Source organism: Rhamphochromis sp. 'chilingali' (assembly GCF_963969265.1).
Source record: "Rhamphochromis sp. 'chilingali' genome assembly, chromosome: 6".
In the NCBI taxonomy this organism is placed as follows: Eukaryota; Metazoa; Chordata; class Actinopteri; order Cichliformes; family Cichlidae; genus Rhamphochromis; species Rhamphochromis sp. 'chilingali'.
The window spans coordinates 13578874-13633416 of record NC_137933.1 but is presented as its reverse complement, the minus strand read 5'-3'; the positions used below and the strand labels follow the sequence as shown (position 1 = coordinate 13633416).

The 54543-nt window shown below is 42.2% G+C and overlaps 1 protein-coding gene across 3 annotated transcripts; it reads left to right on the top strand.

The window, feature by feature from the left end:
* The first annotated feature begins 571 nt into the window (after positions 1–571).
* Positions 572–53443, top strand: LOC308398804 (E3 SUMO-protein ligase PIAS1-like). 3 transcript variants are annotated; one of them, XM_080885617.1, is made up of 13 exons: positions 572–633; positions 26286–26781; positions 44214–44298; positions 44412–44550; positions 44635–44769; positions 45990–46095; positions 46416–46489; positions 46772–46932; positions 47870–48006; positions 48193–48424; positions 49009–49148; positions 50581–50621; positions 52679–53443. In XM_080885617.1, exons 1-13 carry the CDS (start codon positions 610–612, stop codon positions 53039–53041), a joined length of 2133 nt encoding a protein of 710 aa, XP_080741743.1. In that variant the 5' UTR covers positions 572–609; the 3' UTR covers positions 53042–53443. The 3 variants fall into 3 exon arrangements, with proteins under 3 accessions (XP_080741743.1, XP_080741744.1, XP_080741742.1); XM_080885618.1 differs by lacking the exon at positions 572–633 and adding an exon at positions 15313–15333; XM_080885616.1 differs by lacking the exon at positions 572–633 and adding an exon at positions 19135–19455.
* Positions 53444–54543: the final 1100 nt, after the last annotated feature.

Below are 54543 nucleotides of genomic sequence, written 5' to 3'. Positions count from 1 at the left end.
AAGGAGGTTTGCAGTGAGTTTTGTTGAAATCTTTAACTTAAAAAGATTAAAGCAGTTTTATTACTGATTGCAATGTTTTGAAACAGACATTCTGCTCTACTATCTTCAACTTGAGTTTAACATACTCCAGTCTAAGGTCAGCTGATCAGTTGCTTGTGGTTGTTCCTAGAAGCAGACTAAAACACAGAGGAGACCAGGCCTTTGCGGTTACCTAAACTTTGAAACAGTCTGCCTTTTTACACTATTACCTCTGCAACACTCAACATTTTTAAAACCCATCTGAAGGCACATCTTACTCCCTAGCTTATGATTGAGTTATTTTTGATTTTGTGTCTTATCTTATATATATATTATTTTTCTTTTCTTTTTTTCTCAGTTTGTACAGCACTTTGGTCAACCTGTGTTGTTTTTAAATTTGCTAACTTGATTTCTGCCCTATTCGATTCTTTTGTAGACTATTCTAGTCTATTCTATAGACTCATTTTGCTCCTGTTTTTCCTTTTTTTAAATTTGTGCACCTAAACGCACCGCTGTGCGCGCTCCTGCGGATTCTCTGCGCGTCCCAGTCATGTGACAACACCTCACCACGCCTGCGCAAAGAAATACAAGATGGCGGAGAGTGCGGAACTGAAGGTAAGGCGCAGCCTGAAATCATTATAAATTTACTCGGTTGCGAAGCGATCGATTGTTGGGTCACACAGTTCTTCAGGGGTTTAAGTCTCATGGGGCAGAGATCCTGTCAGATTTTGTGTTTATTGGGCAAAAACTGCCGGAACTTTATTGAACCCGCGAGCGCCAAAGCTCGCACGAGCATGTTTATGTTGATATTGAGACGCGCTGGTTTGGCTGAACTGACCGTTTTCTTCGGCACACCAGATGCTGGCAGGGCGGTATTCACTTCACAACCAGTCTCTGCCTCCTCTTTAACCCCGAAAGAGACGGTTCTTCTCCTCGCGGCAGTGGCAGTTGTCTCCGTGCCGACGCTCGGCTCGTAAATTCGGAGAATATAATGTCGGTTTGCAGGCTTTGACGTGCCGACAGCCTCCAGACTGTCAGTGTGTGTGTGGACATGACAGCGGCTGCACGCCTGTTGGTTTACGTTAGAAATAAGTCCCCTCCGGATTAATGAGCACTTATTAATAATTAGAAACTGTCGTGCGTGGTGTCCGGGCAGAGGCCGAGTGTGGCCGCGGGCGGAGTAACACTATCCCGCCTGCTCAGTAATACCAGCGACTCCTCCGTACCTGTTGATACACGCACAATAAGACGCACCGCTTCGCCTAACGGTGCTCCTGCAGCTGGTTGCCGTTATATCAGCACCAGGTGCGGCTTCCTCGCCAGGGCATCCGACGCGCACCTTATGCGCTGTATTGCCTTGGCAGCGTGGCAGAGCCCAGTTTGAACATATCTAACAGTTATTGATCAGAGTCTTGGGCTATTTTTAGATCCCTCCCCCCCCGGTGTGTTTCCACTGCCTGTCCGGGATCTGTGGATCTATACATGCTCCTTTGTGCCAGCTGCTGCTCAGCTGCACTCACTATAATGAACAGGTTTGTAGATACATCCTCTGCCTATATTGAAAACACACGTGTGGTCTTAATATAAAGCTTTGCAGTTCATATTTCAGATATGTATGAATGTGTGTGTGCAGCTCTTTTTTTTGAGACACGTGTTTTCTCCACATTTTTATTTTCTTAAGTGCTTGCAGTAGGGCAGCAGCTGCTGTTTATTTTCATTGTCATTTAATCAGCAAATAGTTTTCTAGATCTCCCAGTGGGAAAGAGTGCGAAAGCCTAATCTAAGAAATCACCTGCAAACAGACTGTCTAAAACATAGAGACCCAGGCAGTGAACTGATGATCAGCTTTTTTCTTTAGATTTGCCTTTATGATTACCCGTCAGCCCACAAACATGGCTCTAGCCCTCCTTGTGGATTTTTTTGGATTGTACTTCAAATAAAATTTGAGCTCTAGCACGATGTGATGAGCGTGTTTAGCATCATGTTTGGAACGGGGTAACAGATTTGTGCAATGCTGCACCTGCTGATATGCACGAAAAGAATGGTGAGGATTTCTTGCATTGATCGCTGCTGACTGTTCAGTAATGATGAAATGCTGATGAAACTTCACACCGAGTATTTATAGATTTGCAGCATCATACAGGAGCCATAAAAGGTGCTGAGGAGAATCTGAGAAAGTGATTTATTGGTTACAGTTTCAGGTCTTTGAAAGTGTTAAACTTACAGTGGTCATGCACTTACGATTTCCCGTGGACAGTGTCAGATCAGTGACAACTCAGCTGATCTGTGGTATTCAGAAATTCAAATAAAATTGGAAAAAGGGTTTATGCAGCAATGGCATTAAAAAAACAAAAAGAAACAACACTTTTTTTTTTGCCCCCTACTTCTTGAACTGTATGGTTGCTTTTTGTCCTAAGTGTGTGTTTCTAGAGCTCTGCTCAAACAAGTAAGGCAGTGAACTTGTTTGAAATGCTCGACCTGAGCTCAGTGTAACAGCCCAGTATGCTGTTACACTTGGTAAACCTAAAAAAAGGTGCACTTCACCTGTTAAACGAGTAGTTGCTTGCCAAACCTCCTGCGTGAAAGGAAGCGTTTGATCACTTTGAGGGGCTTTAATTGCGTCTTTCTTAGAAGATGCCGAGGTAAGAGTGAATCATTCTAGTGCAAATTTCAGAGTGCATTCCTTCCATTCCTGAAGCATTTTAATCAAATGGCTCGTGAACAAAGAGTTTTCCGAAAGATGCACTTTCTTGCTGAGCAGCGCAGATTCTGCAGTTTTGGAATTTGCTATTAATCCAAAGTATGTCCAAAAAATGAAAAACAATTTAAAAAAAAAAGTGAAGCCCGGAGCGATTGTGGCTCAAGAGTTGGCAGTTCGTCTTGTAACCGGAAGGTTGCCGGTTCGAGCCCCGGCTCGGACAGTCTCGGTCGTTGTGTCCTTGGGCAAGACACTTCACCCGTTGCCTACTGGTGTTGGACAGAGGGGCCGATGGCTCGATATGACAGCCTCGCTTCTGTCAGTCTGCCCCAGGGCAGCTGTGGCTACAGCTGTAGCTTGCCTCCACCAGTGTGTGAATGTGAGAGTGAATGAATAGTGGAATTGTAAAGTGCTTTGGGTGCCTAAAAAAGCGCTATATAAATGCAATCCATTATTATTATTCTTAATATCACATCTCAGACCTGTGGCAACTTTTTAACAGCTGCTTTAACGCTGTAAGATTTCAGCACCCATCAAAAATGAATGCAATTAGGCAGAAATTGGGCAAAGGGAAAACAAAAACAATAATAAAGCAGGCATCTCTGCTCCTGGAGCTCCCACACAGCTCTCTGCAGAGTGTGGGCATGCATCATAGACCTGTAATTGGCCAACAAAGCCCAGAGGAGGTGCAGGTTCAGCTCCTTTTCAGGAATTACAGTTTGCTGAAAGGTTACAGAGCCAAAATCATACCCTACCCCTGCCTTAAACAAGTGACATAGACACTGAAAAACACTTTATAAGACGGGTGTGAAAATAGAGTCAGCTCACAGTTGGGGATGATTCACAGTGCACCCATGATAATTTTAACACAGCTAAAAATAAAACCAAACTAATTTTATCTTTATTTATTTATTTGTTTATTTATTTTTCTGTTTAGGCCAAGCTGCAATTCAGATTTGATGATGTTTCAAATCTTTAATTGAAAAGTGGCAAAGCACAAAACGGCTGCTTTTCTAACAGACAGGCGTCTATGTTTCATTTTCTGGATTTGAAGTTGTTGTTTTTTTAATTAAGCTTATACGCTTTTCAGCACTTTAAGGCTTCACTTAAACTCATTTTTGCAGGATGATGTGCTGTGATTTGTTTTATGTTTCATTGAGTGATTTTTAGTGTTTATGTCAGAAAGTTCCAGTCGCTCACGGGGATGTGAGCAGATCAGATGAGCTCCAGGACATCACCATTTTAATTCCAGCAGCTCCTTCACACCTGAGATTTTCTTTTTAAGTGTTATTTTAACGAATTGAGGGTCTCTTCTGTTCTTATACACCACGTTGTGGTTTTGTCACTTTGGGTGGCATCAGATAGCTGAGATGTTGTGCACTGGGTTGGCTGGTCCTACTTCTGAGCTTTTTGTGCAAGTGTGGAACTGTCACAGTGTGTGAAAGAAGCGAACGGCATTAATGAAAAGGAAAGCGTGTTAAAATCGGCGCTCTGGCAATCTTTAAGCACAGCTCTCTGCTGTAGGAGACGTACCGCTGCAGCAAATGGTTTTCCATCGTTGCAGTCGAGCAACAAATGTGAACTTTCTGATGTTTAAAATAAGAATCTGGTTGATAGCCAGTGCTCTAACAGTGTTTGTGAATATTTGTCTTTTATTTTTATGCCGGGGAGACAAATATTCATTATTAATGAATAACTGTCACAGTGTCTTTGAATGAGGACAAATTGAGCTGGTTCAAAAAAGAAGGGAAATAATCAGATTCTTTTATGAGGGAACTTGAAAAAGAAAGTAATTGGCTTTTTTCCTGTGGAAAAAAAATGACCAAAAAAAGAGATTAAAAGTTTTAAATTTATTTCCAAATGAGTCGCTGGTTATTTTTGCTCCTTAATGAGTTAGTGGATCGAGCTGTAACGGCAGCCACAGTTTGGACGTGTCTGCTGGATTGTTTTGAATGTCACCAAATAATGAGAAATATCTATTGCAGTGTTCCTAAATGTCAAGGTGACTTCTTCAGATGAAAACCCAGTCTCCGATACAGTGTGCTGAAGAAATGCATTTGTTTTGGGTTGCTCTAAGAAACCCCCCCAGAACTGTCATTTTTAGTTCTGCTACACACCCGTGAGCCACAGTATTACAGCTAATCTACAGATGAAGTGCATGTTATAGTTATCATGCACATGCAGCGAACATCTTCGAGTGGACGTGTAGTGTATGGGAGAAATGGGCAGGTGCAAAGACCTGAGGGCCAGCTCGTTATTGCCGTGCGATTGTTTTGGACCTGAAAGGATCCGCAGCTGACGTCTGAGTGCCAGATATCACAGCCACCTTCAGAGGTCTTGTCCAAGCCTTGGCAAAAGACCAACAGCATTAGAGGTGGGACATGCTGTTCTGGCACGTCACTGTATATTGGTTTGCACTGCTGCGCGTTACCTTCAGGAGGCCTCAGGCTGTTTATTATCATACTTTGTGTGGCGAACTGCCGCACGAATCTGCAACGCATGTACTCTCAGACGCAATCCACGCTTGTGAAAGCCTCTGATGTTGCCAGACCCCCCCCCCCCCCCACACACACACACACACACACTCACACACACAAAAAGGAAAAAAGAAACGTGTCCTGTTGCGTTGCATTTTGTTTCACAGGAGTCCCGATCCTCCTCGGCTTCTTTGAACTGTCTTCTCTCTTCTCAGGAGCTGCAGCAGCAGCAGCAACCTGGCAATACAAATAACTGTCTGTGCGCTGGCGGCTTATAGGTGGAGACAGTCTATTTGTAGAGCCTGTGGCTAGGTTAATCCCTAATGATACAGGCACTCTTCTCTGCTCCCTTACATCCTTTCAGCACCTGCCTATTTCTCTCATTGTCACTGTCATTATCACTGCAGCTGATTTCCAGTTTAAAGAGGAGCAGACGTAAACGTGGAAGGGGCTAAGTGTGAGTGATGACTGCTCTCGCGTGTTCGGGTATTCGCAGTTGCGTTCTTACGCCAGAAAACTTTTCATAGCATCATCCCAGATGCAAAAATGTAAAAAAGAACAAAAGCTGTGATAGGTGAAGACGCACGACAGCTCAGAGCAGATGGCGTAAATCTCACAGTGTGAAACGTGCGCCAGATGTTGCACGTCTCATCTTTTACAGAGATGTCAGAGGTGCTTTGCAGTGAACCAGCAGGAACAGACGGCTGCAGAAGGACAATTATTTTATTTATTTATTTATTTTTTTGCTGCTTCTCTGAATTCGGTGAAGTTTAGGTGTTTTTACTCCCAGATAACAAGCGTACTTTGTCGTGAGGCGCGGACTGATCGTTCAGTCGTTTAAGCTCAATTATTGTCTGATATGTTGCCACCAATGAGAACACGCCGTCATGCGGTTATCGATTTTGTTTTTGTCCCCCGTTTTGTTTTCTTAATATTTTTTATTTTTTGTGCTGCTCTGCCGAGACTGAGCTTTTCATTACTCCTGTGGTGATCTGTTACATAGTCCTGTTGCCGTGGAAACATGTCACATTTGAGATGGACATGGGTAGGCAGCAGTTTGGAGCTCGATTGTGTGTTTCCAACTGGAAGAGAGACAGAGGCAGATATCGCTCTCTTTTTTTTAAATATCTTTGAGTATTAGAGATGTTTTGGTGTGAATCAAGAGGATGAATGAATTTTGTCTCCAGCGAGAATTTATTTGTTATTCCTCTGCAGGCTTTTTGGAGTCATGTGTGCTTTTTAGACCCTCGCCTTGGAGTTAATAAATCTCTCCAGCCGCAGCTTTGTGCAACTTGTGCGCCGAGTTTGTTATGCTGTCACTTTGCAATTTGTGATTCATAATTCACCCATGATTTGCTGCAGTGTGGCACAAGTTTTTAATTCATCTGTGCCAGCGCTCAACATGGCTAGAGGCATAATGTTTGAGATTTGTTCTTGGTCTAAGGACACTGTGACCTTAAAAACAAGTTTTTTGTTTAATTAATGCATGTTTTTTTTGTTGTTGTTGTTGTTTTTTGGTTGTTTTGGGGCCTTTATTGCTGACATATTTCAGATATTCCAGATATTCAGAATTGATAACATTAATCTGTGGTGCCTTCCTATTAAATCCTTTCATTGCCAGAGGCGCATAACCTCCAGGCGGTAATAATTCTGGGTTTTTATAATATTCATCAGGGTTTCGCTGTCATTCTCCCAATCAATCATGGGTCTTGGTGCAGTTTGTTAGGCTCCAACACAGATTACACAAACAGTTACTGAAAGAAAAAAAACCTTCCTGAAAATTACTCCAAAGGCAACACATGGGAATTCATATTTGTAGTTGCTGTAAACGCACAATGTATGGGACTGTATTTCGATCGGTGCTTAATTACACATGACATCATGGGTGAGCGTGGCTAGATACTATTCTGCTCATGTGGCTCATGGCAGCGTAACTAAAGAGTTGTTTAACGTTTTCTTTGCAATTGTATTTTGTCCATAATTGGCCAGATAATTAGGCTTTCATGCTATATACCTGTATGCACAGTTAAGTTTTAGAAAGAGAACATTTAATATTATTGTGTCATCAGCTAGAAAGAGATCCTGCACGTTTCCCTTCATGTATGTTTATGTTTATATAATGACACCTGTGTGATCACTGGGAGAATGAAACCGACTGCAGATGATGTCTCTGAGTCCTAAACAGTCGGTTGTAGCTCAAAGCGATAAAGATTAATAATAGAAGTTAGTGCAGGGTTTAGCCTCTTGAGTGACCTTCAACCTGATTGATGGCAGCTTATGGCACAGATTCACCAAATATTCCTTATGGTTCTTTAGACAGTAGCCTGCTGCGAGTTTTATTTATTTATTTATTTATTAATGAAAAGACATCTGCATTCTTTGCTTGAAGGACTGAATCAGTGAACTTGCAGTGATGATCCAGTGGATCACCTCTTACCTCTAAAATGAGGGCTGGGATTTCTGGGTTGGGATTACAGTTATTGCCCATAAAGGAATAGATTTCTGCAAATTCACATGCGGCACAACGATTTAATGATTTGGCCCAGTGCAGAACAGCTGTCTAGAAGCTCTGCGCTGGAAGGTAAACATACACCCAACCTGGATAGCACCTGGTGCACTCCCTCCCCCTCTCTCTACATGACTTCAGGCTCCCTGTGCTCAGAAACTCCTGCTAGAATACACAAACGGCCTCTAATGTTGAAGTGAAGTTGTAACTCTATATCAGCTGGTGTGATACGCTTACACTCTTCTTCTTCTTTACTCTAACTCTGATGTTTAATGCTAGAGACGGAGAGACGGATGCAGTTGTTGGTCGAGAAAAGCAGTTGGTACTTTGACGTTTTCCTTCGTTAGCATCTTTTCTAACTAGCTTCAGGGCAATGAGAGGATGCATGCTGAGTTGTGCGTATACTAACATTTCTGTCTCTGCTTCTCACTTTTCCATCTCACCTGAGTTGCTCAGCTGTCATTTCTAACTGCCAGGCCTAGCTTAGCAGCTCACGGTCACGTCTTGGAATCGCCAACGCATTTGTGTGTCCACTAAAGACGGTGAGAACAAAATCATGGGAACGTACTGGACAAAAGATATGCTATTCTCTCGCACAGTTATTTTTAAAACGGCAAAGCGTGCACTTTATGCAAAATGGCCCGGGGGCAACAGAGAGGGATCTCACAGCTGACGAGTAGCTAGCTGAGAGTTTAACTCGCGTCCATCGTGAAGGTGCAATGAACAGAGTGAAAGATGATTTTCTTTTTTCTAGGTGATGCACTTAGACTTAGAATAAACACCCCTTCTCTTCTGAAAGATTGAAAATGTGAGGATGTAGTGGCAGTTATTTGGTTGCCAAATGGTTATTTTGGAAAGTTCCACAAGGGAGTTCCACAGTACTTCATCATGCAGTCACCTAAAGATAGAAAAATGGCACATACTCACGGGCACTCAATGTCCGGTGCTCCTTCAGTTGTCTCGCGTCGCAGTCTTGTATCATGATGGTAAAAGTGTGGCTCAGTATTACCTCAGAGGCAAAGTATTTACAGAAATTGCTTTTACAGTTTTCAGTGAGGCTGGCGGGACTGTTGCGAGCTCTGCAGCCGCTTCATTTGTCAAACAGGTTGTTACTGATGACACCACAGCCGTAATTTCAAAAACATGTTACTTAGGAATTGGGCTTTTGGGACGCCCCGTACTATCAAGTGTGAATAAGCAAATTCAATTAGACGACAGGCTGGAACAATAGGAGCGCACGTGTAGGGATTAAAGCGAGCTCAGGTTTGATGTGTGTTGTCTTTCTCATTTTGAACTGACAGCTCGTTTAAAATCATCGGTGCGATGTATCTTTTGAGATGTAAGGCCGTGGAGAAATTGAATCGGGAGGCTTCATTCGGTGCAGACGTGGCCCTTGCACCCGTTAAAGCTGCTGGGTTTCTCTGAATGAATCTCGGGATTGGACTCCCAACACTGGAGAAGCCACCGTAATAAGAAAAAGACATCTGTGCTCTTTGCCAGCAACATGTTTTCTGCACGGCCTGCTGTCTCCTGCTACCGTTTCTACTATTCCCCTTCATCTCGATGCGCGCCGACTTCTGCCAACGCCACAGGATTAAAACGGTGAACTAGAGGGCCAGAGGAAACTCCTCGTAGCTCCGCTCTTCATTTTCTCACCAGAGCAACACATCGGGACTCGGTGCTGTCGTTCTCAGCCTTACAGTGTTAGTTGCGTCCTTATTTCTTTAACACAGAAGTGAGGCCAGCAATAAAATCAACAGGCGTTTCCCTCCCGCTCAGCTGTTTGGATTGCTTTGCCGTCCCTCGGCTTTGTCAGTTTTTTCGTGCCAGCTGTCTGCGTCCACCTACAGCTACAGTTTAACTGTGTGCTTTGGTTGCTACCAGCACCATGTACCTGCAACGTTCTGGCAGCAGATCACAAACGGCCTCCCATTACAACTTGTGCCATTGAGCGTGGAAGGGGACTGGTATTTAGATCCGCTATCTGCCCATGGCATGCTGGGACTAGACCTCAGTAGCCTCAGGTATGGTGGCACAGCGTTTAATGCGCTAATGATTAGAAGAGAAGTATTACTGAAGTCGGTCCAGCTGGGCGGCTTCATCTGATCCTGCTACGGGGGTAAAGGAATAGCCTCATCCATATTTTTGACCCAAATACCATCTTTTGTTTGATCCATATAGCACACAGTGGTTTTGATACTACAGAGGCAGGAGGGAGAGAAAACAAAGGGCGGAGGTATTTCAGAGTTAAAGCCTGAGTCAGAGAAGCTGGAAGGCTAAGAGGTGGGGGGATGGGAGGACAAAGAGGCGTGGAGGATGGGGAGGGAGCTGGCACTCAGTATAGAGCCCTCATGCCGAGAGTGGGAGCTTTATATAATGGCCAGGTAGTGTGCAAGTTCTCTCCCCCCCCCCCCCAAAAAAAATAAAATAAAAATCCTTCGCTCCCCACCCCATCACCACCAAATCCACCTACACAGCCTCCACACAACCACTCGCAAACACACACATCCTGCAGAAACCTTTGCAGAAACTGCTTGGCACAACATTATTAGCCTCACCATCTCCCAGTCTCCAGGGACTCCAAAGCACTGCATTACTGTTCACCTCCTCAAAACCAAGTATATTGCAGTGAATTTTTTAGCTCTGCCAGCAAACACAGAGCTCAAAGGGAAACAATTTTGGCTGCTCAAGGCTTCTAACGCCGGTCTGGTGTCGTATAAAGGCTAGAGATGAAACGGCGTACAGTGATACACACGCTGAAATCATTCTTACCAAGATCTGAATGAGAAAAGCTTAAAGTGGTCAGTTTGATCATTAGCAGCTTCGGCTTAATCTGGTGGTGTCTTTTATTTTGAAAGCCACATATGAATGCAGTCTGTGTTGTGGGTGATTATATGCTGCGATAGTGAAGAAGAAGCATCTAGTTTTGGCTGCCTCCTTATTCACATGGGGCAACCACAGCAGGTCGATCCACATGTTTGATTTTTCTTTGTTCTTTTAACACCAGATGCCCTTCTTGAAGCAACCCTATAGAGATTTTTGCATCTCCTCCTGAGATCGAACCAGGGATCTTTCACTTGAGAGGCAAATGTACAAACCACTGTACTGTAGACCTCATAAATCAGTGATTGATTGTCTGCATATTCTTTGTTTTTCTCGACATTTATCGAAATTACTTCACGCACTTTTTCATTGATAATTAAGATTTGGATGTAAAAACAAGGCATTGACCCAAACTTAATATCCTTAATAGCCACTGCCCAAAAAACCCACGAAAAAAACCCAATGTGACCTAACTGGAAAGACAGAACAAAATGAGTCATCAATAAATAAATGACTCAGTTTGCTAACAGATCATGCAGATTTAGAGAAATTAACTTCAATATTAAACAACAAAGTGACAGTTTTTTTTTTTTTTAAAGAAAAGAGAGAGTCAGTTCCTCTTATCATACCCAACATGCAATTAGAAAAAATCACATGCTAAGACTGCCGATCACGAGTGGTACATACAACCCACCTTATGCACTTTGCTGTTTCACTGTACTGTTTCTGTTTGTTTCTATGTTCAATTTTCTTTAAATAAAAGCTGTTATCCCCAGTCAACCCTGCACGGAGAGGTTTAAGGCAGCATGAATGGGTCTGTGGCTGTCAGCTGACCTTTGGTCGTGACTCTGGGTTGAATTTTTGTCGGGCATCGCTCGTCTTCGGTGAACACGGCATCTTTGTTGGGGGATGGAAATTTCATTTGATCATATTGACATTTAAATGTTATTTAACCAAACGCACAGCAATGAGAGGGGAAGAGAGAAAGAAGGGGACGTGTGGGCGTTACAGTTTATTCTTCTCAATGATTTTATTTGGTGCTTTCATGGGGAACTCACCTGTGTGTAATGCAGAGCCTGAGGAAACCTATGAGTAGCGCTTGGGATTTTTGCTGCTTATCAAAATGTGCAAGCTTGCATCAAATGTGTCTGATTTGAATATTAATTTGGCAGATTTAAGATTTTTTCTTGTACATCAGCTCGTCTTCAGTTGGGAGGCAGTTTTTCCATAAAACATTTAATCCGAAGCTTCAAAGTGTGAAGTGATTAATGCCAATGCTGCAAGCTTCAAGTTTAACTCAGTATCAAGGTGTGGTCTGGCGACTTGAGTCTCGGTGTCGTCATGCGGGAAGGAAAATATTTATGGTGTTCTGTGTCACCTCAGGCAATGGAAAAAAAGCGAGCCTAAATTTGTCCTCCTGTGCAGGCTAAATTTGTAGCAGGCTATTTCAATCTCGCACCCAATCTTTTCTTAAGCCCAAGTGGAGTTAATCAGTGGTATCACAAATCTCTGAGTCTTTGATCAGCTCCTGGGAAATGTTGGTTTTTGAGCCGGTTGTGGCTTTTCAGCTGCTGTGTAGGTTTGGTCTAGTACACATGAGCAAAGTGTCGGTGTGTGGTAAATGGTAAATGGCCTGTATTTATATAGCGCTTTACTAGTCCCTAAGGACCCCAAAGCGCTTTACATATCCAGTCATCCACCCATTCACACACACATTCACACACTGGTGATGGCAAGCTACATTGTAGCCACAGCCACCCTGGGGCGCACTGACAGGGTGCATGTCATATGACGGTCATGCGGCTGAAGAGTGCATTTGAGGTTTGCATCAGCATGCTGTGCATAGCTCCTGATGTTGTGTGTGTGTGTGAGTGTGTGTTTGAGTTCCCATGCATTATTTCTCATCACATGCTAACTCTTTGTGTGCCAGTTCTGCGGTGTGCTTTTCCCGTCTTTGTGGTTGCCCTTTGCGTGTGTGCTCAATTGAACTGAAGTACTTTGCATGACAACTGAAATGAGTGTGTGTGTGTTTGTTTTCTAATTTCCTGTTTGCACCTGTTCTTACTTTCTCTTTTAGCATTGTGTGATTAAAATTAAGATAAAAGCACGCTGAGAAAAAAAAGACAATTACACGTAGACGTTTCACAGGAGGAAAACCACAGCTGCAGGTGAAAAGTTATGATGGCTGAATTACACTTTGTTCTGGTGTTGCATATGCGTGCTCATTGTTACACTGTCATGACACCTGGGACATCTGAATAGGATGAAAATGTGTAACTGTACATTTAAATGCTGAGCTTTACTGTGATGCAATTTATACCTAATGGCAGCCATAAATATGAGTGCTACAAATGTATGTAGCAGTGCCGAATGATTGAAAAATTTGGGGAAAAGTTGACTTCAGCTAGTCCCAAAGCTGGTTCTGTTTGGTTTAAATCCAAAAGAAGATTATTATAGTTCAAATAAAGGTGAAGAGACATTAATGAGCTTTAGGCTTTTAAGTGCCAAAAAGATATTAACATTATTTAAAATCCCTCACAGAACAAATGTTACACACTGGTCGAGACAAGCCTCGATGATGTCAACGCTTCCAGTAAGAATGGCGCGTCTCCTCTTGCATAATCATATGGAGACATTACATTGTGGATTTTTGTCATTGTGTTCTATACTTTAGTGGGCAATGGTGATTTTATTGTACTGTCCTGTAAAATAAACGCCTCCACTTTGAAATACAGCACTTCATTTAAAAAATTACTTTGATGCTTAGTTTGCATCCTTTTCAGGTCTAAATAATCCCAGATAGCTGGGCAAAATTAAAATTGCATCCTAGCTCAGGTCTCAGTAGGTGTACCTTTTTGTATAAAAGAAAACGGTGATTTTAATGAGTTTTGTGTCTTTATTCTGTTATTTCTTTGTTTTAGGGAAAGTCTGACAGCCCTGCTTGCCCACTTTTTAGCAGTCTGAAGTAAGAGCGAATCTAGAAACAGTTGAATATATTGTTTCTTTAAAAATCTTATTTATTGATTGCCAGCACTCTACTTCACCATCATGCTTCCTTCAATCGGTAGTTTTTGAGTAATCATTCTGACTCAGAACTTCTGCTTTGCTCTCACCTTGGGTAGAAAAATAAAAGCGCAGACGACAGAGCAAGACAAAAGGCAAGCGAGCTTTTATCAAGATGATGTGAAAACGCAGTTGACGTCAGTACTATCACCAAAATAGCAAATTCAAACATACGTGGAGCTGATAACTAGTACCGATTAGGAGTTTCTCAGTAACCAGAACTCACTGCCTGTCAAAGTCGGCAGTTTTCGAGGCCGGTGGCTCTCCTGACAGAACAGCCTATTTAGGGCAGCTCGGGCACTGACCACTTTCCAACACCTCATCAGACAGACCCCCGTGCTGCCTGTTTCCTTTCATAATAGCTCCGCTGCATTTACTGCAGCTCAGCAGCACCAACAGGTGTGTGAGCAAAGCGTGTACCATGTATGCTGCATGCAGGCATTAGAATATGCTATTTTCAGTTTAGAGCTGTGTTTTTAAACTGATGCTGCAGTGGAGTTAAAAAGCAGGAGGTGTTATTTCAGGTGTCCTGGATGTTAAAGTCCTGGTGGTTTTAAGTGTAAGATGACTGGCATTTGGATCTATTTCAAGGCTTGAAAGGCATGACGTTTTCATAGTTGAATCATCACTTCATAATCTGAGTAACCTTGAGTATATCTGTGGGGAGCGCTGTGTGCACATAAAGCTTGAGGGATGGTAACTACAACCTCCCAGGTGCATATTAGTGAAAAAAATGACTAAACTACTCCAAAACTGCAACAGTTAACAATGGTTACATGAAATGATTGAATAGTGCGAAGAGAAAAATCTTTTTTCAGTGTGAGTATTTGAACAAATTATTTCATGATCATTGTAAAACCATTAACTCATTTTTCTCATGTCTGCAAGATTTCAACAAATACTTTTGGAAGTCGTGAATCCAGTTGGTCGTTTTTGTGAAGTGTGTTCTGGAGGCCATGTAGAGCAATTTTGTGTGGAGGAAATTTCTTTCCTGTGAAAAGGTTTTAAAATAACCTAATATGGCAGGAAGTTGCATGATGAGGCGCTTTGAAATTGGCTTAATTCGATAAATTACTTGCTTTAAAAAATTAGGCGTATGGTTCATAAGTCATGTGCATGACCACACCTCCAACCTTGATCACCTAGAGTTCTTGAGGGACAGGCATGATGAAAAGAATCAGGAGGCAGTCTCCAGTCAGGGGCTCAATTTTAACATTTTTCACCGTAGAGGTTTAGGTGGATCGGCTCCAAAGGCAGAAGAAGATGATGATTAATGAGAAGAAATAAAATGAGTTTTATTTTACTTATTGCACCCAAAGAATGTTACTATCCATACCAAAAGGGAGAAGCTGCATCCTGAAATCTGTTACAAATATTGCAAAATAAACCCATATTCTAAAAATCACAAAAGAACAACAACATTTGAACATGTTTCCATGTCCCCAACAAAAGAGCTTAGCTGGGGTTTCAGCAGTGCAATATCAGCGTGGTGACCAGTAAATGTGAATCTGTTCAGCTAATGCGTCCATGTACCTCCAGCATGGCCACCCTCCTCCCTCCCGCCCCTCCCCGCTGTGTTTTTACTGGAGCTGTGGAGAATTTCATTCGGTTTGGAGGCTCAGCTGCTTTCTCTTCCCCATCCCCCATCATCCCTCTATCCATCATTCTCCACAGCTCTGGACACAGCAAATTATTACCCCCGCACAAACTGCTTTCCAGTCTGACAGGAATCTGCTGGGTGTCTGCAGGTATGAAAAGTCTAAAAAAGCTTTGAACGCAGTGTCCTCAGAAAGGCCTCTGATGGTATAAAAAAGTCTGCAATTAAATTAGCAAAAGTCGTGAGTATTTTCTCTCACAGGCATTGGCAGTAACGTTATTTGTAAAGTGTTTTTGTATGTGATTGCTGGCTGTCAGGAGACATTAGATAAATTAAATGTGGGACTGTGCTGCAGGAGGCGGTTAAATCCTTTTTGCAGAGTATTAGTCTGCGCATTAGATCTTTTAGAAGTGTTGCTACTAAATCAAATAAGTTCACTGGCTCATAATAGACCAGTTTAATCAAAATGAAACGAAGCATTTTTAATTTGTAAGAACATCCATTTCATGTCGCTTTAATTAAATAGCGCAGAATTTGGGGCTGCAGAATGATAGAAAAATACTTAAATATGATATAATGATAAATAATTGTTACATCGCAGCTAAGAAAGCAATACAGGAATTAAATTTCATTGTGTGTAAACCCTGAAAAGGTCATGAAGTTCTTGTTCCCCCAGCCCTGAAGACCTATTGGGAGAGATGATGTCAGTGCGTTCTCTTTTTTATGTTTTAAGTCAAGCTCCGAGTGAACACTAAAGAGGTGTACGCAAAAACAAATCCTTTTAAAAGCCATTTATCGGTGCCCAATTTGCACAGCTCATCATCCACACTGAAATGATGAAACAGTGGGGTATGGCTGAATGCCATCTTGCTCCCCTTTGGTCAACAAAAACAAAACTGTACATCACAGGGAACATCAGCTCAGTTATTCTGCTGAGTCTCAGCTCATTAAACCTCCCTCCTATTCTCTGTGATCACTGGTACTGTCTCCAAAAACACAGAGACTCTCAATTTATTCTTATCTCTTTTTTTGTTGTTTTTTTCGGTTGTTAGGTTATGCGTTATATATATTTTTTTCTATTTAATGCGGGAAGCCTGGCTAGTCTGATGATTGGCATTTGATTTAACTATTCATCAGGATCCTGTCAGCCTTTTGCAATACTGGCCTCCATCTTTCAGGGCTCTCTGTAAAGCCAGTGGATATCCTGGACAAACCTTACCGTGCTTTGCTTGTCATTGGTTATGATTGTGGAAATCTAAGAAAAAAAACAAAGCAACAACAAAAAAACCTTGATTGATTGGCCAAGAGCAGTCAGATTGGAAGCAGACCACTGACAGAAAAGTCTACTTAAAATTTTGTCCTTTATTTGGCCTCGAATCCGCATGTTTATATACGTGGTTTATAGAGATTAGTTGGTCATTGGTGAGTCGGAAAGTATGCCTTCATCTGTGTGTTCTGTGATAAAAGAGGTTGAAAGGAGGTGTAGATCTAATTGAACTCTTTGTCCAGTTGTTTTCTCAAGTCCTGGGAACAGATCTCACGCTGGTCTGTGAGACCTGTTGCTCAGCACGCCTCTGTTAGGCACCTGAAAAATAAATCTGCGAGCTGAACCTTGATGTTTCAGTGTTTGTTCTCTGCCAGTGGAGTTAAACAGGCAGATTAATTTTCGCATGGTTCCATCTGTTCTTAAAATTCGTGGAATCTTCGACCGTGTTGACTTTTGGTGGAAAAGCAACATTTTTGAGGCTCCTTTGCTGACTGTGACGTTGTTTCTTCTGTAGGTAAAACAATAGATAGACAGCTCTAATGAAGGCAAAGAAGTGTGTGGAGACCAAGCAGTGAGGATCATGTTCACAATGTTTTCACTGGCAGAACCTCTTAATGTCCTCTGGAGCTGCAGACTTTGAATTTAAGTAAGGGACTCCATGGCACTGAGGTCAGGATTCTAAGACTTTAATCATAACAGATACTGGTGGCTGTACCTTAGGAGGTAGAGCGGGTCATCTACTTATCAGAAAGTTGGAGGTTCTGCAGTGTGCATGGCTAAGTCTTCTTGGGCAACATACTAAACCCCAAGTTGGTCTCCAGTGCCTTTATCAGAGTATGAACACGTGAATGTTGGATGGCACTCAGCTGTAGAAAGAAGTGCTTGTATGAACAGGGTGAATGAAGTGAGTGCTTTGATTGGTCAAGTAGAAAACCACTATGTAAGAACCAGTTGATTTACCATTTATGCTTTGGATCATTGTCCATATAAAAGCTGCTCCATTATCTCTTGATAATAGCTCGTTTAGAAACTGCTGTAATCATACTAACTTAGAAATTCATTCTGTACATTTAAAGGTTTATAGTACTCGTGCACAATTGTAAGAAAAAGAGCCTGACTTTGTTTTCCTACCGTCATGCTTCACTTTGCATCAGTCCAGTTTGGTTTGATTTTTGCACATGAACCGACAGATCCAGGGAGGCTCAAGTCAGATGTATCCAAAAATAACGCTTATCCAAAAGCTGCAAATTTAATCTTAGCTGCCTTCTGTGGGTTCTTCAGTGGTTTGCACCATGTCTCTATTGATTCTCTTTGAAAGATTATGAGTTGAATTGTACGAGTGATGGTCAGTGTAGGGCTGTGTGATATGACTAAAATCTCATATCCCGATATAAGACATCTATTGTCCCGATAACGATATAAATCACAAAAATGTTATATTTTCTGTAAATTCTGTGAATCTCTTGCAGCTCAACTTGAGTGAAGTGTTTCCAGCTCGGCGTCGTGTACCTGGAGTCGAGTGTTTTAACCGACGCATAAAACGATATATTTTTAGACATAAGTTGTAACGGACGCCGTTTTCTTTGTGAGTATTTATTACGCAGCGTGCTGCGGGGAAAAGCCTGTTCTAACGTTTGAGTCTAAGGTTTATTTTTTAGGACCTGACGGCTCTTTTTTTTTTTGCTTCTGATCCGTAAATACGCTGCATACTCTTTCACTTTTTCACAGTTTATTTTGAAAAGTCTCAACAGGATCTTGAGCTTTATTGTGAAAGGTTTATGTGGAACATAAACAAGCGGACACGCGATGGTTTTACCGTCGTTGTTGCTAACGACAACGCATAAAAACAGTCGCTAGTGTGGTTATATTAAATATAAGAGAAAGAGAGAACTTTAAGAAATTAATATAGCCACTACAGTGACCATCAAAACGATGAAAAAATATTGCCGCGAACAGTTTATTTTGTGACATCACAAAACAAACGATAGCGTAAAATGAAACGATAGATGTTTTTATATCATCATCCGATATATATTGTTATATCGAACAGCCCTAGGTCAGCGGACTCTGAAAAGATTTTTAATGCTGTTTCTTGCTAACTCACCTGAAGGAATTTCATCATCCTAGGTTATTGTGAGATTCAGTTTTAACACCATGTTTTGAGCAGACAGATTTAGAGGCTTTTCTGTTTGATTTTTATTGTATTGTTTGTTTATATAAGCAAGAGGTTGTTGCAATAACAACACACCACAGTACGCTAAACCCGAGTTCATCTGCAAGGTCCATCCATAAATAGATATTAAAATACATAAAACCCAGCAACATGAGTTGGTCACAATAAATACATAGACTAAAATCACAAAGCAGTACAAGGTTGACTGGTTAACAACCTCCTGGCGACCTCCTTGTGTTTCCCAACCATTTGGCAAGTGGTTGCATGAGGTTGCTGGCTATTGCTAACCAAAAGTCCCAAAGAGGGGGCTGGACCACAGCCCTCTATGAGATTTGCTTCAGTCACCAGCAGACTGCCACAGTCGTCTGTGGCTTGCTTGGAAGATGTTGACTTCTTTGCAAACACTTGCTACATCTCACGGAGTAAAATCTGAAAAGGGCTTCACAAACCGGAAGAGTGTTTGCCTTCAAAGTAAATCAGCATGTTTTAAAAGGCACATCTTTTTTTGAAGGCAACTGTATTTGTTTCCGCTCTACGTCAGATTTCTTGCAGGTTCTCTACCCTTCAGCCAGTATTTGCATTCACGTTGGTGTCTTCCGTGCAAACTACCAGACTGCCAGTCTGCTTGTGACCTGAGCAATCTCACAAAGGTTTTCAGTGCACCACCAACGCGGCCAATTTCCCCCACTAACTCACAGCCGGTTGCTAAATGGTTGAGGAAAACTGGACTTGTGTTGCTGGAGCCTTAGACGAGAAGCAGCAGACCATTTATGACTACACGGCATGGTTTACATTTAAAGGACCCCGATCAGGATCCGGTTCGAGCTCTGCAGGTAAAAAGATCATCTACATAGGTAAAATCTGGTTTTCCAAATTTAATAACTTAAGTATACACATCTTACAGCTCCCACTGGATGCTGCATGTTGTTCAGTGCAAAGTGGAAACATGAGTTCACAGGGGAGTCTGATTATGTAACCAATTATGAGCGAGCTCAAGATTAGCAAATTTAATAAAACAATCAAAATCTTATTTCTTTACTTCAGTTCAAAACTGTGCACTTCAATTCCAGCATGCTTTGCTGAAAATGCCACAGACTGGTAAATGAAACGTCTCTGCTCTGGTCACCAGTGTGTGTGTGTGTGTGTGCGTGTGTTTGTGTGTTTTTGTGTGTGTAAGAACTCCCCTGTCACCACTAGCTACTCTCTTTGTGTTGTATCCTCTCTCCGTCTTTTGCTCTCCTTTCTTTGTTGCAGCTTCCTTTCGCACCTACATGTCAAGTTGTTTCACCGAAATAAGACAATGGAGCACATTCTCCCACAAACGAGCTTTGTTTAACCGGCGGCTTTTCGCCGCAGCCGAAGCAGCGACGACGCACGGCTGAACGCCGCATTTCAGACTTATTCTGACTAATAAAGTGAGAATGTTTTTCTGCTTTCATGTCGTCAGGAGAGCAGCAAGCAACATATGTCACACTGGTTGTTAATGTTGTGACACTAAATGTCAAAATACCTCTTTGATATCACTTTAAAGCAGTACATTGTTTTTCTGAGGCTTTGATCTGGGTCATGAATAAAGCAGGCACAGGTTAGCTGTTTCGTCAGGCCACTGCTTCTCTGTGAAGTGTGTGTGTGTGTGTGTGTGTGTGTGTGTGTGTGTGTGTGCATTAGAGTTTTTCACAAATTAACAGGCAAATAATGCTTTGTTTATAGCTGTCTGTAATATCCTAACAGGGTAGTCCTCGAAGGATTAATCTATTTTCATTCATCAGCTGTCGAATACAAACCTTATCTTCAACTATTTAAAGGCGTTTTTCCAGCAAAAGCACCCAACATTTGACGATTCCACCCTTTGAAATATTTTAAAAGTCCAGTTCAGCACTATGAACCTATTCTAGGTTCCAGATACATCACATTTAAACAACATAAGTTGACCCAAACTTCTTTAGTGCAGTAGTCCCCAACCTTTTTTGCGCCACAAACTGGTTTAACCAATATTTTCACGGACCGGCTGTCAAGGTGTCGTGGATAAATACAACAAAATAAAGTGATACGACCAAGACAAAAACTGTGGTATTTTGTAATTATATTAATAAACGCAAATTCACTGTGTAACTGTGTATCTCTATTAGCAGCGTCCTCCTGAAATGCGCCAACAATGCTGAGAGTAACATCCTCCTCTCTTCCCTTTTATGCTCTCTGGTCGCTATGGTAACGCGTAAATATTTCTTTCAAAATAAGACACACAACTGCAACACGGGAAAAGACCCAGGAAAACCGAGTTAACGATAAAGACCCTGAAAACCATGAATTTCACACCCGAACCTCAACTGCTTTAGAGACAGGCGCGTTTATATTCAACATCTCCAAAAAAAAAAAAGGAAAATGTTCTAAAATACACGAAAAGCTGAACGGTGTGTTTTATCGTATTAACGAATTATTGTTGAAAATCTGAGTGATTTAGTGCTCATTAAATGTTAAAAGTATTGGTATCGGCAGTACTGGCCCTGTATTTATTGGTATCAATTCAGCACCAAATTTTGCAGTATTGTACGGCACTATCTGTAAGAGTCACAAAATTAGAGTTTCACCTGAAGAAAAATCACACAGACACACAGATTTTTTTGATGTTACTCTTTGAGCTGTTCTCCTTCTGCTTGAAACTCCGCTTGGTTTAGCTTTGCTTGTGTGAGAAGAACACAAGGCTCCTTCAGATTAGAGCCATAAGCTGATGCAGTAGATTTTTTTTTTTAAATTTAGTAGATTTGCAGGTAAAAAAGAAAAAAAAAGTCTTATAAATCACTCGCAAATGCCGATCATCTGTTGTTGACCCAAAGAGATGGAGCCCGATGGAGGCCACCTGTCCTGGAAGAAGAGTGATTGACAGAGGGAAGAGAGTGAGGGCTGTGATCTGTTCATCTGTCGCTCCTCCAACACCTCCACAGCCAGTGTTTTCTCTCCTCTGTTTGTTCTCTTTCTCTCTGTCTCTCTCTCTTTCCCTCTCACTCTCTTTTGGGAGCTAGAGGAATGCTACACATCCGCAGTGTGTTGGAAGTTTGTGTGTGTGTGTCAGTTTATGTTAGGTGATGTTTGTTCTTGTCCGTATTTGCCTGTCTTTTGTGTGTGTTTGCGTTGAAGTGAGAGAGGGTGGAGGCGGGGGTTAGTGGCGGTAGGGGCTTAGCATGTGGGTATGAAATAGTGGGAGGCCGGTGTCCTTTTTTTCCACCTCCCCCCACTTGTCGTGCACATGCATATTTCATTGAAGTGGTCGTTTGTGTCGCCAGCAGGAGAGCTGCTGGATCGAACCAATAAACTGTGGGTCTCCCGATATCTGTCTGTCTCAGGATACTGAAAGAAATGATACTGGATTAAAATCCAAATGGTTGTTCCTGGATTTTTTTTGTGTGTTTTTTTTTTTTTGTTTTTTTTAAAGACATCTAGATTTTGAAAAATCCATCAAGAGACAGCTGCTGGCTGTGTGCTGCACCTGTGATAGAGCTTTCTGCTGTAGTAGCTGTCTGTCTTTGACTGATGTGTTTTTATAACTGCAGTGCACTTCAGACCAGAGGCATCAGAATTACATTCACATATGGTCGTCTGCCTTCTGTTTTCTGCCTTGACTCTGTGCAGCAACAAAGGACAGATCTATATTCTGACTGGTAAAATTTGTTTGCACGCCTTATTTACACGGTGGGGACTCACCTTTTATTTTGGGGAACAAAAAGAAAGTCCCCGTAACGTAAATCATCCGATTTAGGGTGCAGACCTGCTGTGTGGTTAGCGTTAGGCAAGCAGTGGTTAGAGTTAAGGGAAGAAAGAAACGAACGTAAATCAGTGCTCGCGAAACACAAATGAACGCGGATGTGCATGGTTATGCATATGTGGCAGCTGTACACAAGATGCAGTGTTTGGTCTGTAAACAGCAGCCTGTGCTCTGTCACTTTGGAGCCCAGGTTGTGTAAAATGGTTTCCTTTTCCTGCAGGCACTAAACAACCCCCATAAACTGGGTCATCGCAAAACACTAACTTTTAAGAACCTTGTGACAGTCAACTTCAATTCACTTGTAACAAAATTGATAATCAGTTTGTTGTTTCAGTAAATTCCTAATCAGGATTCGCTCAAAGTTCTAATTCAGTAGTTTTAAATCTAAATATTTGGTAACTTCTGGCACTACGTGAAATGCACTAACCAACCACTTCATTAAGTACACCTTCCTTGTACCAGAATCAACAAGGTGCTGGAAACAGAGATTTGGCTGCATATTGAGATGACAGCATCACACAGTTGCTGCAGATTTGCCAGCTTCCAAATGCTTCCATGTGACTCGCTGATTAGACATTGAGATTAAAGAGCAGTTGAGCAGGTATACCTAATAAAGTGGCTGGATATGTGTTTGTTTAAATTACAAACAACATTAAAAGACATACTGGTGCATTTTTTTAATATACTAACTGACATATTACAGGCCAAATACATTATCGAGTAGTATAAATATTGATGTAGTTGTTCATAGATATCCGGCATAGTGCTTATTCAAAAAGTTTCTGCACACCTGAAAGGGGGAAAAAAAGGCAAACCATATCCGATTTGTCATTAGTCTCTGCTCCACTTCTAGTTCTTTTGCTATTTTTAGATTTTTAGCTTCCTGGAAGTGCTGCTGCCCAGTTTCGTGGAAATCAAGTTCAATTTTTACTTTCGGAAAGAGGACAAAAGCAAAAAGCAAACCTGGCGAGCAGGGCAGATGGTGAGCAGCGATTGCATTGTTTTGGGCAACAAAACTGTGCCACCACTGAGATCATTTGCAGCAGATTCAATTCACTTTTATTCATATAGTGCCAGATGACAACAGCAGTCACCTCAAGTAGATGCTGTCCCTCAGACATCTATGGACGTTACAGCAGAACTGCAGCCTTGAATTCCTGACACTGAGGGACAAATTAACAAAGGATCTGAACTGATGTCTACCTTGAGGGCTTTGAGTTAGTGGGTCATAGGTTGAAGTCCAGCTCTCATTAGCTGCTGCTGCTTTTATACTAGAAAGGATTTGATTTAGACGAAGATTTTGCACAACACAACTCCTGACTTGTTTTGCCTCTCATTTTATCAGAAATGTTTGTTTGGTTTCAAATAGTGTCATCCTGCTGTTTGAAGTAGAAATTAGATTTGCTGCCTTTTGCAGGCTCTGAAACCTTCGTGTGCAATAGTGGAAGAAGATTTACTGTAAACTGTCACACTTCAGGGGTTTCAGTTCCGTTCAAAACTCCCGTTAATATAGCGCGTCTGTTTTAATTACGCACTACAGTCCTGTGGTCGAATGAGAGCCAGAGGTTGCTTTCACACCTGGGCCACCCCGTGCTAAAAACGAAGTGAGATTAACATGTACATAATATTCAAGAGCAATCCGATTTCACTTCTTTCACTTTCAACATTCACGCCACGACTTTGGCAGCGTTCTGGTCAAGTCGGGAAGGATTGCACGGAGGAAGCGAAACAAAAATTTTCTAGGTACGGGGCAGTTCCCCTCCTGATGATTGCGAAATGCAATTAGCAGATTTTATTAATGGAATTTACTTTGTTGTTGAAACATGTCTCCGAATCCTCCTGATGGACTACTGTGGAGGAGATAAATTAGATTGTGTGGGTTAGGTGGAAGGACAGAAAATCTATTTCCGCAGTACAAATTGAGGTTTGTTGTTTGTTTTTCATATGTAAAAAGTCCCCTCTGTGGTTAGGTTTTAAAAGTAGCCTAAAGTGATCATGTATGACATTTTAAATGTCTATTAAATGTGGAACCATGGGGTAAGTTTGCATCGATATATATGCATCAGTATAAAAAGCTCATTTAAATCTTGTATATTGAAGTGTCAAAACCTTTGCAGACGCATGCAGATTCTGTACATAAAACTAAAAATGACTCTGTGTGCGTGTGTGTGTGGATTACTTTAATCAAAGCTGACAGACTGGGCACCAGCAGATCTGTGCGCTTTGTCATTTAAGGGGTGTGTGTTTGTGCATTTTTAGCTCCTCTGTCATTAAAGGAGATGAAGGGAGGAAGTTTATCCAAGGCACTCTTAGTGTACCCTGTAGGTGTGCGTGTCTTTAAGGATTGTGCTACGATTGTGCTATATGGTTTCCTCATGTATAATGGATGCTGCTTAATGAGCTGATGTTTCATTTAAACGTCTTCATCCGCCCACTCCTTATCTTTAGATTAAAGAGCACGCGCTCAGCTCTTTTGCCCCGATCATTGTTTGCTCTTAACAATCTGACAAAGTCTTGCTTTCGTGTGAAGGAGCCGAAGCCTCAAACACACAAAGACTGAAGTGACTGAGGTTCCTCCAAAGCTTACTGGTTGTCACATCGAGGAAGTTGTTGCTAGTTGCAGATACTTAAGATGGATTTATCTCAGGTTATGGATGTACTCGTTACACTTGCTGAGAGTTTAAGTTAAAGCCCGTGGATTTATAAGGCAGTGAGAATCTTATTCAGTATTTGTACAGTCGGTTTTGCTAGATGACGAACTGCTAGTGCTGCTGGCTCTGAAGCTAAACTGAATGGCACTTTTTCCCCCATGCTTTCCTGCACCTACTCCATCCCACTACCCCCTGGGAGGTACAGCCTCAGTCTCACATTGTGAGCTAGTAAAAGACTCCTTTGTTGGTTAATGCTTATATTTCTCTTTTATTAAAAAAAATGGACAGTACAGTGCACTGCTTCCCAGGGTGAGTGTTTTCTGCAGCGCTTGGACAGGTGCTGTTCTCATGCACAGGTTAGAAATTAAGCTGCTCTGACTTATTGTATGCACCTCAGTGCCAGGAGGGAAACTGTATGGTGTGTGTGTGTGTGTTCTTTCTAAACATCTGTGAGGCAAAGTGTTAGCTGTGCTAAGCTACAGTACATCAGCGTGCAGACTCAGCTCAAATTTGGATCTGTATTAAAAAAAATGTAAACACGTAGAAATATAAATCAGCCAGAAGTCTTCGTCCGCAGCAGCTTCCTCGTCCGCCTCTCTCCGTGGGCAGTCCCGAGCGATCCAAGGCAAAATGAGAGTAACACTGCTCTCATGTTAAAAACAGTCCCCAACTCCAGCACCGGACACAGTAACAACTCTGCTGCTGTGGGAATGCGTCAGTGTTAAACTGGCAGAGGGTTTATTTAGATATCCTCTTCTCTGTGGAGATTTTTTTGTTTTGTTTTTAAGTTAAGTAATCATGAGACAACAAACTGTGATCTAGGCAATTCAATTTAAGGTTAGGCTTCTCCCTTATTTCCCAAGGGGTCGCCTCAGCGGATAGATCCAGATATTTGATTTGGCAGTTGCCTTTCCCGACAGAATCCATCCATTTATCCTGGCTTGGGTCGAGCACAAGGATTAGACCGGCTTGTAAGCCTCTAAGGCTGGGTTTGTGTCTCCTCACAGCCTCAAACCGGGATCTTTTTTATGTAAGGCAACCGTGTTAGCGAGAGTCCAGTCAGTTAAGCTGAATTCAAAGGGTCGATGGAGCGTTTGACGCTAAATGCTGCACAGCAGCTCAGTTTTTGTTACTTTTTGTAAAGCCACAGGCAAAAAATGACAACATGCTTTAACTACTTACTTTAGATATTTGGTATTGAAACTTGAAAGTTGATTGCTCATCGTCTTTCTCACCCCTTCCTCCACCACAGCAAATGGTGATGAGCCTGCGGGTGTCGGAGCTCCAGGTGCTGCTGGGCTACGCCGGGCGCAACAAGCACGGACGCAAGCACGAGCTGCTGACCAAGGCGCTGCATCTGCTGAAAGCCGGCTGCAGCCCCGCCGTGCACATGAAGATCAAAGAGCTCTACCGAAGACGTTTCCCGGCCAAAATGGTCTCTCACTCAGAGCTGGCCTTGCCTGGGCCGCACCACCCGGCCACAGCTGGAGTGGTCGGGGGAGGGGGCGCGGCGCTGCCTGCTGGCCTGACGCAGCTGGCTTACGAGGGTCACGCCGGTCACGGTGGAGCCCCATCGCCCGCTGCGTTACTGCCGCTCTCGCTACTCGGTCCTGGGAAACACGAGCTGACCGGGCTGACGCACCACCTGGCCTCCTCAGCGACACTGCATCCGGTGCATCCAGATGTTAAGCTCCAGAGGCTGCCCTTCTACGACATGCTGGACGAACTCATCAAGCCCACGAGTCTAGGTGAGGACATGTGTACGTGTGGCTTTTGTGTGACACGTGACTGCAACATGAATCAAATAATACGTTTTGTGTTAATTTTCTATATGTTTTTATTTTTGTATCAGCTGACAATATGAAAGCAAACCTTTTAGAATCTACAGGAGCAGTTTATCTTTCTGGCCCTCCGCTTTACTGTTTTGGCTCAAACACTCAGGCATCTGTTTTCAACAAACAAAGCCATATAAATCCACTGTACACAGGCGGCTCAGCTCTAAATGGTAAATGGCCTGTATTTATATAGCGCTTTACTAGTCCCTAAGGACCCCAAAGCGCTTTACATATCCAGTCATCCACCCATTCACACACTGGTGATGGCAAGCTACATTGTAGCCACAGCCACCCTGGGGTGCACTGACAGAGGCGAGGCTGCCGGACACTGGCGCCACCGGGCCCTCTGACCACCACCAGTAGGCAACGGGTGAAGCGTCTTGCCCAAGGACACAACGACCGAGACTGTCCAAGCCGGGGCTCGAACCGGCAACCTTCTGATTACAAGGCGAACGTCCAACTCTTGAGCCAGTGAACCAGTTACTACTCTCAGTAGCTGGTAGAGACCACAGAAAGCTTATGGAAGATGAACATAGCCACTATTTACGTCATTCGTTTATGGGGTCATGGGTTGAGCATTTTGGCTGAAATCCTCCTTTGTGGGTGGATCCAGCTGACAAATCAAATGTGGTATACAAATAAAGTTGTATTGTAAATCACGGTCAAAGCACGGCCATACAATAGTGAAAATCATACCCTGCTTTATTAAATTTACAAAGTGAGCTTGAATTAAGCTGCTGCTGAATTAAGACTTAAAAACCAGCGACTGACAATGAACTCATCAGGCTCCAGAGTTCATCCATGGTGTACAGCATGATTTAGCAGTGTTAATTTCATTGATCAATAGCTTTTAATCATAGGTTTCATGGACAACTTTCCTTTTTGTGACAAAAACAAGATAACAACTAGATAAAACTAAGCACGAAGATAAAAACATACGATGAAATGTATTGATGTCTTTGTCAACAAAGAAAAACAACTTCTCCTCCGGGGGGAAGTTGTTTGGAAAGGCAGGACCAGTTTAGAAATGATCCAATCACACTTGATGTCAAGGAAAATAAGACACTGTAAACCATGTGGAGCAAACAAAGACCACAGGTTTAATGCACTTCCTCACATACCTTTTTAGACCTGGAGGCCACACCCATCTTTGATATACAGTCCATAATCGAGACCACAAGTAAAGCACCTATTTGCTGAGAGGTTTGCCATGGAGTCTTAAATGTTGATGATACTATATAGTTGAAAACACTGTGACTGGTGACTAACACGAGATAAAAAAAGAAGAATAGATGCACACACATTCACTGGCCACCTGCCCAGTACAGGGTTGGAGCTCCTTTTGCCTTCAGAACTGCCTCAATGCATAGAATTACTGCCATGTGATCGGCTGGTGGGATATTTGAGTTTACAAGCATTTAAATGGGCATACCTGATGATAAAATATGTGTTGAATGTGTGCGGCTGTATAAATGTCAGTCCAGTTCTCTTTATTATTATTATTATATTGTCACATAGGCCACTCTGTTGGAATTTGTGTCAGGTGGCTCGAGCGACGCTGCCACATTATGAATTGCACTTTTATTCATTTTGTACATTTATATTTCTAACTGTGGCACTAATGTGGATATAAACAATCAACACCGCAGCGCTGTATGTCGGCCGCACCGTGTTTGCTCAGCCGAGCCGTCGCTCTGTTGCACTGCTGTGAAAACGGTCCTGCACACGGCGCGCTTCACACCGTCACATCTCGGGCTTCCTAACAAAACTCAGCTTGTTTGCCATGTGACGACACGCAGCTCTCGAGCGTTGAGGATCGTTAACGTGTAAGAGAGCTTCGAATCAAATCTTTTTGTTCTTAGTTTGCACAGCAGCTAATTCTGTGCACAGAGGAGATCACAGTGGTGGAATAAGTATGCAAGCTTGGAAATGAATCATTCTGAAGGATTATTTACAGATGTAGCGGACAGCAACATCCCCGTTCGGCTTCATCGGGCTGTGCTGGTGTGGCTTGATCACTTCTTTGTTGACACTGGCTGCAATAACAAACCCGCCAACTGTCAGAATTTGAATCAGATTTGGCTAAATTGTGATATGCGTTTGTGTGTCTGTGTGACATTATAAGATAATGGCTCTCTTAGATTAGTAAGTAAAGTGCAAGTTCATTAGTCACTTATATAAAATAATATTTATTTCAACTGTGACAGAAAACAAAACAGCTTTTTTAAGCCCTTCAGGTTCAAATATCCAGAATGTTCTCCAACATTCATAATGCCCAGTGTTATGTGCCCTGTCGTCCCTTTAATTCTCTACATACCCAACTTTTAATCTCGCCTTTATCTCGCTTAGATTTGTCGTTGCATTACATCTACATCCAGCACCCAGTCTGCACTTAGCATAATAAGACTCTTTGGGCTCTGGGATATATTGCAAATATATGGAAATGTCTAGATTTTCCTACATTAGCATTTTAATGGAGTAGAAGACCATCTCGTGATTAATTTGCCTGCAGATGCATGCACAAACAGCGAGCCTACAGCTCTATCATCCCACTCTCCCTCTTCTTCCCTCTCGCTTCCTCACTCGATCCATTTCCTGCACACGCCTCATCCCTCTCCTCCCGCTCTGTGTCCCTCTCCGTCTTCTGTCGCCGCTGCCGTCCTCGGTCAAAATTTGCATGCAGAGTGATGAAATCGCACAGGCCTACACCTGTGCCACACACCCTCCCTCCATTCGACTCCGAATCGTACGTTCACATTGCTCTCGCGCACAGACTGCTTTCGAAAGAACACAAACATCTTTTCCAATAAATAATAAATGCTCAGTCCCTCATTGTTCTGGGGAAACTGAGAGAGCCAAAAGCCTGAGTGATAGGAGCAGAAACCCGGAGGAGGGTGTCTGGCATCGTTAGGTGAAGCTGAAGATTTGAATTTGCCTCCGAAAGTGAAACTAAGCTGCAGCTTTGAGGTGACGACCCTCTTTGTAATAATCGGAGGCAGAAAGGAAAGCAATCGATTCATTTTAATTGCCCTCTCACTGGAGGATCTCTGATTCTTACTGGGAGAATTTCTTTAATTTTTTTCCCCCTCCTGCCTTGAGACAGCCTTTCCCTCTTCACTCACTGATCACACTCTTCCACATAATCTCCCTCCTCTCCGCTTGTGTACTCCTCTCTGATCTGCTGATTACTGCTCGCTCCCTCTCTCCCTCTCTCCTTCCTATTGTTGCTGCGTCTCCTCTCGCCTCGCCTCCCGTTCCCCTCTCATTTTTTCCCTCCCTTCCCCCACTTGTTTTCTTGCTTCTTCTGCTTTGCCAGATTTTTTTTTTTTTTTTGGCCATTTATGTGCTCAACCAGGATTCTGACAGTTTTTGTTTTTTTGTTTTTGTTTTTTACAAGAGCACATGTGCAGACAGACTTAAGACAGTAGAGTGAAAGGCAGGATTTTTACTCATTTGCTATGTACTTGTTTCTAAAGTTCGAATGAGTCTATTGTCATAGCCAGGGTTGAGGTTTTTAGGAAGTTCAGACACAGTTTATATATATATATATTTTTTACCTGTACATAATAACCACGAGTGAAACCAAGATTAAATTGCACAAAATTGCAATAATGTACTAAAAAATACAGAAAATGATGAGCTAGTTCTTATGGGGAAACCAAACAGGCAAATAGAAGAGTAAACGGGGAAGGAAAAGCAAAACAAATGTCTAAAAATGTCCTAACTGATGTGCTGGAAGCACCACAAATCATGTCCATGTACAAAAATAACTGATAAAAATATTGTCACTATTTATCAAAGTGCCTCGATAAATTTCCCCGATTATGTTTTTCTTCAAACTGCCTCCAGACCATGTAGCAGCTGTTTTTTTTGTGTTAATATGCAGCAGACTGATTAAATAACTTGCAGATCTCGATTCTTTTTAAGCATTTCTTTAAAAAAAATTAATTTAAAAAATCGATGCTGCTCTTTCTCTGTCTCCATCTGCGACTGCTCCAACAAAGTCACCTCTTCCACTAGAATTAATTAAACTTGTTGGCTTCCTTTCATTTTTAACAACTTTTGGACGCTTTAAGGCAGCAATTTATTTTTGACTTTCCATGGGATGTGTGCTATTTTCAAATTTAAGTCTTAAGTTTTAGCAGGCAGTGGGGTTCATTTCGAATTCTTCTGGCTTTCTTTTGAAGTTGAACTGGATTTAAGGAATTACGCATTTGCAGCACTCATCTCATCCTATATGGAAGTATATAACACCATAAACGTCACGTTTCTGATGAAGCTTGATTTCAGAAACAGTTTGTATGCGTAGCGAGATGGAGACGGTGCTGCCTTACGCTCCATAACCAAATCTCTCTTTGCAAAATCAGTCCAAATGCTAAAAACTCTGCTGCAGTCGAATATGTATCCCTAATAAGATTAAAATATGACATCCGTGGTTCACGCATACGGGAGAGAGACTGGTGAGGAATATGGCAGCCGATCAGCTGCATAATTATGTTCGTCTCTACAGTATCCGAGGAACTGCGGTGCGTGTCGACGTCTTCTCCGATTTCCGGCCTTAACCTGATTTCTTTCAGTAACCGGGTTTCTTGTGCGCATGTAAATGTAGTTATTATCACGCTCTCGCCATCCTCTCCCCTCCTTCGGCCTCACTCCTTATCGTTTCACCCGGAGCCCCCACCCTCCCTCCTGTGGAGCCTTGTGCTCTCTGCTGACTTTTGTCAGCGTGGAGAATAAAGGTTGGTTGGCCCACAGTGTAGGCCTGAGAGCCTACTGGTCAACACTGAGGCTTGCACCAGCATCTCCCATCTTACCCCACTGGTTGTGCTCCATCATTGACCGTGCTGCGCGGAGAACTATACATCACAGCTCATTATGGATATCATAGCACATGCATTATACATGATTTAATTACCATATCTTTGGGGGGAAAAAGGGATGCAAACCTATTCCGCGTTTGATGAGGACTTTGTGCATAATGGTTTGTTACATGAGAAGATTGCAGTAGAGGAAAAGCATGTGGAAAAAAATATCTAATAAGGTTTTTTTTGTTTTTTTCTTTTGGATGGCTTCCTTTAGAAATGAGTCAGCCCATGATTATATCTTTGCATACTGAATCCTGAAACCCCCTTTGGAAAACTTATTTTATTGTTAAGATTATTTTTTTATTATCTGTTAGGAGGTCGCTGTCATACTTACCTTCAGTACATTTCCTAAGGTCACGAGGGGAAGGGGGAAAAGAAGTCAACCTTCAGCATTGCACACAGTTCAGCAGGACTCCAGGTGCCAGGACATGAATCACGTCTGCATGGTGCCATCTGCCTGTCAATTAAAGTGGCAATAGACAACTCCCCAGAGCTCTCTCCTTCGAGTGAATGCCCGTCCAACATTCCCTCTTTTTCTCCTCCTCATCATCTTCTTTGCTTCCTCCAGCAACAGGACTTTTTTCGTTTTTCTTATAACTCTACTGGCGGAGAGAGTTTCCCGAATCAACCATTTCAGCTACCTACGGAAAGCTACAAATTCTAAGGAAAATTAAATCACTGTTCTCTTCCTGGTTTGATTGTGCAATTGAGCCCCCATTTTCCGGCAAGATTTTTGTGCCCAGCGGCAGTCAGGGTTGCACAGTAAAGTGAAACTGATCATTATTCTGCAGCCACTGCATTGTGCATTCAACATTTCCTGCAACCCATCACGCCTATCATCATACTGATGAGACCAATTTAAACCGTGGATAATGATGGATGATGAACTCTATACTTAAACAGTTACTTCTTTACCAAAAACGATTCAGCACATTTTGAAGGATGGAAGGGTCTAATACATGTTTACGCAGTTTATTCATCTGCATGTACAATGCTGTGCAAAAGTCTTGAGTCACCCCTTTTGCTTCTAAGCAACCAGATGTAATTTTTTTAAGTGCTGTTGAGTAATAGCGCTTCAGGCTTTCTAGAGGTGTTTCTTTAGACATTGGCTGCTTCTTCACTCATTTTTACTTGGTATATCTCAGCATGGTGTACAGTATGTAAGTATGCCAAATTGTCAAATTACACAAGAAGTGAACTGAAAATCGGTGGCAGCCGGTCTTATGAAGTGATGAATCCATCAGCCTACCAGACCTCTTCTATGCAAGGAAGAGGTCTGGAGAGAGGTAGCCAACACAGCTGATTTAAATGGCTAAATTACCTCCTCAACATGTCTTGAAGTTCTCCAGAGGCCTGGTAATGAACTAATCATTTGATTCAGGAGTGTTCACTCAGGGTGATATCTAAAACCTGCATGACACCGGCCCTTGAGGCCTGGAGTTGGACACCCCTGGTCTATAGCCATCTGTAAAACATAGTGGAGGCTCTGTCCTGGTTTAGGGCTGTCTGTCAGATTTGAATCCACCATGCAGTACCATCTGGAAAGTGTTAGATTGGCAACTGCTTTTGCACAGTACTGTAGTTTCCTTGGTTTTATCTGACTCATCCTGTAAAATGCCTTATCCTCTAACTTTCTGTTAGAGAGGAGCTTTTAGATGCAAAGATCCACCTACAGTATTTATAGTGGAAATGGAAAAAACAGTTTCTTTGCTTTAAAGTTGTTTATCAGTATCTTCTTTAGTAACGGTAATGGCATTTAGATAACTAGCATTGCTCAGTATGTCATGTTTATGGTGATAGTTGATATTATGCAGCTTTGGAGGCTTTTTAAAAGCCACAAAATGATTGAATGAAGTGACTGCGCATGTTTACAGAGTTTTTAAACATTTCCTACATTCCAGTACCTACATTCATTTTTGTTCCTTCTTCTGTATTTAGATTATCATAATCTTCACATATAACGCAAAGTAGTGTGGCATAAATACAGCCACAGAAAAGTTGATTTGTTTCTGCATTCAGGTTGCAGTGCGCAAGTAAGGGCTGCTCATTGTTTTATTGCTTTTTTCCTTTTTATATTGAGTCTCAGTTTGTCAGTAAATGGACTGTGATGTATATGAGAATGCATTTGTATAAAATAAGAGAAAGGCATTTTATATATTGGAGGTTTTGAAGCATATGGATAGGTATGTCATAGCAGCATTGCTGGTATTTCTAGACTTACTCGCAATGCTCCTAGACTTACTCCTCCAAACCTCTGGGACTGCAGTCATACCTTTTACCTTAGGTGGTAGCAACAATATTTGAGCAATCCCTGCAACAATCACCCAGTAATGCACAGCACATTGTTCACACAGTGCTTGTTTCTTTAGAAACTTCTATCGAAATGTTGAATTTCTGCTTTTTTGTGATAAGATTCTCCCAAAAATATTTCTGTGTTAGCCTGACACATTAAGTGTTTTTTCCTTTGTTTAGTGTGCTGTTAAGCAGTATTTAGCACTACATTGTGACTGTAGCCTTGAGACACTAATATTTTTCCAGTGCTAAAGTCCTTTTAGTCCTTTCCTTTTTTTTCCAATGCCATATGTGTTCCAAGTATATGGATCCATCTGCTTTGGCGACCCCTTGCGAATAAAGCAGTTTTATGAAATCCCAGTTTTAATTTTGATAAGAGCTGGTGGGAAGCCCCAAGGGAAGACAAGTACTCTATCACAGCGGCTGTTTGATGTGTGGTATTTTATAATTTAGTCACTAACCAAAAAATGAAAAGAAAACAGCTGGGTAGTGTACGTCATTAGAGACTCAAATGTCACAACGTTTATTTTCATCCACAGATGCATGAATTTTTCACCAAGATCTTGTGTTGTTGTAGTTCTGCGTAAAGCCTTCTCCCGCACGTCCCAAAGGTTCTGAGTGATGTTAAGGTTTGGACTCTATCCATGTGTGAAAATGATGTCATGCTTCCTGAACAACACTTTCGCAATTTGATCCTGATGAATCCTGGCATTGTCATCTTGAAACCTGTCTGTGCCATCAACATTTACTGATGGAAAGAACCTGGTCATTCAGTATATTCAGGTAGTCAGCTGACCTCATTTTTGGACACATAACTTTGCTGAAGCTAGACGTGACCATTGGAAGCAACCCCAGACCTTAGCATTGCCCTCACAGGCCTGTATAGAAGGCACTAGGCATGATGGGTGCATCACTTCATCCGCTTGTCTCTTCTTACCCTGATGCGTCCATCACTCTGCAACAGGGGAAGTTTGTGCTCGTCAGACCACGTGACCTTTTCCCTTGCACTGGAGTCCAAGCTTTCTGCTCCCTTGCAAACTGAATCTTTGTTTTCTGATTAGCTTCACTGATAAGTGGATTTCACGTCACCGCTGTTTAATCCCAGTCCCTTGAGTTCTCTTTGCATTGTGCATGAGAAAATGCTCTTACTTTCAATATTAACCATGGCTGTGATTTATACTATTTATTATTGTTAATATTAATCTGGGCATCTTTTCCACAATGTGTTTTTTTTTTTTTTTTTTTTTTGTCCTGTCTTCCTCCCCTCAACACCAACCAGTTGTTGCAAATGACCGCCTCTCCATGAGCCTTGTTCTGGGGGAGGTTTCTTCCTGTTAAAAGGGAGGGTTTCTTTTTCCCACTGTCGCCTAGTGCTTGCTCACAGGGGGTCTTCTGATATGATGTGACTTCACCAAATGTCTAAGTGATTGCTGATTACGATCATTCTCTCACACATTTCTTCTCCACGATAATGGTTCACCACTATCCTTATGGATTTTAATAATCCGTTAACCTTAATCCAGTTTTATTGCTATCAGCAATCTCCTGAGTTGATTTCTTTGCTTGATGCTGGTCAATAATTTGTCCCTTCAGAAGGGAATGACATCTTTTCCAAAACCATAGGATGTTTCTTCTAACACAGTTCAAGAAATGAAAAGCTGCTCACTGCATCAGTTTGGGGGAAATAACCTGTAGCCAGGTCAAACATATTATTCTCTGCAGTGATTATCCAATAGAAGGCTCTTGTTAGCTTGTTGGCTTCATGTTTTTGTGTTTCACACAGGATTTGTATGTTCCTTGATTGGCTCCTTTTTAATGTCTTAATTAACTGATGGTACTGTTTTAAAGTGAAAAACTTCCTTCAAATCAGATGCGTTCATGTCTGTTAAAAGATTTAATTTTGAAACATCAGTAGAAAGTGCTGAGTTTAGTCCCTACGAAAGAAAGTTTGAAAGCACAAAGAGTTGTACAACTTGAATTTAATAAAATCGGAATGAAACACTTGATGTCTGCAAATCAGTGCGTTCAGGTTCTTGTCACAGTTATCCGCCCTACTGGAGTGTCCTCGAGCAAGCACATTTAATCGCCACAAATCAAATGTTCCGTACGTCTTGTTTCTGCTGAGCAAATCAAGAACTCTAAGAATCAGTAAAGATACTGTATCACGCACACACTATCAGCTATACGTGGAAGAATATGGCGGCAATGTTCCAAAACATCCAACAAGCGCGAGCCGACCTCGTCGCCCAGCATCAAAACACAACCAGAGATTTGCCAGCTCGTACTCTGACCTCCGTGTGATCCCGTGCGAAATCTTTATTTCTCTGTAAACAACTCAGACTTCTCACAGCGAACGAACATCAACAAAAGGAGCCTTGGCTGCACTCGGCTATAAACACGCAGCAGAAAATGGCTTACATCTCTCAGAGCCTATTAAAGCAGCATTATTTTCCTCTTCTGTCTGAGTTGGTGCATCATCATCTCGACAAACTGCCTGATTAGACAGACCCAACTCATAAGAAACCTAAACATCTGTAGCTTCCTCCTCTCCTCCTCTTTGTTTTTTTTAAGCTGGTCTCAGAGAGGAGGAACAGTGTCGTATCTTTGGGTGTCTTTGATTCTATACTAACATGGGTGTGGTGGGTGATGGCAAGAGGCCAAGCTCTGAAAACACAGCAACACGCGTGCTCCAGTGTGCACGCTGACAAGGATTGCAGGACCAGAAAGAAACTTTAATGCCAGCCTGAGCAGTGCTGTGTGCACGCTGGAATGCTTAAATGAGCTCTGTCAGTATGTAACTTTACAACATGTGGATAATAAAAGGTAATAACTGCAGGGGGGGCAAGAAACACTTCTGGAAAGTTGTCATTGTGCATGAATGTGAGTGTGACATTTAGAGCCGACCTTTTTGTCGCCGATCATTCTGGCGTTGTAGTTTGAGTGACGCTGGAAGGATTTTTGTCTTTGTTCTGTCTGTGAACGCTGCTGCATGTTGTGTTTGTGCACGCACATGTGGCACTGCCTTTGATTCTGTGTGCGCGGTGCGCCCGTGCATGCGGTGCACCAGAGAAAAAGTAGCAAGGCCACTAACAAGTTAATAAACTCCAGCTGGGCTTTGTTGTGCTGAAGAGTGGCTATGAAGCTCGAGCACATTCTCTGATGTTTAGCTCACATTTCTTCTTTTCAAAGCAGAGCCGAACCCAGATTTTACGTTTTCTTGCTGTAAAGAGCCTGGTAATAGTTACACCCCTATTTTTAATGTGAAATATAATTTATTATTTCACTCTATTTTATCAGCTGCCAATTTTAACACCTTTTTAGACGTTGATTTCAGTTGTTATGAGCCTGCTGAATGGCAGTTATCTCTTGGTATCAATCCCAAGTAGGTGGCCTCCGCTTTCAACTAGTGGGTAGTTATACCTCATTCTGCCCTTCTGAGTGGAGGTTCACAGGTTAAAACGGCATTAAAAGTGGCTGACGTATAATCAAGTCAGCTCTCAACCACAACAGATGAATTTGCCACCAAAAGCGAGCAAACTCTTGTTTTTACTCAGTCTTTAGCTTTGTTTTGGAACAAAAGGTTAGACGTTGGCACTTCCTTTATTTAACCCACTTTTTACCATGTAAAGAGTGTACATGTGCTAGCTTAGCACAGCACTTAGGAGCAGAGATTATACACGGACAGTAGACGTCTGTGTTGCTCTCTGTTTATCTCTCATTACAATGGATGGTAGAGGCTTACCGAGCCAGCTCGAAGGTAGAGGGGAGTGCGCCTACTGGCAATATGTGTTGTACTGATAACAACTGATAACAGCCATTAAATGGGCCGATAACAGCTAAATCGCATGGTTTAAAACAGATGTGGTCACACTGGAACATAAATTTAGTTCAAACATAAATATGTCAGCCGCAAAACTTTTTTTCTTTCTTCACAGTTGTGTGCTTGTCGAAAGGTTTACAGACGTTTCCTTTTTGGGAAGGCTGGCTCGTTGGCGTGTGGGAATCCCAACCCAGTCACATCCCTTTTTCACCTCCCTTTAGAGCTCATTAATCAGATAACCTATGTATTTTTAGAGACCAGTGTGTATGTGCATATTCATTGTTGTGGGCACTGTGCACACTCCCACAGTGGCTAAGTAGTTGTTAGTTATTTTGGATCTCCTTGAACCTTTGCTGTTTTTGTCCACCACATTTATATTAATAAGTGCACAACAAAATATTAGAGCAAATTCTTAATATAGCCACTGCAGTTCAGGCTCAGTAGAAACTAGGTCTACAGCTAGGTTAGTGTCATTTCAGCCTCTTCTGTTATTAGGCATGCACGGGGAAAAAATAGAAATACATCTCTGAGTGATTCTATATACTCAGAAAAACTGCAGCTGACTGTATATTTTGGTTCCCGCTTGGTTTATTTCCTCTGTACTGTAAACATCAACCTATTGGAGGTCATTCTCCCATCTGTCACTCCTCCCACCATCTGCCTTAGATACAGTTTACAGTTTAGAAACAGTTTAAAATGCAGCGCAGTGCCAGGTACAGCAAGGGTCTCAAACCGCGTACCATGAAGGACAGAAAGTCTGCAGGTTTTTGCCTTCAGAAGTGCTGAACTGATTTCAAAAGCTCGACATTAAGCACACAGTCTATCACAAACTGCAAAAAATCCTTTAGCCTGTGCTATCTGTAATACCCATGTTAGACCTTTAGAAATTTCACCTCAGCTCAGAATAATCTCCTGGTACTCTGAGACACATGGTTGGAGATTTGTATTAATAGAAGCTTTTATTTATTTATTGTGATTATGCTTGCGCCTCAAAATTAATGTCCCGGTGATTTATTTATGTTTATTAAGCACCATTAGTCAGAAATAAGATTTCATGCTATGCTGGGAACTGTAATTCCAGCTCTTGATCATTGCTCTCTGTTGCTTCTTTCAGTGAGAATAAGTAGAAGCTCAGTTTATAGAAATTCTGCTGCATATGATGTAGTCAATTTTATGAGCTTATAACTTTTGCTAAACAGCAGAATCTGTCGCTTTAAGGGGTAATTAGAGGATGCTGTTGCATTAAATTCTGTTAGGATCTGAGTCCACTCTGCAAACAAATATAAAATCTCCTCTTAAATATAAACCAGCAGTTGTACTGTCCACCCATGTCAAGCCAGCATACACCTAATCTTGCTATCAAGACCAAAAGCATCTGAACCAACAGGAGCCGGCTGACTGGCAATAAAGTAAGAGTCTTCACTCTGCTGAAGTGGAAAATCTCACTCAGTCTAGCATTATTGCATGTAACTTTGACCTGCTGAGTTACAAATAAAGGTTGAGGGTTTTGATTAATCACCAAGTTACATATTGACAGACCCACCATGCCAGCGACTTGCAGTCATGTGAAAAGGAGACTTTTCACTGCAGTCCTTTGAAAACCCAAGTCCACCCTTACTCACGCCATCGGAATTAAGAGGGTCAGTAACTGATCATCAGCAAGTGTGAGCACCTCTATGAAAGCAGCTATTTTGGCATTTTACAGTTTATTACGAGTGTACATCCCAGGAACTTCATCTCAAGGTCAGACACTGAGCAGTACAGTACGTCAAAAGCAATTTCAAAGCATGGTAGTGGAGGGTGATGGTTTGGGTTCATTTTAAAGCTACAGGACCACCTGAGCACCTTACAGTCATTGAGTCAAGTCCTCTGTATGCCAAACTGTTTGTCCACTGTCCCAGCTGTCATAGGGGAATCCGTCGCAGGGCTAACACATTAAGACAACCATTCACACTCGCATTCACACCTACGGCCCATTTAGAATCACCAGTTAACATTGCCCATTGGTTCTCTTTGGACTGTGGGAGGAAGCCATAACCCACAGTAACACAGCAGAAAATGCAGACTCTGCACAAAATGCAAACTCAGGACCTTCTTGCTTGCAAAAGCGCTAACCACAGAAGACTGTGCCACTCTAGTATTCTAGTCAAATCTGAAGCCATCTGTTTGACAGCTAAAGCTTGGCTGAAATTGGGTCATGTAACAGGCCAGTGATCTCAAGTACAGCAGAGAACAGAATGGCTGAAAAAGAAAAGAATCAAGGTGTCCAAGTCCAGATCCTCAACCTAGTGCTGAAATGTCGAGGTGGGACCGAAAGCTGTGCATAAACAAATGTTTACATACCTCACTGAACTGAATAGTAAGCCAAAATTCCTCCCCAGTGATGTTAGAGACTGATAAAGTCACACAGAAAATAATTTCATTGAAATATTGCTGCTGAAGCTGGTTTTGGAAGCTATTGAATCATTGGTTATATTTAGTTTGTCCCAAGTACTAAACAGACTTCTGTGAAAAGATTTTTACCACTTACATGTATATTATTACACACACACACACACACACACACACACACACACACACACTGAACACATGTTCTGATTGCAGCCAATAACTGGGCTGCAATCAGAAGTAAAAATATGATTTAAAAAAAGATTTATTTATTTATATCTTTTGCCTTCCTTACATGAGTGATCGCAACAGCAGATATCAGTGGGCCAAACTGCTGCATCACCACAGTAACAAATCTCTGAGTTTGTTTTAAGCAGCTGTTATGCTTCTTATTCTTGTTCTTCTGTAAACAATGGAAGTCTGCATAGTTTCGTGGGATTTAGCGCCTCCTGAGGTAGCATTTTGTACTTTTGGTGAAACTCAGGCTAACCGTTTCCCCTGTTTCCAGTGAGATTTTAGATTTTCCTTTATTTTTTGTTAATAAATCAACTGTATTTGTTCTGTGTAACATCCATAGATGTGTTGCTTTTGATTTTCAGTAAAAACAAAGTAAAGAAACCCGGTTGTGGCTAGCGCTAGGCTAGGCTCATCAGAGCCCTTGACTAAATCAGAGTCCTATCAGCGGGAGTTTGGAATAGTTCTGACAAGTGCTTAGTGGGCAGTTGGATTGTGTGCTGATAACATTACAGACTTGGTTTTTTTTTTTTTAATTTATTACCTTGTAAAAATGCATCTCAAACTTCCACGCTGTGCTATATCTCTATGGTGCAGCTAGCATATGTTGCTAAAGATCTGCATTATCAGGATCATTGGAGTGAACGGAGATGACGCGACTCTTCCATTCATCGACTCTGGGCTCCATGTGCTGTGTTAATGGTAGTTGCTTGGTTACCAAGGAAACAGGAGAGTGATGAGATATGGCACAACACGTGTCTTGGCAGCAGTGCCCGCTATAATACCAAAAGTTGACTATTGTAGATTTGAATGAGAAATATGATCTGTGGTGAGAAGACTAAGTTTAGTTTCAAACTGCTACTTTTAATTTTGTGTATAAGCAGGACAGAAATCCCAAGGAAGATTAATGGTAAAGGGCTAATGAGGAGCTTGCATCTGCTTTCAGATATAAGCAGATATATATTTTGCTACTTTAGACCAGTTAGTGAGAAAAACAAAGAAAATATGTTAAAGTTGATGTCCAACACTGTGCTTGGGTAAAAATACAGCCTTGTGTTAGTGAGAGTGAGGAAGACATCAATCAAAGGCCATTTCAACCTCTTTCATATCTCTCCCAACCACTCACTTTGAAACACCAGAAACAAATCCAGCACCAGAGAGAGAGAGAGAGGGAGTTATAGAGTGATAGGAGATAGGCAGAGCAAGAGTGAGGGAGTGAGAGAGCTTTTTCTATTTATAACCTGTGTGCCCGGAGAGGAGGGAGATGGTTGTTCGAAAGCACACTCGCGCATGATTTTGTTCCGCAGTGCACAGGCTGCTGCTTAAAACACACAGGAACATACAGCAAACACTGCACATGTCAAACAAATTATATACCACGCTGGTGATGAGACGGGTCATCACTGGGAAATTTAATGGCTGTTTGGTATGCCGAGAGGAGGTACATGATTGGTCCAGTAATCATCCATAGGAACTGTACTGCCCCCCACCCCCCTATCACACACGCACGCGCCATATATGGAAAGCATTTTTGTGTTCTTAAAGCTGGTGTGTGTGTGTGTGTGTGTGTGTGTGTGTGTGTGTGTGTGTGTGTGTGTGTGTGTGTGTGTGTGTGTGTGTGTGTGTACAGAGACACATTTTAACTCACACACTCACAGTTCAGCATTATTTTATGTAGCTAAAGCAACAACTCCTCCTCGCTCCTCACTTACACAACCTGCAGACCAAAACATTCCCACTGAGATTTATCTGTTTCACAACATCCACGCAGAGGGAGTAAAACATCAACAGTGTTTTAACACTGATTATAGTGGTCTGCGTAAGGAAAACTTGTAATGAAGATTTTTTTAAGAAAATCTTTTTCAGTGGAGATTTTAGTTGCTTTCATTTTTCAGTTTCATTCCAACTAAGAAGTTCATCACCTGTTCTACATCTCAGCTGGAATTTCTTTTTAAATATGTTTTTTGTTTTTTTGGTTGTTGTTGTTTTTTTTTTTTGTTTTTTTTTTTTACCTGTTTGTTCATCTCAACCCAATTTAAAGTGTAGTTTGATTTCATGTGTGTACAGAACACATGAATACAGGTGTAGTAGGTTCAGTGATTTACTGAAACATGTAGGCGTGACACGGGAATGCAACATATAGATAAAAACTGACTTTGCACAGTCAGTCAGGGGACGACCGTGGTTCAGGGGGTTGGGAAGCTCATCTTGTAACCGGAAGGTTGCCGGTTCGATCCCCTGCTCTCTCTGTCTTGGTCGTTGTGTCCTTGGACAAGACACTTCACCTACTGGTGATGGCCAGAGGGGCTTCTGTCAGTATGCCCCAGCTGTGGCTACAACTGTAACTTGCCAGTGTGTGAATGTGAGAGTGAATGAATAGTTTAATTGTAAAGTGTTTTGAGGGTCTCAAAAAGCGCTATATAAAATGCAATCCATTATTATTCTAACTTTATGGTTCAACACAGCCTTAGGAAGCTGTCTTGTAGTCTTCAGGAATAGTTCTCTAGGCTTCTTGAAGGACATTCAAAGCTCTTCTTTGGATGTTGGCTGCCTTTTTTTTCCTGTTCTCAGTTCAGATGATCTTCAATAAAGTCGAGGCCCAGACTCTGGGGAGGCCAATCCATGATCGTTCTTTAAACCAAGTGCAGATGTATCCCACATGTCCCTTGTCAGGTCGTTGTTGAATGTTTGTATTTCTTAACAACAACATTCAGATCAGTTTTCTCAAATATATAGAACGTACTGCACTGAGAGATGCCATCCTCAGAAGCACAACATAAAGAAACGAGACTTTTGCACAGTACTGAATATAATACTTAAATGTCTGTAACTCCCATACCACATTTTTTATGACCCACGGGGCTTTTATCTTGCCAAACGAAAGACTTGAAGGTAGTGTCAAAGGTGAGCTCCCAAAGATGTGAGAGTATAAATATTAGTGCAAACAGAAGGACCTGAGAAACTGTCACGTTTGGAGTTTCACTACGACCTCTGTGGCTGCTATTTTTTGTGTAGTTGCAGTTTAAAATGTAATAACCCTAAAATGATAATTTGCTATTTTTACATTTCCATCTGAAATCATCAAACGAACATGTTCAAACATATTAATGAATTTTTCACAGGGATGATAGAATATATAAACTCTTTTTTTAAACCCCTGAACTGCCACTGGTTCGATGGGATACCCATCTGTGCCAAGAGAAACTAACTGTCGGTGTCTGTCTTTCACTTTATGACAGAAGATATTTAAGCAAGTTTCCTAAGAAGCTGAAACATCGTTAAAGTCCAAATGCAAAACAGGGCTCGGTTTGAACCCTCGTGACTCGTAGTTTCATGTTGACCTCCTACACAAATCCAGCTCAAACTTTTCTCGAGCTCGCACCTGTGGGTGGGCCTATAAATAGCACGCACACATTTTCTCCTTCGTTTTCACCTTAGTGTGAGGTTTGGTTTTGGCGTCCAGGTGTTTCTCAGTTAGTCATTTCATGCGTGCGAGCCCTGCCTGATAATGCAGATGTTTATGAAGGAGAGCCCCTCTGCTACACAGCTGTGCACATATTTCCTCACCTGCTTCATGTATGGGGCGTGTTATTTGTTCAGACGTTGTTTTTTATTATATTTATGTCTGAGGGTTTAAAAGTAGATGCATGTAATGTGAGAAAGCAGGCACTATTAATTCAGGTTTATATGTAATGTCCTCAACTATTAAACATGTCCTTTCCCGCTTTCTCTCTGTCTCTCTGCAGCGTCAGACAACAGCCAGCGGTTTCAGGAGACATGTTTCGCCTTCGCTTTAACGCCGCAGCAAGTTCAGCAGATCAGCAGCTCAATGTAAAATTTAACGCCGCTCCGTCAACGCAGGATGCTGAATTGTTCATGAATAATTCAGAAATGTACAGGGTTTGCGCGGCTGCGCATTGATAAATGTGTTTCTGCTCTCAAAGGGACATCTCGGGGACCAAATGTGACTTCTCAGTTCAGGTTCAGTTGCGGTTTTGCCTGTCGGAGACCAGCTGTCCTCAGGAAGACCATTTCCCCCCCAATCTGTGTGTGAAAGTAAACGGGAAGCCGTGCAACCTGCCGGTGAGAAGCGCTCAGCCGTTTAATAAAGAATGTTAGAATGCCACCTGGAAAACGACATTAATGATATTCGCTTCTCATTTCTAGGGTTATCTTCCTCCAACCAAAAACGGTGTCGAGCCCAAGCGGCCCAGCCGCCCAATCAACATTACCTCACTGGTCAGATTGTCCACCACAGTCCCCAATACCATCGTGGTGTCGTGGACCGCTGAGATCGGAAGGGTAGGAGCCAAAGCTTTTTGCAGTGTGTGTGAATAACTGACACTTTAGATGCGTAATGAATGAATTTAAACATTTGCTGGTTTGCAGCTGCTCAAATACGAAGGCTTACTTTTTGCTTTTCTCAGCTTTGGTGTCGTTCTGAAGTTGAAAGCAGATATCTGACTTCCTGCAGCTCCCCCACCCTCGTCTAAGCCTCTTCCATCAGACAAACACGTAAACAAGCTTAATACAAATAAGACGAAGCTAATTCTGGCTTTACAAAGAAATGACATAGAAATATTATGTGTGAATGTCTTGTGTTCAACTCATTGCACTCTTGCTCCTTTACTTCCTCTGCAGACTTTTTCACTCCTTATACTTCCAAGCACTTGAATCACAATATAGTCTTTTTTTATTTTTAGTAACACAACATAAGGGACTAGAGACAAGTTACGGTTTGACTTTTTTTTTAATGGCATCATGATCATTAAAAAAATTAAATAAATTCTATTGTGTGCTCTATCCAGATACAACACGGTTAATTAATCTGGTGTTGGAGCTGATCCGCAGGTGTTATTAATGTGAATTTTCTGTCTTAAATAGAGGTCCTGAAAATCTGCATTAATCTTGATTAATGTATGTCCCCATTTATGCAACGAGGTGCTGGCGCATTCCTCAGTGTATGATCACATCACACGGTGTTCTTAACTTACTGTGTTCACATAGATGACAGACAAAAAAAGAAGAAGCAGAGAAGAGCCTATTTAAAAAAAGACTTAAAGAATACTTTGATTATATAAAGAGGCTTTCAAATTGGTGCGAAGCCCAGGAAGGGGCACAGTGTTCCCTTTTTACAGCCAAACGTTGTAAAAGAAAACCAAAATTGGATAAAAACTACAACTTCAGGGGAAGATTTCCCTTTAAAATACATGGATTCAGAGGCGTTTGATGAAGGATTTCAGGATAAACGCGTCATAAATGTGATTAAGAAAATTCTGTCTTTATATTTGCTGGCTTTTATCGAGGTGGGTGCAGCGCGACGTTCCGCAGACGGACAGTAGAGGGCGGTAAAGGAAAGGTCTGAGAACAGAAGAGCTTGCTGACTGTTGCACAACTTACATTAGTGTCACAGCAGATGGATCGATTTCACTGAGACTGTGGAGGCAAACATTGAAAGTTATACTGAGTAACATGTTCAAGGACGTGCTGTCACTCTCTGTCGTGTCTTCCCGTGTGTTCAGAGTTACTCGATGGCGGTGTACTTGGTGAAGCAGCAGTCGTCCACAGTGCTGTTACAGAGACTGCGAGCTAAAGGCATCAGAAACCCAGACCACTCCAGAGCACTCAGTAAGGACCTCTTGTTAAAAGAAGCACCTATCCAGTGTATCAGCTAATGCTGTTCTTCTGTTTCCACTGTAATTTAATGTATCAAAGGCTGAATTTGTGGTGTGGGACAGGGCAAAAGGCTTAAGACTGAACTCTTGTTTTGAAATGTTTTCATCCAGTCAGATGGGAGCTGTCTGTATATTTCTTGCATGCTGTTTTGCAAGTTGCATAAAAAGATTTAGGTGCAGTCAGGCAGTGATTCAGGAGGCTCATCTGGTAGGAGAAGTCAGGACTTTGGTTCTGACACTGACACGTGTTTGTCCTTCTCCTCTACCCTGCAGTAAAAGAGAAGCTAACAGCCGACCCAGACAGCGAAATAGCCACAACCAGCCTTCGAGTGTCGCTCCTCTGCCCGGTAAACATGCTCCCTGCTCCTCATGAATTTAAGGCCCTTCTTCGAGGTTCAGTCATGCCCAAACACGTTGCTCCACTTTTTACTTTTCTTTTTCCTCTCATTTTACTTTGTATGTGACTCGACATGCCCTCGCACATAACTTATGTATGTGAACATGAACCACCTGTCTTATTGTCTTCTGGCCCCTATCCTGTTTTGCTATATGGGTTTGTTGTGTTTGTGACATTTGTGTGTCACTTATACTTCCTTCGTGGCCTGACTACGTATGTGCTCACCGCGCAGCTGGGGAAGATGCGGCTGATGATCCCGTGCCGGGCGCTGACATGTTCCCACCTGCAGTGCTTCGACGCCACACTTTACATCCAAATGAATGAGAAGAAGCCCACCTGGGTGTGTCCCGTCTGCGACAAGAAGGCGCCGTACGAGCATCTCATCATTGATGGGTAGGTCGCTGTGGCCTGCCGGTGACCTTTGATCAAATAGTGCCAAGAGTGGTCCTCTTCTAAATACCGTGGTTGTAACAAATGCTTATTTCAGTTATTGTTGCCTTTCTATCAGCTCAAAGCAGCCCGGCCGTTCTCCTCTGATCGCTGACATCAATGGGTTGTTTTTGCAGAGAGAACTGGATATTGGATTTTTTTCTCTCTTTGGTTTTTTTCAGGCAATTTTCTGTAAACTTTAGAGATGATTATAGAGGAAAATCCCAGCAGACCAGCAGTTTGTGAAACGCTCAGACCAGCCCGTCTGACACTAACAGCAATGCCACGTTCAAAGTCACTTAAATCACTTTTCTTCCTCATTCTGATGCGTCGTTTTGAAATTCAGCAGGTCGTCTTGTCCCTGTCTACATTCCAAAAATCCACTTTGGTCCCATGTGATTGGCCAATTAGATATGTGTGTTAACAATCAGTTGAACAGGTGTACCTAATAAAGTGGCTGGTCAGTGTATGTGCCACACTATATTTTTTGCAGCAAAAAACAGCCTTTATGTTTAAAGTCCCAGAACACTGTAACAATTTACCTCGTCTCTCCTTTTCTTGTTGTTGTTTGTTTGTTGTTGCTCTGTGGAGCGTTGTATTGTTTTCTTTATTTACTCTGTTACTCAATGCTTGCTATGTGGTTCTTCTTCACACACATATATATATATATCTATATATATCTATATATATCTATATATATATATTTATATATGATGGGATACAAATAAAATGATACAGCATAAGGGATTTACTCTAATAAATGTAGTGGGGGGGGGTTATCTTCCAAACACTTGCTCAATATAAAAGAACCGTTTGTGGAATGATTTTTAGAGAGAAACTGTAAAGTGGATGTGAAGTCTTTTTCTCTTGGTTGCTGTATGACATGTGTGTTTGTTCTCAGGCTTTTTGTAGAGATCCTCAATAGCTGCACGGACTGTGATGAGATCCAGTTTAAGGAGGATGGCAGCTGGGCCCCCATGAGGTCTAAGAAGGAAGTGCAGGAGGTGTCCTCTGCTTCCTATAACAATGGGCTGGATGGTGAGATGAGGGATAAACAAGGAGGGAGGGAAGGGGAATGCTAGCCTGAAAGCCTGCCTTTAGTGATCCCAGCTTTAATTAGGCGAGGCATCTGTTGGGAGAAGTTGTGTTTTGTTTTTTTTAACTGTTCAGTCTCTGAAAAGCAAAAACATTTGCACAAACTGATACATCACCGCCGCTCTACAGGCTCATGCCGGACCGCCGCAGGCTCAGATCAGCGGAGCTCCTCGGCATCCAGCCACGGAGGCAGCGACAGCAGCAACGGCAAGAAAGTGGAAGTGATCGACTTGACACTGGACAGCTCCTCAGACGATGAAGGACCGGATTCGCCGCCGCCGCCGCCCCCAACGCTGCCTCCTCCTATCAAAAGAGCGTGCCCTTCGATGTCCCCGACCTCGCCACCCGTCATCAACAAAGGGTGAGGCGAGCACACACCCTAGATGCTGATTTAATCTCCGCAGGCAGGTTGAATTTGATTAAATGTGAAATTGATGCTCGTTTTAGCCGCTCGCGTGGGCAGTTTTGTCTCTCTGCTTAAATGATTCATGAGCACAGCATCTTCTTGACATTTCACATCGGCGCTCGCAGTCGGTGCCCGAGCGTGTCGACGAAACATTTGTGTCTGATGACCCGATTGACTTTCCATAACTCGCCTCGCTTGCCTTTTTTGCAAACAGGAATCAAAGTTCAGCCAATCATAGTTTGTCGCAAAATTTCAAAACTGCCGACAAACAGACCCGACTGAAGTCTTGAATCCAGCTTTAGTATGGCTATGAAATTTAAACAGCTGCCTTTTCTACCAATCCAAAATTCATTAGGTGCATCTGCTGCTCCCATTTCTCTTTAATGAATCCTGTGAGTGTTACTTTTCTAATTGAAGGTGACAGGACGGCCCTGTGGTTTATCCCAGTACACGTGACACATCATAAAAGCCTTATTAGAAGTTACGTGGCTTCTTTAGTTCTTTATCTCTTCGTCTTCTTCCTCTGTGTTTGCCTTTAGCGTGTTGAACCTGCACCATCAGGCCTCTCCTGTGAGCCGTACCCCCAGCATGCCCGGGATAGACACCAGCTACATCCCTCCTGTCCCCCCTCTCATCCAGGACTACAGGCCCTACTACCACACCCCCAATGACCTTTCAGGTAATGACACACATACAGGATGCTTTGCAAGTATTCATGAATACATGTGCATTAGTAAAGATACTGTTGTGTACAGTGCATTTATGTAAACCTAACTATAACCTATATCATTCACAGTGTGTAGCCAAATTTTGTTAAAATTGTGCTAACTTTATGTAAAATTCTGCCAAAGAGCCACACTGTTCTAACATAACAAAAGTATTGTGCAAAAGTCTTGAGTCACCTCTCATTTCTTCCTGTTTATCTTCCAGTGAGCCACGCTTTGTTGTCATTTTTCAAAGTGCAGCAGTTCTCCAGGCTTTCTGAAGGTCTTTGGCTCATCGTGGCTCATTCAGTAGAAGTAATAATTAATAATAAATGCTCCTAACTCAAGAGAAGAAGCAGTGTTGTGTTTACACATAACAGACAATTTAGCAACGCATTTTAAATTCTATCTTTAGCACTTTGTTAGTAGTAGCCTGACACAAAAGTTTGCCATTTTCATACTTTCTTTAGTTGAATCAGATGAAAAATGCCAGAGCTAACACAGTTTGACAGATATAAAATAGTATTTTTGCTCTAACACAGTGATTCCTAAAGAGCTATTAGTTAACTGATCTCAGTGTAGTGTGCAATGTGTCCTTAAAAACACTGAAGAAACTGCATAAGTGGAGGACAAAAGAAGTGATAAGACCAAAAAATGTCAGGCTTAAAAAAAACAAAACAAACTGTAGCCTCGCTTTGATTAATGCAGAAAAGACATTGATTCATTATGCAATAACATGTGGAAAGCGTCTCATTTACAACAACTTCATGCTGAAAATGATCCCAAACATTACAAATGCATTAAAAGGACAAACTTTCACACTGCGATGGATGTTCGGAGAGTAACTTGGGTCAACCTGTCTTGCCCAGTGATATTTGGCATGCAGACTGGAGCAGCCAGGGATCAAACCACCAACAGAATAGTAGATAACCTGCTCTACTTCCTGAGCTACAGCCACCCCAAAGCTTACAGCAGCTGGTATTCCCAGACGGTCTTTCATCCAAGTGCTAACCATCCCCTACCCTGCTTAGCTTCTGACTTCAGCTGAGACTGGGCATGCTCAGGTTGCTATGGTCATAAACTCTAACAATAACAGCACTGTATTTCCATGTATGATTGCAGGTGTTTCAATATATTGTTGTGCCTATTTCCCATTTTTCTGACAAGGAGGTGGCTCAAGACTTTTGCACAGTAAATTCTGAAAGAAAACACAATGGAAAAGGCAAAAAGCTTAAAATTGCAACTGAACTTAACTCTTTAACTTTTAATGAATCGACCTTGCCTATTTCACAGATTTGTGCCTCTCTGTGCTTCTGACTTCTCTTAACTTAAAAAACAAACAAACCATACAATATGTATTTGCATTTGTGATATTCATCACTGACTTTTTCTCTACTTTATTTCCAGAGTTGAATTTTTTCTCTTTTCTTCAAGGGGACAATCATCCGGTACGTACAGCAGTGTTTGATATTGTGTAAACGTGGCTGAATTTAGCAGCTGAAACACTTTGTTGTTTTCAGTAAAATCCTGGAAGCCTGTGAGAACAAAATGTTCAAAACGTGCTTATGGAAAAAAAAGAAAGCACAAGCTTTGTTTTTAGCCCTCCTCAGAAACAAGCTGCCCTCTTTGTGTTATTTCTCATAAAATGTGTCTGTTACCGAGTGTTTTTATTTCTTCTGCCTCTGGGCTGTAGTCTGTACTGGTTATTTAAGGAGAGATGAAGGTTTGCCAAATGAGAGTGTCTTGCATAGCTTCAGTAGTGCAATATCCAGCTGTTATCTGCATCTGGGATTTCTTCTGCCAGTGAGGATGAATGGGATGCCATATGTGTCTAAAATAGTATTAAAATTCAACAGCAACTGCACATCAAGAGTCAGTATTGCTTTGCATGAATCCACAGACTTCACAGTGAGGAGTTTTTGTTGGAGAGCGGTTTCGTTGCTTCCTGAAAGTTTTAAATACACCTGTGCTCCAGTGGTCACCTGTAATGACTTACAGGCGTAGGTCAGTTTTACACATTCTTCACAACTGCATGTATCCATACCTGTGACAGCGACTGTACATGCAGTATAATACGTGAGATTTGAGTTAAAGAGTTTTTGGAGAGCTCGCCGTATGTGCCCCCCCCCCGTTCTGGGTCATGACCGCAGCCTATGGGTATGAAGAATGAGTTCCTTGACCCTGCATTCTCTTCGAAGACCACCAGATGGCGATATCTGTTTTTCCAGACTTTGGGTCATGTCGAAGTCTGAAGGGAAACTTCTTTCTGTCTTCTTGACTCTCTCTTGCTGAGTTTATGGGCTAAGTCGCTCATTTTGGGTCATATTCAGTCTATTTATCTACCTATCAGCACTTTGGTCAGTGGTTGCTGTTTTTAAAGTGCTTTATAAATAAAGTTGGCTTGGCTGTTTTTTTTTTTTTTATTCCTGGTCATAATGTGTTCTATAATGGAGCAAGTCATGACTTCAGAAACAGCAGATGACTATTTCCACCTTTCACACTCTCTGTGGTTCAGGTAAAAGTCGCTTCCTGTTTAATGGAGTTCTATTTCCCCACTCTCGCTAAACCATCATTTATATGGGATATCTCTGTCCCATATGAACAAAGACTTAGGTATACCTAAGTCTTATCTTACCATACCTAGGTATTACCTTACCTTACAAAGAACCTTGAGATAGATGACTGTTGTTGTGAAGTGAAACTAACAAGATCACACTATACACACTTTAGTAAAATGGAACGCCATCCATCTATTGTCTTCTGCTGATCCGGGGCTGGGTCACGGAGCCAGCAGCCTCCCTCTAAACCTCCTCCAGCTTATCTGAGGAAACAGCAAGGCCAGCGGAGGCCTGCCAAGAGATGGAATCTCTCTGACGTGTCTTGGGGCAACCCTGAGGCCTCCTCCCAATGGGACATGCCTGGAACACCATGCCAAGGAGGCATCCTTGTCAGACACCTAAGCCACCTCAGCTGGCTGCTTTTGATGTGGATGAACAGTGGCTCTACTGTGAGCCCTGCCCAAATGGCTAAACTCCTCACCCTATCTCTAAGGGAGGTCTTCTGAGAAATCTCTTTTCCACCACGTGTATCCATGATCTCATTCTTTCGGTCGCTACCCAGAGCTTGTGACCATATTTGAGCGTAGGCACATCTTTGCTTTTACACTCACCTCTCTCTTCACCATGACAGAGCACTACATTGTCTGTTATTAAACTGTATCTTATGCAGAACAGCTCACCTGCGTGAAATGCACAATGATTGCCTGTTAGAGTTCTGTCTGTTTGTCTGGGATAGTTTAGTAATCTCTTATGTTTCTCTTATTCTTCTCTTATGTTCTCGCTGTTTGAATGTGTTGTTAGTAAATGAGAAACATAAAAGCAGGATATGCAGATGGGTGAATGATATTTGAACTACTCTCAGACTTAAACTGACCCACATCTGGGTCTTTCAGGACTTTGTGCCTCACTAACACCCCCTCCCTGCTTCTGTTTCTGCCTCCTTTCAGCATTACAACATGGTTATGGCAGCAGCGGCGGCTGCCTCGGCCTCAGAAGACCACGAGCTGCTTCTCAACCGCTTCATGCCCTACACCACCACCTCCTCCGCCTCCCACCTGTTCCTCGACCAATCGGCAGTCTCTTCTGCGCCTTCGCTGACAGCGCCGACCAACGGGGTGAGCAATTCGGGCAGCACCAGCAGCCTGGTCTCGTCCAGCAGCCTCCGTGACACTCATTCGACACACTCGTCCTCACATTCGAGCTCACACTCCTCACACACGCATCCCGGGGTGGTGGCCAGCCGGAGCAGCACTGAAGCTGCGGTGGCGGCTATTTACGGCGGGATACCCGATGTTATATCGTTGGACTGACCCTGGATGAGTGGAGATGACGGCGCGGGCACAGCTGGAATCCAGTAACAAACTCAACCGCGAGGGGTGACTTTTAAGAAACTAGACTGCCCCCCCACCCCACCCCCCGCGAGTCATCAAACCCTGAACATTCGAGGAGCCGTGACGACGAGTCGGTCTCAAGAAGAGCACTAATAATATGAGCGGACAACTGATCCTAGTCCAGTCCCGAGTCATCACTTAAAGGTGTGGACATTGTGTTGGTGTGCTGACTTTAGATCAGAAACCTGTCCAGCATGTGAACCCACGTTACTGCTATACTGGTACCAACCCGGCACAACGAGCAAAGATGCTACCTGAGCAAAAACACAAAGGAGGGGGGGCTCTTTTCTCTCTTTTTTTTTCTTTTTTTTTTTCTCTTTTTTTTAAATAAAAACAAAGGAGCGGCACCGTGTACAGAGAACAGAATCTATTTTCCTCTTTTACTTTTGTATGTTAAATCGGGACAATTTCAGTCTAGAGAGCTGCTTCAGTCGTTGTTTGTAAGTGGAGGACTGAGTCGGATTTAATTTTTTTGTGTGTTCTCACACAAACACGAGCTCATTCATATGCCTGTTGCCATGTGGTTTGCTCTCTTTTAGCTATACCCCGTTTCCAGATGTCAGATTTGCATTTCTCCGATCTAAACTTCACTTCTCTCTGCGTGCTGTTCTCTTTTTCTCACGTTCAAATTCATGGCCGACGACGGGAGCTTTTCAGACGCTGAATATACAGTTTATTCATGTGCTAATAATTTTATTATGCTTTTAAGTTATATATGATATTTAAGCCTTTAGAAATATATATATATATATGAATATATATGCATTCCCTTTGACCTTCAGGTTGATGCTGTGGGGAGTGTGGAATTAGCCATTTCCATTTTATTTTAATGTTTTTCATTTCCTCTCCTCAATTCCCGCCTCCTTTTAGAGACTCTACCTGCAGACAGCATTTAGAAGTGAAACTATTTATACCTGCCAGTTTAGAGGTTTTCGATGGAACAGTTACAGTTGTTTATTTCATTTGCACAATGCCCCCCCCCCCAAAAAAAACGACAAAAAAACCACACACGGTACCTGAATATGATCAAAATAATCAAGAGGGTAGTTTGATCTGTGCGTCACAGTCTTTTCAGTCTGCTGTCCTTCCTTTAAGCCACTTAATCCTCTGCCCACCGTGTCTCGTCTTCTCTGTTGATGATGAAGGTCAAATTGGTGTTGTAGCAGCGCTAGGCCTTTTTAAAGATACAGGCGTCCATAGCACGTGACTAAGCTTAAAGTTGTGCCTGTTCTTTTGTTTTTGGGGGTTTTTTGTTCTTGTTTTTTGCTCAGATTAATGTCTTAAAAGCTTACCCACAACCCCTGGCCCACTTTCCTTTTAATGCATCTTCTGAAGATCAGACCTGTGACTGATATCATCTCAGGAGTTTTATTTGGGAAAAGCAGATAATAGTGGGACACAGTTGAAGAAGGCAATCTCAG

Coding starts and splice junctions, on each gene's coding strand:
- LOC308398804 (XM_080885616.1), top strand. CDS start 19,393: ATGACTACACGGCATGGTTTACATTTAAAGGACCCCGATCAGGATCCG. Junction 19,456..26,285: donor ATCCGGTTCGAGCTCTGCAG/GTAAAAAGATCA, acceptor CCTCCACCACAG/CAAATGGTGATGAGCCTGCG. Junction 46,096..46,415: donor AGACCACTCCAGAGCACTCA/GTAAGGACCTCT, acceptor TCTACCCTGCAG/TAAAAGAGAAGCTAACAGCC.